Here is a 72,089-nt window from a genome sequence, read left to right as displayed (position 1 = left end):
ACAACAAGGAATGGTCTGTCAGTGTCAGTCCCTCCTGTCTGTCTTTGTTTGTCTGTCTCTCTGTCTCTCTCTATCTCTGACAGACTGGCGCAGAGGAATGGTGGTGTCAAACGTAATGATACATGTTGCTTGTCTTCGTCGGTACCCTGAATGAATTATATTGTACTCTAGTCCCCTGGATCAAATGGAATCAATGATTTATTACATATCATTCTGCATTGCAGGCTTCAATGCTGCTGGCAGCTGAAACAGGTCCTGCGTGGATATGTGCACATGGTAAAATAGGTAAGACAAACAGGGCAATCTACACTAACACTTTAACTCGAACCAATTGAGAGACCAAATTCTTTCAGATGAAGATGTTTTCACCAGTAGGTGGACTGGACTGTTTAGTAGTTAGTGGACTGTACATTGCTGTGTTTGACTTGCTTGTTTAAAAAAGTAGTTTCCACTGCTTAATTAACATTGCCTTAGAAATGTCCCTATTTGTTATGTGGTCTCCTCTTGGTTGTTGGGATTAGATTGATATTTCACCCTGGGCTGTAAAAGTTCATTATGTTCACAGGCTTTAAGCTATTATTAATTATTAAACCTAGTGACAGGCTCCATTAATCAAAACCTTGGCCTTGATTTAAACGGCTCCTTCAAGTTAGTTTGAAAGAAGACACTACCGTATCACTTAATTTTCTAGCTATTTAGGGATGTCTCTTTTCTCATTGTTTTTGTCTTTTCACAGAGATGACATCACTCGCCTGATCTAATCAACTTTGTTTCGGAGCTGAAGACTGTCCTGGTAAGAGCATCTGTTGTTGCCTCAGATTGATATTGACATATTCCTAAATGTCATAATAATACATACAGTGCTGAAATGCTGGTGATTGAATGTAAACAGGAAGTGTTTTATGTTCCTGTCACGGATTTCCTCCTCTTCTTCCGAAGAGGAGAGGCGAGAAGGATCAGAGGACCAATATGCGGCGTGGTATGTGTTCATAGTGAATTTTAATAAAGAGAACACTGAACACTATACAAAAGAGTAACAAAAAAACAATAAACCAAATACAACTGTGAAGCTACAAATGACACCTGTGCTGACACAAGCCACTAACATAGACAATCACCCACAAACAAACAGTGCAACCCAGGCTACCTAAGTATGATTCTCAATCAGAGACAACTAATGACACCTGCCTCTGATTGAGAACCATACTAGGCCGAAACATAGAAATCCCAAATCATAGAAAATCAAACATAGACTGCCCACCCAACTCACGCCCTGACCATACTAAATAAATACAAAACAAAAGAAATATAGGTCAGAACGTGACAGTTCCAGGAAGTGGCCCTGAAGAGCAGGCTGGAGTGTCGCTCCATACCCCCTCCACAGGACTACTCTCAGCTCATCACTGAGATGGAGGACCTAGGGTTGGGAAAGGTATGTACTGGAGCAAGTAGGACTAGGGACAGAAGTTTTTCTTTACTATGTGAAAAGGAACAACTCTGACCAGGAACAACTCTGGTCGCTAGTCACAGAGTCTACAACTATGACCTGAAGTATTTCCTAGTGAGGTCTATTAGACCAGCCAGTGACAAATTATTACCTTACAGCTAATCTACCATTAGAATAAAGAAAGGCTTTGGACAATATTGTACTGTATTAATAACTGACTCAGGGTTTGCATAAGGTGCTTGAGGTGTTTAAAGTACTTGAATTTGGCACTCTGAAATGTAAGTACTGGAATACCTTGAAAATCAGACATTTTCTCAAGTTGGTCCTTGAAAAGAGGAGAACAGAAAATGATTAAATATGTTAAAATGAAAAATGTATGTCTTACAAATTAATTTCCATACTTATCCCATTTCCCTGCAGACTACCGAGGTTTTATTTCCTCACGTGTTTTGTGCTCTGGTTGCCAGGTGAGCTCGCTCATTCCACCCACACTGCCACTCAGCCAGGCAGATACAGATACTGACTGATTAGGCGCCGCCAAACATCACATCGACAGCTAAAATACCAGGCAAACGTAGATTCAAACCTTGATGGTTATGAAGGGGATGTAGTGGAGGGTAAACACACTCAAATGCCATTTACGCAGCTTTTTATTTGTGAAATAGTATTTATTCACCTTTTTATTTTGATAATTATGATTTACCTATTTATTATTGCGTACCCAGTGTTGATCAAAGCTCAGTTCTTATTGTGCCTACCTCTGAACGAGTGGAATCATGAATGATTAATGTATAATCGTTATGTTCGCCTGCTCCCCCAGATTTGCCATGTTAGTCGCGCATTCATTCACCACTCTGCCCAACGGGAAACTCCGCCAACAAGCTCCCACCCTCATCAGACAGTGAGGCTGTCTGCGACTCCGTCCCATTCATCATCCACGGCCGGACATCCTCAGCCATTGCACCAGCTGCCATCATCTGCAGTTCTACTATAAGAAACATCTTGGGTTCCATGTTAAAAACCCTGTGCTATCCTGGAGCACGAGTACAAGACACTACAAGCCTGCTTCCAACCGTTCTATGTCAACTACTGGAAACTGACACTGGAAACTGATACAGCTACTGGAAACTGAGATCAAACAACATCAGGGGGGCTAGCTCGGGAACTTCTGAAAATGTATTTAAATAACTGATTCTAGCACTGAAAAATTCCAAAAATTGGCCAATTATTTAAGGTCCGGTACCATCATTGGGCTGAAGGTGTGGAGGGAACAGAAGGCCACTGGCATTACACACCTGGCTAAAATATTACTTTAGCTCTGTTGGAATCACTTGTATAGATAACTTGGACACCTTCTGGAAATCGAATATGCTCTGCAGGAATGACGGAGTCCATCCAAATCATCTTGGCTCCTGGACTCCTGTTCACGCATTTCAACGCTGCTTTGAGACATTGACTTATCAATGACCCAAGACCAGCTCAGTTAATCCCTACCATTTTGTCCCTGAGTTGTCATAATGCTGAGCAAATGTACATTATCCCAGGGACGTTGGCAGACACAATTTAAGTAACTTAATGTATGTCCCCCTAACTGCCCTGAATGCCTCTGTTGATCCTACAGCCATTGTATGCAGTAATTGTGTGCCTATGAACCAGAGTTATACTGTTAGCACTGAGGTGGTGTTCTCTGTGTGTAGCTCACCCTACGCTATCAGCTCAAATATAAATAACATGAGCATGTCTACTTCTAATAAGCTTCCCAGTAAAGTAATAAAAATAATCAAGCATCCCAGAAAAGTGATAGAAATAGCCCACATTAACATATGTAGCCTAAGAAATGACATTCATATTCTGACTATCTCTGAAACTCACTTAGATAATACAGTTGATGAAACAGTTGTAGCAATACATGGTTATAAGATCTATAGAAAATGTTGAAATGTCAATGGGGGAAATGTTGCAGTCTATATTCAGAACCACATTCCTGTAAAGCTTAAAGAGGATCTCATGTTAAATACTATTGAAGTAATATGGCTACAGGTTCCTCTGCCCCACCTAAAGCCCATTCTTTTGGGAAGCTGCTATAGACCACCAAGTGCTAACAGTCAGTATCTGGATAACATGTGTGAAATACTTGATAATGTATGTGATCTCCAGATACAGTGGGGAGAACAAGTATTTGATACACTGCCGATTTTGCAGATTTTCCTACTTACAAAGCATGTAGAGGTCTGTAATTTTTATCATCGGTACACTTCAACTGTGAGAGACGGAATCTAAAACAAATATCCAAAAAATCACATTGTATGATTTTTAAGTAATTCATTTGCATTTTATTGCATGACATAAGTATTTGATCACCTACCAACCAGTAAGAATTCCGGCTCTCACAGACCTGTTAGTTTTTGTTTATGAAGCCCTCCTGTTCTCCACTCATTACCTGTATTAACTGCACCTGTTTGAATTCGTTACTTGTATAAAAGACACCTGTCCACACACTCAATCAAACAGACTCCAACCTCTCCACAATGGCCAAGACCAGAGAGCTGTGTAAGGACATCAGGGATAAAATTGTAGACCTGCACCCGGCTGGGATGGGCTACAGGACAATAGGCAAGCAGCTTGGTGAGAAGGCAACAACTGTTGGCGCAATTATTCGAAAATGGAAGAAGTTCAAGATGACGGTCAATCACCCTCGGTCTGGGGCTCCATGCAAGATCTCACCTCTTGGGGCATCAATGATCATGAGGAAGGTGAGGGATCAGCCCAGAACTACACGGCAGGACCTGGTCAATGACCTGAAGAGAGCTGGGACCACAGTCTCAAAGAAAACCATTAGTAACACACTATGCCGTCATGGATTAAAATCCTGCAGCGCACGCAAGGTCCCCCTGCTCAAGCCAGTGCATGTCCATGCCCGTCTGAAGTTTGCCAATGACCATCTGGATGATCCAGAGGAGGAGTGGGAAAAGGTCATGGGGTCTGATGAGACACAAATAGAGCTTTTTGGTCTAAACTTCACTCGCTGTGTTTGGAGGAAGAAGAAGGATGAGTACAACCGCAAGAACACCATCCCAACCGTGAAGCATGGAGGTGGAAACATCATTCTTTGGGGATGACTGCACCGTATTGAGGGGAGGATGGATGGGGCCATGTATCACGAGATCTTGGCCAACAACCTCCTTCCCTCAGTAAGAGCATTGAAGATGGGTCGTGGCTGGGTCTTCCAGCATGACAACGACCCGAAACACACAGCCAGGGCAACTAAGGAGTGGCTCCGTAAGAAGCATCTCAAGGTCCTGGAGTCGCCTAGCCAGTCTCCAGACCTGAACCCAATAGAAAATCTTTGGAGGGAGCTGAAAGTCTGTATTGCCCAGCGACAGCCCCGAAACCTGAAGGATCTGGAGAAGGTCTGTATGGAGGAGTGGGTCAAAATCCCTGCTGCAGTGTGTTTAAACCTGGTCAAGAACTACAGGAAACGTATGATCTCTGTAATTGCAAACAAAGGTCTCTGTACCACATGTTCAGTTATGCTTTTCTGATGTATCAAATACTTATTTCATGCAATAAAATGCAAATTAATTACTTAAAAATCATACAATGTGATTTTCTGGACTTTTGTTTTAGATTCCGTCTCTCACAGTTGAAGTGTACCTATGATAAAAATTACAGACCTCTACGTGCTCTGTAAGTAGGAAAACCTGCATAATCGGCAGTGTATCAAATACTTGATCTCCCCACTGTATATATATTTTTTCGGTGACCTAAATATTGACGGGCTTTCATCAAGCTGACCACTCAAGAAAAAGCTTCAAACAGTAACCAGTGACTGCAACCTGGTTCAGGTTATCAGTCAACCTACCAGGGTAATTACAAACAGAATAGGTATTGATCACATCTTTACTAATGCTTCGGAATTTTGCTTTAATGAAGTATCCATATCCATTGGATGTGGGGATCACAATATAGTAGCAGCCATATCTAGGAAAACCAAAGTTCCAAAGGCTGGGCCTAATATAGTGTATAAGAGGTCATACAATATGTTTGTAGAGATCCTTATGTTTATGATTTATGAAATTGCTTATTCCAGCTACTAATAAGCATGCAGCCATTAAGAACATGACTGCAAATAAGGTTAAATCCCCTTGGATTGATGAGAAATTAAACAATTGTATGGTTGAGAGGGATGAGGCAAAAGGTATGGCAAATAATTCTGGCTGCACAATCGATTGGCAAACATACTGCAAATTGAGAAATCATGTGACTAAACTGAATAAAAAGAAGAAGAAACTATACTATGAAATAAAGATAAATTGTATAAAAAATGATGGTAAAAAGCATTGGAGCACCTTAAATGAGATTTTGGGAAAAAATAGCTATCTCAGCTCCATCATTCATTGATTCAGATGGCTCATTCATCTGAAAACCCACTGATATTATCAACTACTTTAATTATATTTTCATTGGCAAGATTATCAAACTTAGGCAAGACATGCCAACAGCAAACACAGACTCTACACATCCAAGTTTAACTGACAAAATTATGCAATTTTAAATTCCATAAAGTGAGTGTAGAAAAGGTGAAAAATTCTTGTTGTCTATCAACAATGACAAGCCACTGGGGTTTGACAACTTGGATGGAAAATTACTGAGGATAATAGCGGATGATATTGCCACTCTTATTTGCAATATCTTCAATCTAAGCCTACTAGAAGGTGTGTGCCTTCAGGTCTGGAGGAAAGCAAAAGTTGTTCCGCTACCGAAAAATAGTAAAGCACCATTTACTGGCTCAAACAGTCGACCAATCAACCTATTACCATCCCTTACTAAACGTTTGGAAAAACATTTTTTGACCAGATACAATACTATTTTACAGTAAACAAATTGACAACAGACTTTTCAGCACACTTATAGGGAATGACATTCAAAAAGCACAGTGCTTACACAAATTGATAAAAAAAGATTGTGGGGGCTGTTTCGTTAGACTTCAGAGGGGCTTTTGACATTATCGATCATAGTCTGCTGCTGGAAAAATGTATGTGTTCTGGCTTCACACCCCTGCTATATTGTGGATAAAGAGTTACGTGTCTAACAGAACACAGAGGTTGTTTTTTAATGGAATCCTCTCCAACATAATCCAGGTATAATCAGGAATTCCACAGGGCAGCTGTCTATGCCCCTTATGTTTTTCAATTTTTACTAACGACATGCCACTGGCTTTGAGTAAAGCTAATGTGTCAATGTATGCCGATGACTCAACACATGTCAGCTACTACATCGACTGAAATGACTGCAACACTTAACAAAGAGCTGCAGTTAGTTTCAGAATGAGTGGCAAGGAATAAGTTAGTCCTACATTTTTCAAAAACTAAAAGCATTGAATTTGGGACAAAATATTCACTAAACCTTAAACCTCAACTAAATATTGCAATAAATAATTTGGAAATTGAGCAAGTTGAGGTGACTAAACGGCTTGGAGTAACCCTGGTTTGTAAACTGTAATGGTCAAAACATATTGATACAACAGTAGCTTAGATAGGGAGAAGTCTGTCTATAATAAAGCGTTGCTCTGCCTTCTTAACAACACTAGCAATAAGGCAGGTCCTACAGGCCCTAGCTTTGTCACACCTGGACTATTGTTCAGTCGTGTGGTCAGATGCCGCAAAGAGGGACTTAGGATAATTATAATTGGTTCAGAACAGGGTAGCATGGCTGGACCTTAAATGTGCATGGAGAACTAACATTAATAATGCAATTAATAATGAATAATGCAATTAATAATGCAATATCAATGTCTTATGGTTCAAAGTGGAGGAGAGATTGACTTCAGCACTACTTGTTTTTATAAGAAAGACCTTTGTGGACCAACAATTTTGTGAAATACAGTATAAAGAAAATTTAAATATAAAAGCAATATAATATTATGTATAGTAAAGACAAAATATAAATGCAACATGCAACAATTTCAAAGATTTTACCTAGTTACAGTTCATATAAGGAAATCAGTCAACATCATCAGTCCTGACTTGCCACTTATGTATGTAGTAAATAAGTAGTGAAACACACATTATTGAGTAGAACTTTTAAGGTAGTGATGAATAGTACGTTTTTTTTATGAGGTTGTGGGGGTGTACTGCCATCTGTTGGTGACTAAAAACAATTGCATAATAGGAACTATTGCAAATTGGTTAGATTGAAGACCTTTCTCTTAGGGTTAATCGGGGGAAGGGAGGGGGTGAAGTTATGTGTAACGAGTAACGTAATGTCAATGTTGTATTACCGTTAGAAGCAGCAGACGTTAGAAGCAGCGGGCGTTAGAAGCAGCGGGCGTATCTCAAAGCACTCGAGATTTGTTTAGTGTCTTAATTGGCAGCAGCATTAATAGCACAGAGTTTTCACTAGCTATGTCCGCTGATTGGTGCAGGTAAGAGAGGCTTTCTATGTGCCTGGACATTTGAATGGGCTTGAGGTTTTTTTTGCCTTGAGAAGGTGCGTCATGAGTTAATGAATGGAAATATGGAGTCAACTATCTCTACTCTAGCCCCCTCTATGCCCTAAACCAGGGATATTCAAACTGGCAACCCAGGGATAATATATGGGCTCCTGAGTGGCACAGCAGTCTAAGGCAGTGCATCTCAGTGCAAGAGGCGTCACTGCAGTCTCTGGTTCGAATCCAGGCTGCATCACAATCAGCCGGGAGTCCCATAGGGTGGTGCGCTTCTTGCCCAGTGTCGTCTGGGATAGGTCTTCATTGTAAATAAGAATTTGTTCTTAACTGACTTGCTGAGTTAAATAAAAAAAATAGGTCCTCTTTTCTACCGTAGGTACAGTGCCTTCATAAAGTATTCATACCACTTGACTTGTGTTACAGCCTGAATTCAAAATGGATTTCAGCCATCTGTACACACTACCACATAATGACAAAGTGAAAACATGTTTTTAGAAGTGTTAGCAAATTTACTGAAAATGAAATACAGAAATATCTAATTTACATTCAGTAAGTATTCACACCCTTTTGCTATGACACTCCAAACTGAGCACAGGGACATTCCATTTCCGTTGATCATCCTTGAGATGTCACTACAACTTGATTGGAGTCCACCTGTGGCCAATTAAATTGTTTGGACATGATTTAGAAAGAAACACACCTGTCTATAAGGTCCCACAGTTGACATTGCATGTCAGAGCAGAAACTATACCAAGTCCAAGGAATTGTAGATCTCCAAAATTGTGATGAGGCATATATCTGGAAAATGGTATTAAACAATTTCTAGAGTGTTGAAAGTTTCCAAGAGCACAGTGGGAAATGGAAAAAAAAATATGGAATTACCCAGACTCTGACTAGACCTGGCTGTCCAACCAAAGTGAGCAACTGGGCAAGAAGGACCTTGGTCAAGGAGGTGACCACGAACCCAGTGACCATTCTGACAGAACTACAAAGTTCCTCGGCTGAGATGGGAGAATCTGCCAGAAGGACAACAGTCTCTACAGCGACTCACCAATCTGGTCTTGGTGAGACGAAAGCCACTCCTGAGAAAAGGTATATGACAGCATGCCTGGAGAAATAGATTTTGTGGTCTGATGAGACAAAAATGTAACTCTTTGGCCTGAATGCAAAGCACTATGTCTGAGAAAAATCAAGCACAGCTCATCACCTGTCTAACACCATCCCTACCTTAAAGCATGGTGGTGGAAGGATAATGCTATAAGGATGATTTTCAGCAGCAGGGACTGGGAGATGGTAAGGAGAGAGGGAGCCAAATACTGTCAAATCCTTGATGAGAACCTGCTTCAAAGTGCAAAAGACCATAGACTGGGGGCAAAGATTTACTCTCCAACACGACAATAACCCGAAGCATACAGCCGAAGCAACACTGGAATGATTTCAGAGCAGGAATATGAAAGTCCTTAAGAGGCCCAGCCAAAGCCCAGACTTGAATCCCATTGAAAATCTGTAGAAAAACTTGAAGTTTGATATTACCGCCACTCACCATCTAGTGCTTGAGAAAATCTGCAAGGAATACTGGGAGAAAATCCCCATATCCAGATGGTAAAAGCTGATACAGACAACTCAAAGCTGTAATTGCTGACAAAGATGCTTCTACAAAGTATTGAATCAGGGGTGTGAATACTTATGTAAATGAGATATTTCTGTATTTCATTTTCACCCCCAAAATCTAAATTTCTTTTTAACATGTTTTCACTTTGTCATTATGGGGTATTGTGTGTATATGGGTAAGAAAACAAATATATTGAATCCATTTTGAATTCAGGCTGTAACACAACAAAATGTGGAATAAGTCAAGGGGTATGAATACTGGATTGTGCAACATTTACCCATTATTCTTTTGAAAATTCTTCAAGCTCTGTGAAATTGGTTGCTGATCATTGCTAGACAACCATTTCTAGGTCTTGCCATATATTTTCCAATAAAACAACTGTAACTCGGCCCCCAGGAACATTCCCTGTCTTCTTGGTAAGCAATTCCAGTGTAGATTTGGCCTTGTGTTTTAGGTTATTGTCCTGCAGAAAGGTGAATTCATCTGCCAGTGTCTGGTGGAAAACAGACTGAACCAGGTTTTCCTCTAGGATTTTGCTGTGCTTAGCTCCATTCAGTTTCTTTTTTTTATCCTGAAAAAGTCCTCAGTCCTTAGCAAATACAAGCATACCCATAATATAATGCAGTTACCACTTTGCTTGCAAATATGGAGAGTTGTACTCAGTAATGTGTTTGGATTTGCCCCAAACATAGCACTTTGTTTTCAGGACAAAAGTGAATTGCTTTTCCACAATTGCAGTATTAGTTTGGTGCCTTGTTGCAAACAGGATGCATGTTTTGGAATATTCTGTATAGGCTTCCTTATTTTCACTCTGTCAATTTGGTTAGTATTGTGGAGTAACTATAATGTTGTTGATCCATCCTCAGTTTTCACCTATCACAGCCATTTAAATCTCTAACTGTTTTAAAGTCACCATTGGCCTCATGATAACATCTCTGAGTAGTTTACTTCCTCTCCAGCAACTGAGGTTAGGAAGGACACCTGTATCTTTGTAATGACAGGGTGTATTGATACACCATCCATAGTTGGTTGGATTGGATTCAGGTCTGGACTTTGACTTGGCCATTCTATCACCTGGATATGTTTATTTTTGAACCATTCCATTGTAGATTTTGCTTTATGTTTTGGATCATTGTCTTGTTGGAAGACAAATCTCCGTCCCAGTCTCAGGTCTTTTGCAGACTCCATCAGGTTTTCTTCCAGAATGGTCCTGTATTTGGCTCCATCCATCTTCCCGTCAATTTGAACCATCTTCCCTGTCCCTGCTGAAGAAAAGCAGGCCCAAACCATGATGCTGCCACCACCATGTTTGACAGTGGGGATGGTGTGTTCAGGGTGATGAGCTGTGTTGCTTTTACGCCAAATATAACGTTTTGCATTGTTGCCAAAAAGTTCAATTTTGTTTTCATCTGACCAGAGCACCTTCTTCCACATGTTTGGTGTGTCTCCCAGGTGGCTTGTGGCAAACTTTAAACAACACTTTTTATGGATATATTTAATAAATGGCTTTCTTCTTGCCACTCTTCCATAAAGGCCAGATTTGTGCAATATACGACTGATTGTTGTCCTATGGACAGAGTCTCCCACCTCAGCTGTAGATCACTGCAGTTCATCCAGAGTGATCATGGGCCTCTTGGCTGCATCTCTGATCAGTCCTCTCCTTGTATGAGCTGAAAGTTTAGAGGGACGGCCAGGTCTTGGTAGATTTGCAGTGGTCTGATACTCCTTCCATTTCAATATTATTGCTTGCACAGTGCTCCTTGGGATGTTAAAAGCTTGGGGAATCTTTTTGTATCCAAATCCGGCTTTAAACTTCTTCACAACAGTATCTCAGACCTGCCTGGTGTGTTCCTTGTTCTTCATGATGCTCTCTGCGCTTTTAACGGACCTCTGAGACTATCACAGTGCAGGTGCATTTATACGGAGACTTGATTACACACAGGTGGATTGTATTTATCATCATTAGTCATTTAGGTCAACATTTGATCATTCAGAGATCCTCACTGAACTTCTGGAGAGAGTTTGCTGCACTGAAAGTAAAGGGGCAGAATAATTTTGCACGCCCAATTTTTCAGTTTTTGATTTGTTAAAAAAGTTTGAAATATCCAATAAATGTCGTTCCACTTCATGATTGTGTCCCACTTGTTGTTGATTCTTCACAAAAAAATACAGTTTTATATCTTTATGTTTGAAGCCTGAAATGTGGCAAAAGGTCGCAAAGTTCAAGGGGGCCGAATACTTTCGCAAGGCACTGTATTATGTGACTCGTTAAGCATATTTTCACTCCTAAACTTATTTAGGCTTGTCATAACAAAGCGGTTGAATAAAATAAAATACTAAGACATTTCGGCTTTTCATTTTAAATATTTGTATTTATTTAAAGAATTTCGAAAAACATAATTCCTCTTTGACAATATTCGGTATCATGTGTAGGCCAGTGACAAAACATCTCAATTTACTCCATTTTAAATTCAGGCTGTAAACCAACAACATGTGGAGAAAGTCAAGGGGGCGTGATGAATACTTTCTGAATGCACTGTACCTCCCGGTTGAATACCCTAAACACAGCTTTTAAAGGGTTGGGCATCATTAAATACACATAACTTGATTCCATATTCACCAGTTCTCATGGCAAATGAATGTTTCTTGTGTGTGTCATTGTTGAAATAAGAGATGTATGTTTGTGTACACCTCTGTGCATTGTTCTTCGATCTGTCTTCAATCTGTCTTTATGTTTCCCTAAAACCGTACACATTGCCTTTACCCCAAATGGTCATACATCTATTTGGCTTTTATGGTAATCGGTATAGGTTGTCACACCTTCCTAAAGTATGAGGAGTTTTTTATGGCTTCACTTAATCTCAAGCCTCCCTCCAGGATAAGTACATCAGAGACATGTTCGATACATTTGATAGTTTATCCAAACATTAAGTACCTGCTGGTGAAATAGTATGTGAATGAACTCGCATGTGAGTAGAATTGACTGTCTACGGCTTGCTACATAGATGTCAAATACTTTGGAATTGCAGCTGGAGCACCTCAGTTCTCATCATTACTGTAACAAATGGCAATTTCACCACTGTTTAAAGCTAGCTCCATCCATATACTGCTCACTTAGACACACGTGTCATCTGTTCCTGCTTTTCGAAGCACCTCCGCTCCTGTTGTTACACTTAGATTTTTTGATTGATGTTATTTAAGTGTCATATTTTTCAAATGCTCGGCTCTCATCAGTCTTCACAGTGGGGCACGCAGTGTCCATCACGCCAATTGCCAGCCAGCCCCTGCTAATGTGGGGCGGGAGGCCCCATGTGAATGCAGAGTAGAGATGGGACTGTGACGCAACAATGGAGCTGTGATATTGATATGCAGATTTATTTTTATAGATTACCACTAATAAATAGAATGAGGGAAGCGGAGATGAATTGAGTGAGATGGACATGAAGAGTGAGTTAATAAATTATGTGCGTATTTTTCTAGGTTAAAGGAGAGCGAAGTGCTGTGTTGGATCGCGGTGTGTGTGTCTGTATGCTGCAATATTTAAGTTTAGTACGTGTCAGTGTACATGTCAGTTTTTCAAACATCATACTTATATCCGTCAGAAACAGTGCCATTACTGCACTGTAAATATAAGACAAAGTAGTCCACAGAGTCCAGACACTGGTCTAAGGTCAGTTTGACGTTACCAGCGCTAATGGTTAAGGTTAGAATTAGAGAAAGGTAAGCTGGTCCTAGATCTGTACCTACGGGGGATTTCTACATGGTGCACTGAGATCTGAGGCAGAACAGGGACAGCGCTAATGTAGATGTTCCACTCCCTCTCTCGGTGAGTGATTAATAGGCTATGACGGGAGCAACGTGCATTCCCTCTACTAAACTAAACCCCTCTGACTCGGACTGTGTGTGAGAATGCGTCACCTCTGTATGCAGTATGTGTCTGACCAACTGAGTGACGGATATCTGTGTGTTCCCACGCTGGTGTTCCATTGACACAGAGTTCTGCACACTGAGACATAGGGCTTAGAACTCCTCAAGACGCCAGCATGTCGTCACCGTCAAATTGAAGCCCAAGGTAAGAGAACACACGTACACTGTGTACAAAACTCTAGGAACACCTGCTCTTTCCATGGCATAGACTGACCAGGTGAATCCAGGTGAAAGCTATGATCCCTTATTGATGTCACCTGTTAAATCCACTTCAGTCAGTGTAGATAAAGGGGAGGAGACAGGTTAAAATATATATTTTTTAGCCTTGAGACAATTGAGGCATCATTGTGTCTTTGTGCCATTTAGAAGGTGAATGGACAAGACAAAATACACTGCTCAAAAAAAATAAAGGGAACACTTAAAGAACACAATGTAACTCCAAGTAAACACACTTCTGTGAAATCAAACTGTCCACTTAGGAAGCAACACTGATTGACAATACATTTCACATGCTGTTGTGCAAATGGAATAGACAACAGGTGGAAATTATAGGCAATTAGCAAGACACCCTCAAAAAAGGAGTGGTTCTGCAGGTGGTGACCACAGACCACTTCTCAGTTCCTATGCTTCCTGGCTGATGTTTTGGTCACTTTTGAATGCTGGCGGTGCTTTCACTCTGGTGTTAGCATGAGACGGAGTCTACAACCCACACAAGTGGCTCAGGTAGTGCAGCTCATCCAGGATGGCACATCAATGCGAGCTGTGGCAAGGTTTGCTGTGTCTGTCAGCGTAGTGTACAGAGCACGGAGGCGCTACCAGGAGACAGGCCAGTACATCAGGAGATGTGGAGGAGGAGGGCAACAACCCAGCAGCAGGACCGCTACCTCCGCCTTTGTGCAAGGAGGAGTAGGAGGAGCACTGCCAGAGCCCTGCAAAATGACCTCCAGCAGGCCACAAATGTGCATGTGTCTGCTCAAACGGTCAGAAACAGACTCCATGAGGGTGGTTTGAGGGCCCGACGTCCACAGGTGGGGGTTGTGCTTACAGCCCAACACCGTGCAGGATGTTTGGCATTTGCCAGAGAACACCAAGATTGGCAAATTCGCCACTGGCGCCCTGTGCTCTTCACAGATGAAAGCAGGTTCACACTGAGCACATGTGACAGACGTGACAGAGTCTGGAGACGCCCTGGAGAACATTCTGCTGCCTGCAACATCCTCCAGCATGACCGGTTTGGCGGTGGGGTCAGTCATGGTGTGGGGTGGCATTTCTTTGGGGGGCCGCACAGCCCTCCATGTGCTCGCCAGAGGTAGCCTGACTGCCATTAGGTACCGAGATGAGATCCTCAGACCCCTTGTGAGACCATATGCTGGTGCAGTTGGCCCTGGGTTCCCCCTAATGCAAGACAATGCTAGACCTCATGTGGCTGGAGTGTGTCAGCAGTTCCTGCAAGAGGAAGGCATTGATGCTATGGACTGGCCCGCCCGTTCCCCAGACCTGAATCCAATTGAGCACATCTGGGACATCATGTCTCGCTCCATCCACCAATGCCACGCTGCACCACAGACTGTCCAGGAGTTGGCGGATGCTTTAGTCCAGGTCTGGGAGGAGATCGCTCAGGAGACCATCCGCCACCTCATCAGGAGCATGCCCCGGCGTTGTAGGGAGGTCATACAGGCACGTGGAGGCCACACACACTACTGAGTCTCATTTTGACTTGTTTTAAGGACATTGCATCAAAGTTGGATCAGCCTGTAGTGTGGTTTTCCACTATAATTTCGAGTGTTACTCCAAATCCAGACCTCCATTGGTTGATAAATTTGATTTCCATTGATAATTTATGTGTGATTTCGTTGTCAGCACATTCAACTATGTAAAGAAAAAAGTATTTAATAAGAATATTTAATTCATTCAGATCTAGGATGTATTATTTTAGTTTTCCCTTTATTTTTTGGGGCAGTGTATTTAAATCAAATCAGATTATTATGGTCACACACACATACAGTATTTAGAAGATGTTATTAGTGGTGTAGAGAAATGCCTGTGTTCCAAGCTCCAACAGTTAAGTAGTATCTAACAAATTCACAAAAATGCAAACAAATGTAAAAGTTGCACCCCCTTTGAACGGGGCCTTTGAACGTGGTATGTTAGTAGCTGCAAGGCGCACAGGTGCCAGGCGCACCAACTTGAGTGTGTCAAGAAATGCAACGCTGCTAGGTTTTTCACGCTCACAAGTTTCCTGTGTGTATCAAGAGTTTTACACCCCCCCAAGGGCATCCAGCCAACTTGACACAACTGTGGGAAGCATTGGATACAACATGTGCCAGCATCCCTGTGTAACGCTTTCGACACCGTGAAGAGTCCATGCCCCAACAAATTGAGGCTGTTCTGAAGGGGGGGGGTGCAACTCTATATTAAGAAGTTGTTCCTATTGTTTTGTACACTCATTGTATGCTATGATAGTCTATTCTCACACACATGTACACTTACAGTTGAACTAACTAAAACCTGAATTGAGAAAACACACACATTGTAAGTTAACAGTCAATATAAAATACAAGACATACTCTTACACATTACAGTCAAATATCCATGTATTTAAATAAAGTACTTGTGTTAAAAGACATATGTAGGGCAAACATACTTTGGGGAAGTCTGTGTGAGAGGTGCCAACACGCTGTGAGATGGGAGTGTAGATATATCCACTTTAGACACAAACCAGAGGAGAGGAGTGAGATAAGACCATGTGGGCATATCTGGTAGAAATACATCTCTGTGGTCCTCTTAAAATGATTAAGAAGGGCATGGAGGAGGTACAACATCTAGATCACTTTGAGCACATCTTGGTTGGCGATAGCGGCCATATTCTGGGTATAGCAGGGTGGCAGTGCTGGGTTAGAGAGTGCTGAGACGGATGGCATCATCACAGCTTGGTGGTAGCTGGCCCTGATGATATCCAGAGGAGGTGGTTGGTTTCACCCTGTGCCCAAATGCCCGCGTGCCCACCAGCCAGCCCCCATCTCTGAGTAAAGATTCCCCCTGTGGCCCAGCCTCCTCGCCAGCCCCTCTCCACTAGCCAAGTCAGAGGATAGAAGGTAGGGGTTGGCATGCAGAGATGTGGGTGGGGTGGGGTGGGGTCTGGGGGTGGGGGGCAGGCAGGCTGGGAAAGGATGATATGGAGAGAAATGAAGAAAGAGATGTTAAGGACAGGGCGTGGTTTAACTTCTGAAAAATGGCCATGAGAAAGCAACAGGAAAAATAGCCCAAAAAAACTATGCCAGTTGGCTATATTTAGTGTGTACTGTACAGTATTGCTAACAGGTACCCAGGGAGGGGTGTTAAGGCATGTTCCCCTCCAATTCACAGCACTATGTAGAGGCCCCAGAGTGCTTCGCAGAGCTACCTGTTCCACCGGCAATGACCTGGACACCACAGGTACAGCACACACACACATTCTCAGTCAGACAGTAATATTGAGCCTTAGACACTGACAGCTGTTCTTGTTCTGTGTGCTGTATGTGAGCCTCGACATGTGTGTGTGGGTGTGTGTATTTTATTGATGTGTGTGTGATACATGGCAAGCCATACAGAGAAGACCAGCTCAGTACAGCTCTGCCGTATGGAGCCTGTCTGCCTGCTGGGCAGCTGATGGATCACTCCTGTGCTGCGAAAAGAGTATCTGGTGTGTGTGTGTGTTGTGGGGGAAGGGCTTGTCTTTCTGCTGTCCTGACATGTTCATTTAAATGAGTAATTATTGCCTGCTCTGTTGCAGGGCCAAGATGTGCCACACTGCGTGTTTGTGCGAAAGAATTGAGGGACAGAAAGACTCTGTAGTTTGTGTGCACATTAGAGAGAGAACAAGAGACAGACAATGCATGCGTATACGTACATACTACATACCTGTTTTGTGTCTTTTCAAAACAGTGTGTGGTGATTGTTGTCTGTATCAGACTGCAGGTGGGCAGGACCATTGGTGGGCACCAGACCCACCACCGCAGGTGTGGCACAGCATGAACAACCTCAGCCAGCAGTCTGTGTGTGTGAGTCCGTGCGTGTACACACGTACATGCCAGACCTACCAGTCATAAAAGATTAGAGTACAGGGTTAGAATCATACCTGTCGTCAGCCAGGAGAAGAAAACCCAGGCACATACGTCACTGTTCCCTCATTGGTCTACACAAGCCATCATTATAGGCTTTAGGTATCCATTCATACTGAATTACTCCATTTGAAACCTGCTAGATGATTGCTTTTATTAGCCGTGTTTTAATAGGTACAGTTATATACTCCCGTTTCCTCAGTAGTTTAGCATGTAGTGAGGATAGATCTGTCTTTACTCAGTGCTAGATGAAGAGGCTTAATTAAGGCACTCAAGGAGCACTGAGCGAATCTAAGCTTTCCACAGACACTCTTACATCCTGCCACTCAAATCCAGCAGGAATTCAGTTACCAAGCCCTCTTTTACTGGGTCCACTGTATTTCTATGGAGCCATAACCATAATCACGCCACTGGCATTAATTGGCCAGTAATTGTGGAGTCTCTGCACCTGTGCGATGCTAAATTGTGTGCACTGTGCTGGCACAATGACCCATAATTTTGGTTCATTTCTTTCTCTTTCTTTTTTCTCTCTCCTTCTCACTTCTGTCGGGTTTCCCTCTTTAGTGTGTCGTGGTGATGGGGGAGAGAGCTAGTCTAATCAAATAATTTGTTCAAGGGAATTAGATTTGTTGAGCCGCCTGCCTCTATTAAAAACTTAATAAAGAGTAGAATCAATTTGTAAATCATGTTAGTCTATGTGATACTATCTTCTTGGTAGTCTATAGTCTGATATGTCATCTTCACCTTACAAATTTAGGCAAAAAGATTTTCCCAACCGTTAGATACAACTTACTTGGTTGAGATAGATAGTTGTTTGAAGTTATAATTGTGGTAATTTTAATACAGAGAAAATGATTAGTCAACATGTACAGTAATTCTCTCCAAGACCAGACCTTTCTATAGATGCAAATCTTTCTGCAAATCATGACTATCTCATTTGTACGGGCATAATTATATTATATATATATTTTTTCTCAATTAGGCAAATTCATTTCTTTATTGAGAAGTATCCACGCCCACATTTGAAATCTGGTTTAGTTTGTCATAGCCATTGTGTTCTGTTCCTCACACAGAGTTCTCTGGGCAACGTTCACACTCAGTTCCTGCTGCTTCTAGAGTCTCTGGACGAGTTTTGGGAGGTTATAGATTTATGAAAATACCTGGGTTCTAGTGTAGGCTCGTCCAGCAACACAAGGAATGGACCATTCCCAATAACTAGTCAGCCCTTCCCCCTCTGAGGGGCCTAAATGTATCTCTCTGTTACAGTATTCAGAGGACTGACTATTGAATGAGTGACAGAATAATGATATAGTATCCATGTTTGGTATCTCTCTGAAATGTGTTCACATAGGACAAATCTGATGTTACCTACATAGATGTATTATCTCTGTGGTAACTTGTATCTGTACAGGGTGGATTCTGAATTACTCCATTATGCAAAGGATTGTTGTTGTCCTCTCAGGAATTCGATCACATTTACATTGGTCTCATCTCCCACACAAGCCTTTAAATGCTGTGACACCCTGTGGAGATTGGGCCTTAGTGGTCAGGTTACACTGTAAACTTGGTATCATTTGATTGGTCAAAGGTGGTTGGTTATATGGTTGAAAGGTTACACCTTCAGATGTTATAAATGGAATTAAATGCCTTTGTTTTCTCTCTTATCCCGTATCAGGTCCACGGAGGAAGGTTGTATGATCAATTCTAATTGCCTAGGCTTTTCGGCTTCTGGCCTAGTAAGCATCTCTTTGTCCATGCTTTCCCTTGTAAGTTAACCTCAGAATCTATATGACTAGAATAATGCTTTGTTAATGTCAGTATTGCCTTGTAATGGATGGATTAACAACATTGCATTCACTCCACATCACCAGCCAGTATAACAAAGTGAAAAGAAGGTAGCCTGATCTTTGTGGCCTAAATAAAAAATGTAATATGTAAGATTTTGGCAATATCATGTTCTGGGTGTGCTTGTCACCGGCAGGGACTGGAGAGTTTGTCAGGATCAAAACAAATATGAAAGGAGTCTTCTGAATACCTAACATTGGGATAGAGTTGTCTTTTTTACCGGGTCAAATACACACATTTTAAAGCCAAAGATAGACCAGAATGGCTTTTAAAGAGGTGTTGAGTGGCCCAGTCCCGACCTAAAACTGGCTGAAAATCAGAGACCAGGTTTACATATTTCTGTCCATCAATGATTGCCAACTAAATTTACTGAGCTTGAGCAATTTTGACAAAAACAATGAACACCTTTCGAATATTGAGTTGAACCCCCTTTTGCCCTCAACTCCTCGGGGCATGACCTCTACAAGATGTCAAAAGCGTTTCACAGGGATTCTGTCCCATGTTGACTCCAATGCTCCTCAGAGATATGTCAAATTGGCTGGTAGTGTATCTCTACTCCAAATAGCTCGTTCCATCTTATCCCACAGATGCTCAATTGGATTGAGATCTGGTCACTCGGCAGGCCACTGCAGTAAGCTGAATTCACTTTCATGTTCATGGAACCATTCTTGGGCAATCCAAGCCTTGTGGCATTATCCTGCTGAAAAACTAAATTCGCAGACGGAAACACTGCTGCCATGAAGGGATTCACATGATTGGCAATGATGTTCAGATCACAGGAGGCTGCTGAGGGGAGAACGGCTCATAATAATGGCCAGAACAGAGCACCTGGAAACCATGTGTTTGATGTATGTGTTACCATTCCAATAATTCTGCTCCAGTCATTACCACAAGCCCGTTCTCCCCAATTAAGGTGCCACAAACTCCTGTGGTTCAGATATACTGTGGCATTCAAACGCTGCTCCACTTTTATCAAGGGGCCCAATGTGTGCCATGAAAACACACCCCACACCATCACACAACAACCACCAGCCTGCAATGTTGACACGCGGCATGATGGATCCAAGTACTCATGTGTTTTTCTCCATACCCTAGTCCTCCCATCAGTCTGAAACAGCCATCAGACCAGGCAGTTTTTCCAGTTTCGTTCCTTAGCCCACTGCAACCAAAGTTTCTTGTTTTCTACTGAAAGAAGTGGAACTCTAAGGTCGTTGGCTGCCATACCCAGTTCGTGTTAAAGTATGACAAGTTGTGCATTCTTTTATTGGTCTTTGGGCACCAATGTTGTACTGGACTGTCAGTTGAATAACTGTAACCCGTATGTTGCTCTGAACAATGTGGAATGTGTACTCTGTATTGAATGACGGCACACTGTGCTTCAGTATTTTTTAACCGTTTCCTCCTACCCACATTTGGTCTATCAACTGATCTGACTCAATTTGATAAGCAAACACAGAGTATTGAGGAAACTTGGCTTCCACCTACCATATTCTGTTATGTCTGTGATCACAGACAAATGAAATATGTACAGTGCCTTCAGAAAGTCTTCACACCCCTTAACTGTTACAGCCTGGATTTAAAATGTATGAAATGTAGATGATTTTGGTACTGGCCTACACACAATACCCATTTAACGTCAGACTGGAATGATGTTTTTTTGAATATTTTACCAATTAATAAAAAATTAAAAGCTCAAATGTCTTGATTCAATTAGTATTCAACCCTTGTGGTACGGCAAGCCTAAACAAGTTCAGGAGTAGAAATGTGCTTAAAAAGTCTGATAATAAATTGCATGGGCTCAATAGTGTTTAACTTCTTGGTGACTGAGGGGCAGTATTGAGTAGCTTGGATGAATAAGGTGCCCAGAGTAAACTGCCTGCTACTCAGCCATAAAAGCTAGAATATGCATATAATAGTATAGTATATTAGTATATTTGGATAGAAAACACTCTGAAGTTTGTAAAACTGTTTGAATGATGTCTGTGAGTATAACAGAACTCATATGGCAGGCGGAAACCTGAGAAAAATCCAACCAGGAAGTGGGAAATCTCAGGTTTGTAGTTTTTCAACTCATTGCCATTCCAATATACAGTGTCTGTGGGGTCATTTTGCACTTCCTACGGCTTTCACTAGATGTCAACAGTATTTAGAACCTTGTTTGATGCTTCTACTGTGAAGGGAGGCCGAATGAGAGGGGATTGAGCCAGGTGTCTGGCAGATTGCCACGAGTTCGTGACGCGCGGTCATGTGAAAGTTAGCTTGCGTTCCATTGCTTTTCTACAGACAAAGTAATTCTCCGGTTGGAACATTATTGGAGATTTATGATAAAAACATCATAAAGATTGATTCTATAATTCGTTTGATATGTTTCTATGGCCTGTAATATAACTTTTTGGACTTTCCGTTCGACCTTTCGGCTGGACTTGCACGCGCGTTTGGATTTGTTTACCGAACACCCTAACAAAAGGAGGTATTTGGACATAAATTATGAACTATCGAACAAATCAAACATTTTTTGTGGAACTGGGATTCCTGGGAGTGCATTATGATGAAGATCATCAAAGGTAGGTGAATATTTATAATTCTATTTTTTGACTAATGTTGACTCCAATACATGACGGATATCTCTTTGGCTGTTTTGGTCTCTGAGCGCCATACTCAGATTATTGCATGGTATGCTTTTTCCGTAAAGCTTATTTGAAATCTGACACGACGGTTGCATTATGGAGAAGTTTATCTAAATTTCCATGTACAATAGTTGTATCTTTTATCAATGTTTATTATGAGCATTTCTGTAAATTGATGTGGCTCTCTGCAAAATCACTGCATGTTTTGGAACTACTGAAAGTAACACGGCAATGAAAAAGGAGATTTTATATATAAATATGCATTTTATCGAACAAAACACACATGTATTGTGTAACATGATGTCCTATGAGTGTCATCTGATGAAGATCATCAAAGGTTAGTGATTCATTTTATCTATATTTCTGCTTTTTGTGACTCCTCTCTTTGGCTGGAAAAATCATTGTGTTCTTCTGTGACTTGGTGGTGACCTAACATAATCGTTTGGTGTGCTTTCGCTGTAAAGCCTTTTTAAAATCAGACACTGTGGCTGGATGAACGAGAATTGTATCTTTAAAATGCTTGAGGAATTTGAATTATGAGATTTTTGTCGTTTTGAATTTGGCGCCTTGCCCTTTCACTGGCTGTTGGCGGGGTGGGACGATACCGTCCCGAATATCCCAGAGAGGTTTATGATTTTTATGATTTTTGAATGGCTACCTCTTCTCTGTACCCCACACATACACTTATCTGTAAGAAATTAATGCAGGGAAACTTAAATCAGTTCTACCAAATTTCTATCAACATGTTAAATGTGCAACCAGAGGGAAAATAATCGAGATCACATGTACTCCACACACAGAGACGCGTACAAAACTCTCCCTCACACTCCATTTGGTAAATACGACCACAACTCTATCCTCCTGATTCCTGCTTACAAGCAAAAATTAAAGCAGGAAGCACCAGTGACTCGGTCTATAAAAAAAGTGGTCAAATGAAGCAGATGCTAAACTACAAAACTGTTTTGCTATCACAGACTGGAATATGTTCCGGGATTCTTCCGATGGCATTGAGGAGTACACCACATCAGTCACTGGCTTTATCAATAAGTACATCGAGGACGTCGTCCCCACAGTGACTGTACGTACATACCCCAACCAGAAGCCATGGATTACAGGCAACATTCACACTGAGCTAAAGGGTAGAGCTGCTGCTTTCAAGGTGCGGGACTCTAACCCGGAAGCTTACAAGAAATCCTGCTATGCTCTGTGATGAACCATCAAACAGGCAAAGCGTCAGTACAGGGCTAAGATTGAATCATACTACACCGGCTCTGACGCTCATCTTATATGGCAGGGCTTGCAAATTATTACAGACTACAAAGGGAAGCACAGCTGTGAGCTGCCCAGTGACACAAGCCTACCAGATGAGCTAAATCACTTCTATGCTCGCTTCGAGGCAAGCAACAAAGAGGCATGCATTAGAGCATCAGCTGTTCCGGCCGACTATGTGATCACGCTCTCCGTAGCCAACATGAGTAAGACCGTTAAACAGGTCAACATACACAAGGCTGCAGGGCCAGACGGATTACCAGGAAGTGTGCTCCGAGCATGTGCTGATCAACTGGCAGGTGTCTTCACTGCCATTTTCAACATGTGCCTGATTGAGTCTGTAATAGCAACATTCTTCAAGCAGACCACCATAGTCCCTGTGCCCAAGAACAAAAAGGCAACCTGCCTAAATGACTACAGACCCATAGCACTCACGTCCATAGCCATGAAGGGCTTTGAAAGGTTGGTAATGGCTCACATCAACACCACTTTCCCAGAAAGCCTAGACCCACTCCAATTTGCATACCGCCCAAACAGATCCACAGATGATGCAATCTCTATTGCACTCCACACTGCCCTTTCACACCTGGACAAATGGAACACTTATGTGAGAATGCTATTCATTGACTACAGCTTAGTGTTCAACACCATAGTACCCTCGAAGCTCATCACTAAGCTTAGGATCCTGGGACTAAACACCTCCCTCTGCAACTGGATCCTGGACTTCCTGACGGGCCATCCCCAGGTGGTGAGGGTAGGTAGGAACACATTTGCCACGCTGACCCTCCACACTGGGGCCCCCCAGGAGTGCATGCTCAGTCCCCTCCTGGACTCCCTGTTCACCCACAACTGCATGGCCAGGCACGACTCCAACACCATCATTAAGTTTGCAGATGACAATGGTAGGCCTGATCACAGACAACGACGAGACAGCCGTTAGGGAGGAGGTCAGAGACCTGGCTGGGTGGTGCCAAAATAACAACCCATCCCTCAACGTAACCAAGACTAAGGAGATGATTGTGGACTACAGGAAAAGGAGGACTGAGCATCCCCCCATTCATTGTAGTCCTGGACTTGGAGCAGGTTGAGAGCTTCAAGTTCCTTGGTGTCCACATCACCAACAAACTAGAATGGTCCAAACATACCAAGACGGTCATGAAGAGGGCATGACAAAGCCTATTCCCCCTCAGGAAACTAAAAAGATTTGTCATGGGTCCTGAAATCATCTAAAGGTTCTACAGCTGCAACATCGAGAGCATCCTGACTGGTTGCATCGCTACCTGGTACTGCAATTCCTCGGCCTCCGACTGCAAGGCACTACAGAGGGTAGTGCGTACAGCCCAGTACATCACTGGGACAAAGCTGCCTGCCATCCAGGACCTCTACACCAGGGGGGGTCAGAGGAAGGCCCTAAAAATTGTCAAAGACCCCAGTCATAGACTGCAAGCGATACCGGAGTGCCAATCTAGGACAAAAAGTCTCGGCCAAACTGCCTTTTCAACAGTTTTTACCGGCCACCAGAGATTCTAGGTTCGAGCCCATCTCTGTCGCAGCCGGCCGCGACTGGGAGGCCCATGGGGCGACGCACAATTGGCCCAGCGTCGTCCGGGTTAGGGAGGGTTTGGCCGGCAGGGATATCCTTGTCTCATCGAGCACTAGCAACTCCTGTGCCGGGCCAGGCACAGTGCACGCTGTCCAGGTCGCCAGGTGTACAGTGTTTCCTCCGACACATTGGTGCGGCTGGCTTCCGGGTTGGATGTGCATTGTGTCAAGAAGCAGTGCAGCTTGGTTGGGTTTTGTTTCGGAGGACGCATGGCTCTCGACCTTCGCCTCTCCCAAGTCCGTACGGGAGTTGCAGCGATCAGAAAAGACTGTAACTACTACCAATTGGATACCACTAAATTGGGGAGAAAAAGGTAAATAAACGGAATAGAGCTAAGCACATGCAAAACCTGGTTGTCTGCTTTCCAACATACACTGAGAGACATTCACCTTTCAACATTACAATAACCTAAAACACAAGACCAAATATACACTGGAGTTGTTTACCAAGACGACATTGATGTTCTTGAGTGTCCTAGTTACAGATTTGACTTAAATTGGCTTGAAAATCTATGGCAAGACATGGAAGTGGGAGTCTAGCAATGATCAACAGCCAACTTGACCGAGCTTGAAGAATTTAAAAAATAATAATGTGCAAATATTGTACAATCTAGGTGTGCAACGCTCTTAGAGACTTACACAGAATATTAGTGTTTTATTTGTCCTTTTTCATCTGATTTTCTATGTTTGAAATTTTGTTCCTCTTTGTCATGAGTATTTTCTGTAGACTTGAAAATTAAAAAATTAAAAAATAATTTGGGGGAGACAAAAGGAAAGATGGATTATTTTGGGGGGCACATTATTTGTCCTGTTGAATGTAGACTACCCAAAGTAAACATTTTATAAAATAATGATTTGGTAAGAGTTTGCGAGGACCATACAAGGTCGAGTTTGTTTTATTCAAGTCCCAACAATTGTTTCCAATTGTTTCTTTAAATCCAAGGTCATACTTGGCCAAATGGTACCACACAGAACTCATTGTTGGTTGCCTAGCAATGCTACTAAAATATATTAAAAAACACACACTCCTGTCGCCAAGACTGAAGCAGGCAGCGACCCTCAAATTGAAGGGGTCACGCAGAAATATTGCTTTTTGCATTTAAGAATAACAAACAGAATGCAATGATTGCTGTACACAAAGACGAGGCTGATGGGTTGGAACAGACAAGAGCAGAGCGTTTGTCGAAGTTATTCGAATATTTCCTCTTTGCCTGACTCTCTGTTGTCAAATATGAATAGCTGTTTGTAAGAGCCTATGTGCTGCATCCAGGAAAACCCTTGACAGCACTAGAAACAAATCATATTTAGGGCACAAAATAATGACTGTATTACATAACACTAGCAGGGGGATTTATCTCTAAATCTGTATTTTTACAATGTCCATTTGTAATTCACCAATTCATTGTGTGAATTAGTTTCCCTTGCAGTGGTAACACCTTTGAGGAACAAGCTCAATGCCAACATGCATTTATGGTAAGTTAGGTAATCAAACATTTATTTATTGGTATTTTCTTATGTTATATGTCCCATACCATGGTATTTCCTGATTTATAGTGTTGGAAACATTCCACATGAACGTTGTACCCTATTCCATATAATGGCCTTGATCTTCAACATTCAACAATTGCAAACTCCTCTTCCCCCTGTCTCTCCCTCATTTGCATGGCTGTAATTAGTGTGTGAAGGAGCCGTTTCTCGTGTGTTTCAGGAGCCCGGACTGCAGCGGCTTGCAGAACCTCAGTGATGTTTTGGAGATAGAATTCTTGTCACCTGCCACCCACGAAAAATCTGCACGTTGTGTTTCCCTGTTTCAAACACCTAGCCCTCACAATTACCTCTACCGAGCAATCGTGTGTGTGGTGGACAGATATATATTTTTCTGTCTGTTATTCTTTTTTATGTTTGCTGGAGGTGGGTGTGCATCCCCTTTAATTGGGTTGTTTGCAGAAAAAAAACATTTGAATAACAAAGATGGCAGAATCCTTGCCACTATCAAGATTGCTTTAATCACACATTTATCCATTTATCTTTTTCTTTTTTTACTTGCCGGCGGATGGGTTGAAAGGGCGCCGTGTTTATCCGCTGTCGCCGCGGTGATTAATGCCTCAGCATCATTAACATTCGGAAGAGTGAAAAGTTTACTTGACCAGATGTTGACATTTTACCTGCCATCCTCTTTTTAATGGATCGCTTGGAGTCAAAAAAGGGGTTTCTCATTACACGAAAAGCAATATGCAAAAAGAGAGCGGGTGTAGGGGAGGTGGATAGACTGGTAGAAAAGAGAAAGTGTTGTGTAGTGGGATAGAGGAAGTGAAGAGGGGTGATCGAGAGAGAAAAGGAGAGACAGGAGGAGAGATTTCCGTAAATTCTGTGTCTTGATCAGTGACTCTGTGGTGTGTCTTGTAGAGTTTCAGTGTGGAGTGTGGGATCTGTTATCTGATCCTACATTCTGGAGTCGGCCATTCCTGATCAGGTGTGTGCAATGACCATCACTGCAGCCAATCGTTCCACCAGACGTCTGTACGAGGTGAGGGACACACGCCCACGACTATCCAACCTGATCAGTAGGCCTGTCTATATTATTTAAAAAAAGATCACAACACACACAATATCCAAAATGAGACCTGCTACTTTTTAAATAAATTCATACAAAAGTCAAAGGATGCAAAAGTCATTTCAGGTGTTTGCTTCTTTGCATTGCTCAAATCATGCCACTACAGGCACAAGGTAAATGGGTAACATCAGTTTCAAACCAGTGTTAAGTTTGACTAGTTCTTGTTCGGTCTCCCTAAATATTTGCCAATAACAATATAGTCCATGTTAAAAAATGTTTGTTTTTTTGTTGTTGTTGTTTGCAGCCCATCACAGTGAAAATGTCCACCCATAAACACTGAGAGTTGATTGGAGCCAGGCCCTGGACATAGAGCTCATGCTTTCACATGAGCCTCAGCAAATCGACTCACTCCAGCTAATGTATTGTCTCACACCAGTCATGACACACAAAAAAAACACAAAAAAGTATATATATACAGTAGTGAAGTCGGAGGTTTACAAACACTTAGGTTGGAGTCATTAAAATTTGTTTTTCAACAACTCCACAAATTTCTTGTTAACAAACTATAGTTTTGGCAAGTCGGTTAGGACATCTACTTTGTGCATGACACAAGTAATGTTTCCAACAATTGTATACAGACAGATTATTTAATTTATAATTCACTGTATCACAGTTTCAGTGGGTCAGAAGTTTACAAACACTAAGTCGACTGTGCCTTTAAACAGCTTGGAAAATTCCAGAAAATTATGTCATGGCTTTAGAAGCATCTGATAGGCTAATTGACATCATTTGAGTCAATTGGAGGTGTACCTGTGGATGTATTTCAGAAAGGGTCAAGTCATGACACTGGCCCAACGCTCTAACCACTAGGCTACCTGCCGTGGTCTTCCTAATGGTCATTATGTGTTTGACCCAGTTTGCTTTTTGTAGGGGTTCTACTTTCTCTCGGGCAGGACGGACTATGGTTGATTTGTGGTCTTGTTGAGGTCACAGCTACGCCATTGTCAACAACCATTTTCCTCACGCACTGTTTGGTTTGTGTTGATGTTTTCTGTTTGGGGATAATTCAAACATTTGCTCCAGTTTCTGCCATTGACCTGAACTCTTGTAGCAGCGATTGAATATTGTGATTATTATACTTTTTTTTATATGGCAATAAAAATATATTCTTGTGATTTCTCTTTGGAGTTTGACTTTTCTTTGAACTTAAACTTTCTTTGATACAACTCCAATATTCATTACCACTTGGGAGTCACAGTAGATTTTCTGGTTATTTTGTCCATTGTTGTAAAACCAGTTTGTAACAACATTATAGTCAAATGTAGTGAATCCTGTCAATATTACAATACAAGCAGCCTTGGCCTCATCACCTGTCCTGGCTGGGGCTTGGATATGGGTGGATCTCTGAGGTATTGAGACAGCACAGGTCTGGGTCTCTCCTCCTCATCCTCCACATATACAGGCTTTGGTTTGGACAAGCCTTTAGCTCGACACACTTTCTTTGGGAAAAAGTAAGAGAGAGTGAGGGACTATTTCTATTTCTGTGCATACTTGCTACACTGAAACTTGCTCTTATACTCCATTAAACATGCTTTTAGTCCAGGAGTAGGCTGAATCTGAATTGGAGAAAGCCACCTACTGTGTTAAAGACGAGCAATCTTCACTGAATTACTCATTTCAGTCTTTGAATGATGAAGAGAAATTATGATACCGAGGAGTAGGATACACTGAAGGCAGCCTTTCCATGAACACTATTACTTCGACTGACATTTACGCTCTCTTTTTCCAAGCCTCCAGAAATGTACACTTCTGTTTGACTACAGATCAAACTGCCCAGCAGTTCAGTATGGAGAGAAGAGGGACAGAGAGAGGGGGAAAAGGAGTATAATTGTGGCTGCTGATCCTCTGCCCCTGTGAAGTGTGTGTCATCAATCGCCTCAAATTGGGCGTCTGTGGGTCAAGTTAGCCGCCATTGTGATTCCTCTCTACACCGCTATGCAAAGAGCTAGAGCAAGAGAGATTTGACAGATTTGGTATAGTTAGATGTCCGATTGAAATGCACCTATTTCATTTGAAATACTTTCTGCAGTGTGTGTACGTGTGTATGCGTGCATGTTGTAAATATAGATCTGTAATTGGATGGGGTCTGAGGCTGAGGCTGTCATCAGTGTGTAAATCTCCCACACTGCACTGGGGCTCATGACAGACTCACACACAGACACCTCACTCCTCTCCCAGACAGATATAAATCACTGTATACACAATGAACACATCCCAGGAAGTTAGTCAGGCCATCTGGACTCCATTACACTCTCCTGTCCTACCCTCTCCAGATATATTAGATACACGTAATCAGATATACATTATACAGTGTATATATATATACATATATATATATATACATACACCTTAGCCAAATACATTCAGTTTTTCACAATTCCTGACAATTAATCGAGGTAAAAAGTCCCTGTTTTAAGTGGATCACCACTCTCTTTTAAGAATGTGTTATGTCAGAATAATAGTAGAGAGAATTATTTCTTTCAGCTTTTATTTCTTTCATCACATTCCCAGGGGATCAGAAGTTTACATGCACTCAATTAGTATTTGGTAGCATTGCCTTTAAATTGTTTAACTTGGGTCAAATGTTTCAGGTAGCCTTCCACAAGCTTCCCACAATAAGTTGGGTGAATTTTGGCCCATTCCTCGTGGCAGAGCTGTTGTAACTGAGTCAGGTTTGTAGGCCTACTTGCTCGCACACGCTTTTTCAGTTTCACACACAAATGTTCTATGGGATTGAGGTCAGGGCGTTGTGATGACCACTCCAATACCTGGACTTTGTTGTCCTTAAGCCATTTTGCCACAACTTTGGAAGAATTCTTGGGGTCATTTTCCATTTGGTAGACCCATTTGTGACCAAGCTTTAACTTCCTGACTGATGTCTTGAGATGTTGCTTCAATATATCCACATAATTTTCCTACCTCATGATGCCATCTATTTTGTGAAGTGCACCAGTCCCTCCTGCAGCAAAACACCCCCACAACATGATGCTTCCACCCCTGCGCTTCACGGATGTGATGGTGTTCTTTGGCTTGCAAGCCTTCCCCTTTTTCCTCCAAACATAACAATGGTCATTATGGCCAAACAGTTCTATTTTTGTTTCATCAGACCAGAGGACATTTCTCCAAAAAGTATGATCTTTGTCCCCATGTGCTGTTGCAAACCGTAGTCTGGCTATTTTAATGGCGGTTTTGGAGCAGTGGCTTCTTCCTTGCTGAGCGGCCTTTCAGGTGATGTCAATATAGGACAAATTTTACTGTGGATATAGGAACTTTTGTACCTGTTTCCTCCAGCATCTTCACAAGGTCCTTTGCTGATGTTCTGGGATTGATTTGCACTTTTTGCACCAAAGTACGTTCATCTCTATGAGACAGAACACGTCTCCTTCCTGAGCCATATGACGGCTGTGTGGTCCCATAGTGTTTATATTTGCGTACTGTTGTTTGTACAGATGGACGTGGTACCTTCAGGCATTTGGAAATTGCTCTGAAGGATGAACCAGACTTGTGGAGGTCTACAATTTTTATTCTGAGGTCTTGGCTGATGTCTTTTGATTTTCCCATGATGTCAAGCAAAGAGGCACTGAGTTTGAAGGTAGGGCTTGAAATACATCCACAGGTACACCTCCAACTGACTCAAATTATATCAATTAGCCTTTCAGAATCTTCTAACGCCATGATATCATTTTCTGGAATGTTCCAAGCTGTTTAAAGGCACAGTCATCTTAGCATATGTAAACTTCTGACCCACTGGAATTGTAATAAATTGAATTATAAGTGAAATAATCTGTCTGTAAACAATTGTTGCTTGTGTCATACACAAAGTAGATGTCCTAACCGACTTGCCAAAACTATAGTTTGTTAACAAGAAATTTGTGGAGTGGTTGAAAAACAAGTTTTAATGACTCCAACCTCAGTGTATGCAAACTTCCGACTTCAACTGTATATATATAGTCCAGTCTGAGTACTGGACTCTGGACACATACTGACTGACTGGTACGTACGTACGTACGTACCAGTCAGTCAGTATGTGTCCAGAGTCAGAGTCCAGTAGTCAGTACGTACGTACGTACAGTGGGGCAAAAAAAGTATTTAGTCAGCCACCAATTGTGCAAGTTCTCCCACTTAAAAAGATGAGAGAGGCCAGACAAAATAAGAAGAAAAAAAATCCAGAAAATCACATTGTAGGATTTTTAATTAATTTATTTGCAAATTATGGTGGAAAATAAGTATTTGGTCACCTACAAACAAGCAAGACTTCTGGCTCTCACAGACCTGTAACTTCTGTAAGAGGCTCCTCTATATCCTCCACTCGTTACCTATATTAATGGCACCTTTTTGAACTTGTTATCAGTATTAAAGACACCTGTTCACAACCTCAAACAGTCACACTCCAAACTCCACTATGGCCAAGACCAAAGAGCTGTCAAAGGACACCAGAAACAAAATTGTAGACCTGCACCAGGCTGGGAAGACTGAATCTGCAAAAGGTAAGCAGCTTGGTTTGAAGAAATCAACTTTGGGAGCAATTATTAGGAAATGGAAGACATACAAGACCACTGATAATCTCTCTTGATCTGGGGCTCCACGCAAGATCTCACCCCGTGGGGTCAAAATGATCACAAGAACGGTGAGCAAAAATCACAGAACCACACGGGGGGGACCTAGTGAATGACCTGCAGAGAGCTGGGACCAAAGTAACAAAGCCTACCATCAGTGACACACTACGCCGCCAGGGACTCAAATCCTGCAGTGCCAGACGTGTTCCCTTGTTTAAGCCAGCACATGTCCAGGCCCGTCTGAAGTTTGCTAGAGAGCATTTGGATGATCCAGAAGAAGATTAGGAGAATATCATATGGTCAGATGAAACCAAAATATAACTTTTTGGTAAAAACTCAACTCGTCGTGTTTGGAGGACAAAGAATGTTGAGTTGCATCCAAAGAACACCATACCTACTGTGAAGCATGGGGGTGGAAACATCATGCTTTGGGGCTGTTTTTCTGCAAAGGGACCAGGACGACTGATCCATGTAAAGGAAAGAATGAATGGGGCCATGTATCGTGAGATTTTGAGTGAAAACCTCCTTCCATCAGCAAGGGCATTGAAGATGAAACGTGCCTGGGTCTTTCAGCATGACAATGATCCCAAACACTCCGACCGGGCAACGAAGGAGTGGCTTCGTAAGAAGCATTTCAAGGTCCTGGAGTGGCCTAGCCAGTCTCCAGATCTCAACCCCATAGAAAATCTTTGGAGGGAGAATACCAAAAGTATTGAGATAAACTTTTGTCATTGACCAAATACTTATTTTCCACCATAATTTGCAAATAAATTCATTAAAAATCCTACAATGTGATTTCTGGATTTTTTTTCTCATTTTGTCTGTCATAGCTGAAGTGTACCTATGATGAAAAGTACAGGCCTCTCATCTTTTTAAGAGGGCGAACTTGCACAATTGGTGGCTGACTAAATATTTTTTTGCCCCACTGTACGTACCAGTCAGTGAGTATGTGTCCAGAGTCAGAGTCCAGTAGTCAGACTGGACTATATACAGTATATACAGTTGAAGTCGGAAGTTTACATACACTGAGATTGGAGTCATTAAAACTTGTTTTTCAACCACTCCACAAATTTCTTGTTTAACAAAATATAGTTTTGGCAAATCTACTTTGTGCATGACACAAGCAATTTTCCCAACAAATGTTTACAGACAGATTATTTCACTTATAATTCAATGTATTACAATTCCAGTGGGTCAGACGTTTACATATACTAAGATGACTGTGCCTTGAAGGTAGGGCTTGAAATACATCCACACACACACACACATACATACATACATACATACATACATACATACATACATACATACATACATACATACATACATACATACATACATACATACATACATACATACATACATACATACATACATACATACGTATACATGTACGTATATATGTTAGGTCCTGATACTTTACTTCATGTGGGTATGTTTGCGACCGGATTTTCTAACTTTTAGTAAGCCATAGACCACTTACATTTGGGGGTAGATCTGGATATGCATGTGAATGATTGATACATGAACAACTTCAATGCAAGTGTTTAGGTAATCTCTCAGATTCTCTCACCTTGCCCGTGGCTGGGCCATCAGACCCTCTGGTGGAGAAACTCTGTGACACCTATCCTCGTAGCCCAGACCGGTCCAGCCTTCTCTGGCCTCTGCTCGCTCTCTGTCCCCCCTCGGACAGCAACTTTCTCAGCTTCTGGTAATCCGGACGTTGCTTATACCCCATAACTTTGACATGGAGCATGAACCTGGTCAACTCATCTGAGAGGGAGCGGGGAAGAGGAGAGAGAAAGAGAAAAATTAACAATATGCTTCACAGTCCCACTCAGTGTCTCTTATCATAGAGTTTTGATAAACAAGGGCTATAACTACCAATTACACAGACACACCCCTAGTGATGTGTGTTTCAGTACACAGAAACAATCTGATGACTTTCACCTCTTACTGTAACACGTCCCGCTACCTAGAGTGTACACACAAGGTGGTGAGTGTGTATCACACTATATAATAGGGTTGATGCATGTCCTGAGCCTTATCTGTGGCGGCCAGCCGGGCCCTGCCTCTGGAGAAGTTGCAGAGAATCAGCTCAGTCAGACAGTTACCACCATATCACATCACACAGAGACGTCACCTCATTGAGACGTGACCTCTCTCTACAGGCCCAGAGATAACAGACAACAGAACACCCGAGTCTCTCTGGGATGGATCCTGGAGTTGTAGGATTGGATTCATAGGATGGGGTTTTGAAAGATTGATCAAGTGTTTCACCGACACCTGGGAAACTGGGGGGGGGGGTGCGGGGGGGACCACTGAAAGTGGTGCGTGCATATGTATTCACCCCTTTGCTTTGAAGCCCTCAAATAAGATCTGATGCAACCAATTACCTTCAGGAGTCACATAATTAGTTAACTAAAGTCTACCTGTGTGCAATCTAAGTGTCACATGATCTGTCACATGATCTCAGTATATTTACGCCTGTTCTGAAAGGCCCCAGAGCCTGCAGCACCACTAAGCAAGGCGCACCACCAAGCAAGCGGCACCATGAAGACCAAGGAGCTCTCCAAACAGGTCCGAGACTAAGTTGTGGAGAAGTACCGATCAGGGTTGGGTTGTCCATCAAGGATAATGCTATGTCTGGCGCAAAACCAACACCTCTCATCACCCCGAGAAGACCATCCCCAGTGAAGCATGGTGGTGGCAGCATCAAGCTGTGGGGATGTTTTCCAACGGCAGGGACTGGGAAACTGGACAGAATTGATAGAATGATGGATGGCGCTAAATACAGGGAAATTGTTGAGGTAAGCTGTTTCAGTCTTCCAGAGATTTGAGACTGGGACGGAGGTTCACCTTCCAGCAGGATACTGACCCTAAGCATACTGCTAAAGTAACACTCAAGTGGTTTATGCAGAAATATTTAAATGTCTTGGAATGGCCCAGACCTCAATCCAATTGAGATTCTGTGGTATGACTTAAAGATTGCTGTACACCAGCGGAACCCATCCAACATGAAGGAGCTAGAGCAGTTTTGCCTTCAAGAACGGGCAGAAATCCCAGTGGCTAGAAGTGCCAAGCTTATAGAGACATGCCCCAAGAGACTTGCAGCTGTAATTGCTGGAAAAAGTGTCTCTACAAAGTTTAGACCATGAGGGGGTTGAATAGTTATGCATGCTCAAGTTTTCTGTTTTTTTGTCTTATTTCTTGTTTGTTTCACAATACAAAATATTTTGCATATTCAAAGTGGTAGGCATGTTGTGTAAATCAAATGGTACAGACCCACAAAAAAATGTATATTTTATTCCAGGTTGTAAGGCAACAAAGTAGGAAAAATGCCAAGGTGGGTGAATAGTTTTGCAAGCCACTGTAGGCCTTCTCACTCACATGTGGAAGCTCCACCCACAGACAGCTGCTGCACCGAGTCAGGTAGATTACACATGAGTCTAGAAAGAGAGAGAAAAACAGGCATGAAATACAGAGGGAAACAATGGTTTAATAGGGAGATGGAGGAGAAGGAACCAGAGAGAGGAGAGAGTGTTTGCTTAGTACCTGGTCTTGGCCTCCCAGGGCAGCGCCCAACACAGCCAGTGGAGCAAACAGAAGCCCAACACCTCCAGGTTCCCACGTCCCACGTCTAGAGCTTCTGAGAGGGGGAGAGAGAGAGCCAAAAAGAGAGGGGCGAGAGGTAGTAGAAGATTAGAACCTGGTCTAGGAGGATAAAAACAGCTTTAATTGACAGGATGTGTTCAGAGGAAAAAACACAATATGAAAAAGAGAGGGTATGACGATGACAGGCGTATTTTGTTTTCGCAGCTGGTGTTAGTCTTTACATTTTCTTTGATCTATGTCCTACTCAGGAGACATAGGAAGAGAAATTTGTGTGCTCAGCTCAAATGTTTGTAGCAACAAAAAGTATTTGGGTGCGGGGTACAAAACCCATATACTTAAAGAACGACAAAATCTGCACTCACTAGAATATTCTTTACATTTTAATGTATTTTCTTAGATGCAGAGGTCAGAACATACGGACACGTTTCGGCGGAAGCCTTCGGCAACATGCTCCGCAGACAAACAGGGCTTTCTGAGGGGAGGGCTGACTTGTTTGGTCAGATTACTTCCGTTCTGGCCCGTTCCAGGAAACTGGATCCTTGTGGCCTCTGACATGATCCAGATGCCCGCTGCATTACCTAAAAATACACTCACACACTCGATCCCTCTCTCAGGCAGTAAAACACACACACACACAGATGTCTGAGCCAAAATCATTACCGCATGTTACAGAAGTCGACTGGGTGCTGTGCACTGGGGAGTCATCTAAATACTGATGGCTAGGCATTAATCTCTGGACGTCATTGTAAACAAAGCCTTCCATCTAGTTTGAATGAAGAAGTGGACAAACCCTGCACTGAGCCAGTGTCTTTATGAAAAACTGTGTTGAGTTCATCAATATGTCTGAAATGAGTCCATGTGAGGGGTCGAGCCCGGGGAGTTTTAGCAACTCAATACTGTAACGGCCTCACATCTCTGGAGAAATTACCTATCGACTGGCTTCATCAGAGGAAGACATCTTGAGCCAGATCCATGGATAGCATTGATCCTAGCCAGTGTTACAAGAGTGTCCTCCAGGCAGCAGCACCCAGCAGGCCAGCACTACTGGCTAGCATTGAGACGGACATTGCAGGTGTTGGTTGTTAGTTGGTTGGTGTTGTTGGTTGTAGTCAGATGTTGGTTGGTTGTTGCCACTGCTGCCGCCTCTGTTGCCTTCATTTCTGTGATTAAACCGATTGTTTAAATAATTTATTGGATGCATTATCTTAAGAGTGCAAGATGTAAAAGTACTTAAGTGCATAGGTCAGCTTTCGAGTATATTAGTTGCTGCCACATCTAATCAAGCCATTGTTGTAAACAATTACATAAAGCCTCATTGATACTGAGAGCCAGTGACACCAGCACTCAAACTGCTCCAACTCCAAAAGCCACATAGTAGATTAACAATTATAAATATGTTAAGCCTGCCTGTGTGAGTTCTTTGGACATATTGTCCCTGTTCACAATGGCATTCACTTTGCTGTTTGGTAGTGTATTTATGCATCCTTCCCTAACGAGGGGGGGGGGGCAGGATACACACAGCTCTCTCACGCACACACACACACACAATAGATGCACAGACCATGGTTTTTCAGTTAGGAAAATGTGACGCCCGGACAATGTGGCCAGGAAGATGTTCAATTACCAGCCATTTCAGAAATGTACCGGACAAATATGCATTGGGTGCTTAAGAGTCCACCCACCGTGCTCAGAATGACAGAAATCACATTAAGATTATGGTAATGCATTTAAACAGAACACGCAACTCATGTAACGAAGCAGCCAATAAAACATAATTTTCAAACATTTGCCAAAATGCAATTTGCAAGAAAACACTATTCTAAACACTACACATGGGAAAACGCCATTCTAAACACTACACATGGGAAAACGCCATTCTAAACAATACACATGGGAAAACGCCATTCTAAACACTACACATGGGAAAAAGCCATTCTAAACACTACACATGGGAAAACGCCATTCTAAACACTACACATGGGAAAACGCCATTCTAAACAATACACATGGGAAAACGCCATTCTAAACACTACACATGGGAAAACGCCATTCTAAACACTACACATGGGAAAACGCCATTCTAAACACTACACATGGGAAAACGCCATTCTAAACACTACACATGGGAAAAAGCCATTCTAAACACTACACATGGGAAAACGCCATTCTAAACACTACACATGGGAAAAAGCCATTCTAAACACTACACATGGGAAAACGCCATTCTAAACACTACACATGGGAAAAAGCCATTCTAAACACTACACATGGGAAAAAGCCATTCTAAACACTACACATGGGAAAAAGCCATTCTAAACACTACACATGGGAAAACGCCATTCTAAACACTACACATGGGAAAAAGCCATTCTAAACACTACACATGGGAAAACGCCATTCTAAACACTACACATGGGAAAAAGCCATTCTAAACACTACACATGGGAAAACGCCATTCTAAACACTACACATGGGAAAATTCTAAACACTACACATGCCATTCTAAACACTACACATGGGAAAAAGCCATTCTAAACACTACACATGGGAAAACGCCATTCTAAACACTACACATGGGAAAACACTAAACATTCTAAACACTACAAATGGGAAAACGCCATTCTAAACACTACACATGGGAAAACACCATTCTAAACACTACAAATGGGAAAACGCCATTCTAAACACTACACATGGGAAAACGCCATTCTAAACACTACACATGGGAATACGCCATTCTAAACACTACACATGGGAAAAAGCCATTCTAAACACTACACATGGCAAAACGCCATTCTAAACACTACACATGGCAAAACGCCATTCTAAACACTACACATGGGAAAACACCATTCTAAACACTACAAATGGGAAAACGCCATTCTAAACACTACACATGGGAATACACCATTCTAAACACTACACATGGGAAAACACCATTCTAAACACTACAAATGGGAAAACGCCATTCTAAACACTACACATGGGAAAACGCCATTCTAAACACTACACATGGGAATACGCCATTCTAAACACTACACATGGGAAAACACCATTCTAAACACTACACATGGGAATACGCCATTCTAAACACTACACATGGGAAAACACCATTCTAAACACTACAAATGGGAAAACGCCATTCTAAACACTACACATGGGAATACACCATTCTAAACACTACACATGGGAAAACACCATTCTAAACACTACAAATGGGAAAACGCCATTCTAAACACTACACATGGGAATACGCCATTCTAAACACTACACATGGGAAAACGCCATTCTAAACACTACACATGGGAATAAGCCATTCTAAACACTACACATGGCAAAACGCCATTCTAAACACTACACATGGCAAAACGCCATTCTAAACACTACACATGGGAAAACACCATTCTAAACACTACAAATGGGAAAACGCCATTCTAAACACTACACATGGGAAAAAGCCATTCTAAACACTACACATGGGAAAACGCCATTCTAAACACTACACATGGGAAAACACCATTCTAAACACTACACATGGCAAAACGCCATTCTAAACACTACACATGGCAAAACGCCATTCTAAACACTACACATGGGAAAACACCATTCTAAACACTACAAATGGGAAAACACCATTCTAAACACTACAAATGGGAAAACGCCATTCTAAACACTACAAATGGGAAAACGCCATTCTAAACACTACACATGGGAAAACGCCATTCTAAACACTACACATGGGAAAACGCCATTCTAAACACTACACATGGGAAAAAGCCATTCTAAACTGCGCACCTGTTAGCGGTTCCTTATGTGACAGACATGAAAATCTCTGTCAGAAATTTAGAAAGAGGGGGAATCTAAAGACGCAACACTTAGGATGGGCTGCTAATATGACTAGGATTGTGCCTTTGGCTTCTGGACAACAAAATAAAGTTGATATGAAAACTAACAGAACAGGGGAGAAATAGCTTAGCAGTGGGTCAAATAGGGAAGTAAATTAAAATCGCCCCTACCTGGTCTCGAACCAGGGACCCTCTGCACACATTGACAACAGCCACCCTCGAAGCATCGTTACCCATCGCTCCACAAAAGCCACAGCCCTTGCAGAGCAAGGGGAACAACTTCTTCAAGGTCTCAGAGCGAGTGACGTCACCAATTAAAACACTATTAGCACGCACCCCTCTAACTAGCTAGCCATTTCACATCGGTAACATGGCAATAGACCTAGTTGATTATTGAGTTGCGGCTGTCGGTGAAAAGCATCTAAAATGTGTGTGAAGATAATGTGTCTTGAGTATAATTTAAAATGTTGAGACAAGAAGGGGAGAAGTGTGGCGAAGATATAGGCAAGTCTCTCCAGAATGGCTCAGCTCTTTCCTGCCAATTCTTGCACATTTAATTGTGTGAATTGTTTGCCCTTTGATTATTATTTTTATGATTCCCCATTACATACTTCACCAGAGTAAATATACCGTTAAATGAATGTAACCAAATGACAGGGATTATGTAAAACATGTATTAATTAGTCATTTTCTCATTATCGGAGTGGAAACTTTGTTTGCAAACTCCACAATCTGCTACACTTGTGAGAAACAAGTTGTGGTTTATTTCATAACCATCATTTACGATATCCTCAATGTTTTCATTGTTTTTTGTTTGGAGTGCTCCAAATGAGCAATGAGCATGTGTCTGGTTTCTCTGTCCTGATAATGTCGAGGGAGCATTTGAAAAATCTTTCCAACAGTCTCCCCCTCAATAATCACAAATCCTCAGTGTGAAAGAGCAATGGAAGTTTTAGGCCTACTGCTGCATTGGCCTTTAGGCTATGAGTTCCTTTCATTAGCCGCCCATGTATTACGGTGTATCAATGTGTCCATATGGCAGAGGCTGGTGATCTTGCATTCGTTGACTTTTAACATTTAGATTGTTATCATTTTAATTCAATTTTTTATGATTAACCACATGTCAATGATTTTGAGTAATGAAAACATTATTATTGAGATTAAGCTGTTCAGTGAACGGTAGAAATGGTAGGATCGGTAGAAATGGTAGGATAAATGATCAATTGTAAACTTCCTCAAACTTGAAACTCAAGTGCCACCTATGAAGTCTTTATAAGAAAATTGCCTCCACGTTTCCATGGTCGGATTTTGCCAATAGTCTACTTTGAAGCAAGGTAAGACACGTCTCCTAATATGAAATAAAACATTCAGGTTTCAAACAAGTAAGTTTTCAAAATGTATACTGCCTTCAGCTCTGATTATAAAGTGATGGGTGACGAGATGATAGCCTATTGCCTGCACTTGGATGGTGGCAGGGTAGCCTAGTGGTTAGAGTGTTGGACTAGTAACCAAAATGGTTGCAAGTTCAAATCCCCGACCTGACAAGGTACAAATCTGTTGTTCTGCCCCTGAACAGGCAGTTAACCCACTGTTCCTAGGCCGTCATTGAAAATAAGAATTATTTCTTAAATGACTTGCATAGTACAATAAAGTTAAAATTAAATGGGAGCCTCGCTTCAATTATCAGTTGAGAAATACAAATAGTAGGTATTTTTAATCGTGCACCAAAACTGTTGTTAACATGTGATGGCATTTAGAAGTCTTGCAACAAATGGGCTTATAAAAGCATGTTACATTCTAGCAGCAACCAGCTGAGGAGCTGCAGGAGAAATCCTGCAAAAAAGGCTCTGCATGTGATAGTTGTGTTGGATAAATAAGATACATGGTGACTAATGAAAATACACACAGGCCAATTTAATTCCACTAAATTATGAAAATCGACCGATAAGCATGACAGTCAAATGTATTTACGTCAACTGGTATTTCCATCAATGAATAAAAGGCATGATCTCGCAATGGATATTTTTTTCTCCCGGTCATTTTGGTTGGCAAGTTTGATTTAATCGGCTTTTAATACATTTTTGGGGGCCAAAGGCCGGCAAGAGCCTGCTAACGGAAACCCTGGCACAGACACAATAAATGCGCGCATGCATGCAAACGAGCAGACACACAGTTTAGAAGGTGAACCTTAGAGCCCTACACACTCCAGGCTTGTCATAGAGGAGTTAGGTGACAATGTAGTGGGTTGTCATCTCTTACAGTTATTCGGGTTTCCTAAAGCATGGTGTCACACTCTCAGTTGGAATTTCTGTGTTCCGAAGCATCCTGCTCCAATAGGTGATAATTAGCTCAGAGTTCAGTGGTACATCATTCTGTGTTCCACCCTCGTCATGGCAACCTATCAACATCTACCCGGTGAGGTTGATGAGAGGTGAGACGGGAGGACAGGGTCTTGAGCAAAAAGTAGTCTTGCTCCTCGTCAAAATCTGCATGCATTTCAATTGCCATTTGACCCAAAGAAACTCAGAAACTGCCTTACAACATAGAGGTCAAGTACAAGCAGCTATCATATACAATTTATCTGCCTGGAATAAAAAAATGTGGTTCGTTTATCAACTGTAGTTAAAAATGGGAAACTTTACCAAATTGCCTCTTGATTGACCAATTCCAATAGTTCTGTACTGTAGACCCAATGACAGAGTTAGATATATAAAAGGTCTTATGAATGTCAATAGTGGTTAGAAGAAGATCACTGCATAAGCACATATTTTCATCTTATACTCTCTACCTACTTTGGTTTGTAGAAGATTCATGACCCCTGGGCCATAGAAGCAAAGGAATAATTCACCTGTACAACAGCTTCTACTGTTTAGGCTAGACCGAAGGGTTGGAATGAGGACCATATGCAACTGCTTGTATGTGACACGAGAACAAATTGTCCTTAGGTGTGAGTGAGTGTACTTCAATATAAAAGAACAGACCTGTGTTTGAACCAGTCCTGTGATTTAAGCGTCATTCCTATCTAAACTCTTATTACATCAAATACACAATGAGAACAGCCATAGACGAACAACTGAGAACATGTTGAAGTAAGTTCTGACAGTAATATATGGGCTTGTATGGAACTGTGAAGTTCAGTCACTGTTTTTCAGCAGCGGTGGCGGTGGCCATGGTTTTAGAGAGACAAAATGTTGCCACATTAAAAGTCATTTCCTGCAATTCTACACATTTTGCCATGGGGCCAAGAAAACATTTCCAGTTTAAAAGCTAATTTCCTTAAATTATGCACATTTTGTCATGGCTTATGCCATGTTCTTATGCTATCCAGTATATATTCTACATAATTTATACAGTATATGGTTTAAGCCATTTAAGTTTACACTGAAAATGTTTTACCATCCCCAAAATGTTTTCTTCCAAAAAAACAGAGAAATACATTCAAAAATATATATATAATTTCTGAGTATTATTTTATTTTGTGGCTGTGTGCCTGTGTTGAATGTATATAGGCAAAACAATGATTACAATACATGGGCTCAACATCCACCTTTTCATTCAGAGAACATCCAACAGAAAAACACAAGTTCAGCATACCCCCCACCAACCTCTCTCTCTCTCTCTCTCTCTCTCTAAAGTATATTAAAAAGGACATATTTGCCTTCATCAATATCGCTGCATGAACATCTTGTCTGTTTTGGTCCATATCGACAACATCGATAGAAACAGTGGCACGGCGATTAGGGAGTCCTTCCACACTCGTTCAGTGTATCGAACCTTAACGCCTTCCTCTGCTCTGAGCAAGCCGAGAGGTTATCAGTGGCCAGTCCCTCTCGAACCAAACATCAAAGCCTTAATTAATGGGGGATGAATACACAATGCAGGTTATGACTTTAGCTAATTAGGGAATTGTTAAATGGAGTCCGTGTCGGGGGAATGTGGGCCAGGGAGAATCAATGTCCAATAAAAAGGACCATGTATGCAATTTTCCAGCTAATGTGTTTCCGATAACTACTGAGGGAGATTTTAAAGCAAGGGACGAAGGGGGCTTCACTTTACATTATGCATTGATAAACACGTACTCCGCCAACTGAAAGATACAGTAATGCAGTTAGTACACAGCAAGATACATCCATGCAAGATCATTGGCCATACAGTCAATACAAGAGAACTCTACTGTCCACAAATCCATGTATGTTTACCCAGAAACCTTTCACAACACAATAGCTTTTTTTTTGGCACCTGAAACTATGAATGTTCATAACAATGAAATTACACTTTACCGACTCCATTTTGAGCATCAATGTTGGTGTACTCTACGGTTCCTTTGTGTCCCTTCTTTGGGTTTCCCTTGTTCTCCTTGTGCACTCCATCTGGGCTGTACCTGTAAGATAGGCCATTGTCAGCCAGGTACACATGTACAACAGATAATAAGCAGACAGTATGTGTAGATAACTTACAAGTGGAAGCCTAACACAATGCTCAATATTAAGATAACTTGAAACGGTTGTCTGTGTATGTTTTGTACACAGTACAATGCCTTCAATACACATGCCTACTGTACTTAGACAGCGCTAGTGCTAACCTTGTTTGGGTCTGTGTGACCAAGCATTAGGTTGGCATTCTTTACATCTGCATGGACCTACTCGTTGTCATGGATATACTCAAGGACATCCAGCTGTAGGAGGACAAGCAGTAGGTGAAATCCTTGTGATATGCAGCAATGGATGATGGAGAGCTGTGTGTAGCACTGTGTGTTTCTTTAGCTTGTCATCATTTCTCTCACATACTTTCTGAAGGTCACTGACCAGTCGGTCCATCGCCATGAACCTGTACCTGAACAGGGCAAAGGTCAAAGAGAAGGGGTAAAATAATCTCGAACACACTTCCCAACCCCAATGTGAGGGATTATTAACCAAGTACCATCATCATCATCATCATCTGGACCATAGTCAGTAGTACCTGGTTATGTTGTGTTCTGCTAGTCCCTAGTTTGCAGGGATCCCCAGGAAGTCCAGCTTCTTGCTCCCCTTCAACCTCAGCACTGAAACAACAGCAGGAAAGAATTACGAGGGACAAAAATCAAACATGTATTGGGTCTTACATATACATTAAATATTTACAACATATTTAATAGTGGACACAAAAAAAGAACACTGTACATATTTGCTCTTTGCCTTATTGTTTTATTCACTACTTGTTGCATTCATTTACCTTAGTTATTTTATTTTATGATGCTAGTGCTGAGCAGATATGGCCAAGTGCCAAAAATACAATCCTAGGGGGACTGAGCCTTCGGTCTTAAAAGTTATACAACAAATTGGGAAGTGATGTGAATTGAATTCCTGTGGATTCAGGTTGACTCTGTCCGAACTGTTCGCAAAACACCTATGACCAGACAGAGGAAATATGGAAAGGTATGTCTAAGCCAGACACACAAGCATGCACTTCTAATCATAGCCAAAAAAAACACACTGACAGACAGAGCGAAAACAGACAGACAGGCATACAGGCAGGCACACACACAGTGAACATGAGGCCTGTCTTGGAGTGGTGGCAGGCCTGACTGGCTCTCCACCAGACTGGCAGGTGGTCAGGGGCCCAGTGGAGGAGCAGGCATCATTATGTGTGATTGGGTCCCTCTCTATGAATTAGAACTCAAACAAGCAGGGACGGGGCTAACTGCCACTGAGGTGCATGTTTGCTTTGGCTTATTAATTACACCAGGCAGCAGTCTTCATGTCTATGGCCTCTTCATCAGCCAAGTACACTCTTGCTGCACTGGGCCTGGCTGCTCATATAAGAGGTAGCCTAAAACAGGTTTTGTTGTAATCAAACAGTGTGTAGTCTATGTGGGATAAAGGCTATGAATTCTTGACCATATGTCTGCTGCATCATTACGTTGAATGATTGAAGTTGTCGATACTCACTCAGGTTTAGTTTACATCAAATGGAACTTGAGCTTAGAAAACAGAGACCTATCCACATGGTAATCCTGCAGACACAATGAAATAAGAGGGTCAAATAAGAGGAGATATGGCAATAAACCTAGGCAGTCAATATTAAAAAAAGACATGCTGAAAGCTGTTGCATGTGCTCCCTAAAACGTATAGGCTGTTTTATAAGCATATACAGCCAGCAGTTGTCACTTTCCATATCCAACAAAACCCAGCGAGGAGAGCAAGCAAGAGCGAAATACAAAGTGAGAGAGCAACAGAGCCTAACATTAAATGATTGTGGTTAAGTCAAACTGTCATCATCTCTCAAGTATCTCTGACCAAATGACAATGCCTACACATAGGTGTTAATGCCCTGACTCACACAACACCATCAGCCATTCCTGTATTCACCACTTTAATCAGAAAATTAGAGTCCTCCCCAACAGGTGTGTCCACTTCCTGCGAAGCTGAAGGGAGAGAGGGAAGAAAGGAGAGAGAGAAAATGTAAGAGATGGAGAAAAGGAGGGAGAGAGATAGGGTGTAATAGAAAAAGGGGAGAGCAAAAGAGAGAGGGGAGAGAGAGACGAAGAAAAACAGGTAAACACAGAGATAAATAAAACGCGATAAACATGACAGTAATTTCGAAGCAATCAGATGTACCCCAATTTTTGTGGTCTGTTGGTGATGTGTTTACACCCAAAACACAAATCTGTGATTGCTGGTCATGCGTTTTGCTCCATAAATTGGGGTCACCACTCTTGTCACTCAAAGAGGGGTGTGTGTGTGTGTGTATGTGTGTGTGTGTGTGTGTGTGTGTGTGTGTGTGTGTGTGTGTGTGTGTGTGTGTGTGTGTGTGTGTGTGTGTGTGTGTGTGTGTGTGTGTCTGTGTGTCTGTGTGTCTGTGTTGGGGAGGGAGGGAGGGGGGTTTGAGAATCAGTGATAACTTGATGGATTGACATACTAGTCTGGTTACCTACCTAGGTAGATCAATCCAAAGCCTCCTTGACCAATTATTCTGCCCAGTCTCCATCGCTTCTTCTCTGTGTAAAACTGTCTGGTAGGGGTGCAGGCAATACTCACTTCCTGGGAGGGTCCATGGAGATAGCTAGCAAAAGCAACCTATTTTGCAGTTAACATTACAGAGAGTCAAGTAAATTGGCCACTAATAGTGGCAATAGTATAGATACAGAGTATTGACATGTGGTCAACAGATGCAGCTATAGCTACCTAACTAGCCTGCAAAATATGAGCTGAGAAGAGAGGCCATAGACCTGAAACAAAACTGGAAGTCAGTAAAATATGGAAATTTGCCAGCAGATTTGCCTAGCTACTACAAGCTAACAGACCATCTCGACCAGTTGAGGCAGAAAGCAAGCATTTATTCTCGACCATATATTTAGCTAGGTTTAGAGCTACTGGTACTAGATATGATCAATAAACGCATGTTGTGTCCAAAGTTAGAAAGCTAGCTAGGTTGCTCTCCCCCAAGAAAAATCTACTCCATCTGGTTCTTCGACAGCTGCTGTCAAAACTGTTCGATATCCTTAAACTTTGTCCCTCCCGCTGTGTGATAGGCAAAAATAAACCAATGAAACCTAGGAAGCAATGGCTCTGGATATTCACCCACCAATGACTGCAACAGCAAGTTCCATATGACAGGTTTATATTACTTTCAGTCATCCTCAAACATCTGGCCCAGGGTGCTTTCAGTGGGTGCAACCATATGGGTGCAACATTATAGAACGTTCTGGCAAAACTGTGTAGAACAGAAACACTCTGTCATTTAGATTAGGCCAGGGAATTGTATCAATTTGAGTGATTTGTAAGAAAGAGAGCTCCCAGTCAACACGGTGGGTTCGGCCTATTACGTTTGATACTTAGGGTACTAGGCATTGACTTGGACTCGGGGGGACTTCATGAGGGCCGAGCTCTTCCCAAGTCCGGAGAATCATATTACTTTGGGTTCCAGCTAATGGTACTTGGGCCCAGTCCACTTCAGCATATCTGGCCTGAAACCTTTTTCAGAAGTTGGGTTATATGAGGTTTTTATTCGGCATATGTATTGTATTTCATAAAAACAAAATAGTGAAACATTTATAATTTGGCACATCTATATGTTATAATATTTAGATAACTAACCGAAATACATTAAAATAATTTATTAAAATAGAATGTTTTGCAATGAAGGTCTACAGTAGTGTCACGCCCTTACCTTAGAGAGCCTTCTTATGTCTCTATTTGTTTGGTCAGGGTGTGATTTGGGTGGGCTTTCTATGTTCTTTATTTCTTTGTTTCTGGCCGAGTGTGGTTCCCAATCAGAGGCAGCTGTCTATCGTTGTCTCTGATTGGGGAACATACTTAGGCAGGCCTTTTTCCCACCTGTGATTGTGGGTAGTTGTCTATGTGTAGTGGCCTGCGAGCACTACGTAGCTTCACGTTTGTTTGTTATTTCTTGTTTTGTTGGCGACATTCTAAATAAAAGTATAATGTATGCTCACCACGCTGCGCTTTGGTCCACCTCTTCCGACGGACGTGACAGAACTACCCACCACAAAAGGACCAAGCAGCATGGAGAAAGGGACTCATGGACATGGGAGGAAATCCTGGACAATAAAAGACCCCGGAGGCAGGCTGGGGAATACCACCGTCTAAAGGAGGAATTAAAGGCAGCGAAGGAGGAGCGGCGACAGTATGAGGAGGCAAGTCATCGAAGCGGGCACGAGAGGCAGCCCCAAAAAGCTTTTGGGGGGGCACACGGGGAGATTGGCAGAGTCAGGTTATAGACCTGAGCCAACTCCCCATGCTTACCGTGTGGAGCGAGTGACCGGGCAGTCACAGTGTTATGCGGTAAAGCGCACTGTGTCTCCTGTGTGCATGTACAGCCCGGTGCGCTCGGAGCCAGCTCTCCGCAAGAGCCACGCTAGAGTGGGCATCCAGCCAGGGCGGATTGTGCCAGCTCAGTGCTCTTGGTCTCCGGTGCGCTGTTTCGGCCCAGGGTATCCTGCGCTGGCTCAGCGCACTGTGTCTCCTGTGCGCTGTGACTGCTCAGTGCGTCCTATGCCTGCGCTCCGCCCGTGCCGGGCTAAAATGGCATTCAGCCAATAGGAGGGGTGCAAGGTCTGAGCACCAGATCTCCAGTGCTCCCCCACAGCCCAGTTCATCCTGTGCCTGCTCCCAGAACCAGGCCTCCTGTTTATCTCCCCAGCCTGGTGGGCCCTGTGGCAGCCCCATGCACCAGGCTGCCTATACGTCTCCCCCCATCAGTGATGATCCATGGCATGAAGCCTCCAACGAGGGTCCCCAGTCCGGGGCCCGCAACGAGGATCCCCAGTCTGAGGCCCGCAGCGAGGGTCCCCAGTCTGGGACCGGCAGCGAGGTTCCCCAGTCTGGGGCTGGCAGCGAGGGTCCCCAGTCCAGGGCCCGCAGCGAGCCTGTTTTAGAGAAAGTATCAGTCCGCGGCCCGCAGAGAGCCTGTTTTAGAGAAGCATCATGCTGTGGGGATGTTCTTCAGCAGCAGGGACTGGGAGACTAGTCAGGCTTGAGGGAAAGATGAACAGAGCAAAATGCAGAAAGATCCTTGATGGAAACCTGCTTTTGAGTGCTCAGGACCTCAGACCGGGGCGGAGATTCACCTTCTAACAAGACAACAACCCTAAGCACACAGCCAAGAAAACGCAGGAGTTGCTTCGAGACAAGTCTCTGAATGTCCTTGAGTGGCCCAGCCAGAGCTCGGACTTGAACCTGATCGAACATCTCTGGAGAGACCTGAAAATAGCTGTATAGCAACACTCCCCATCCAACCTGACAGAACTTGAGAGGATGCGAAGAGAGGAATGGGAGAAACTTCCCAAATACAGGTGTGCCAAGCATGTAGCGTCATACCTAAGAAGACTTGAGGCTGTTATCGCTGCCAAAGGTGCTTCAACAAAGTACTGAGTAAAGGGTCTGAATAGTTATGTAAATGTGATTTCATTATTTATTTGTGTTATATATATATATATACATACATACAGTGGGGCAAAAAAGTACTTAGTCAGACACTCATTTTGTCTGTCATAGTTGAAGTGTACCTTTTTAAGTGGGAGAACTTGCACAATTGGTGGCTGACTAAATACTTTTTTTTGCCCCACTGTAGATGATAATACACATGGAATTATAGATATACCTCTCCTTAATGCAACCGCTGTGTCAGATTTCAAAAGAAATTTACGGAAAAAGCAAACCATCAAATTATCTGAGACAGCGCTCAGAAAAATAATCAAATTAGCCGCCATGTTGGAATCAACAGAAACCAGAAATTACATGATAAATATTCCCTTACCTTTGATGATCTTCATCAGAATGCACTCCCAGGAATCCCAGTTCCACAATGAGTGCTTGATTTGTTCGATAATGTCCGTTATTTATGTCCAAGTAGCTACTTTTGTTAGCGTTAGGTACACATATCCAAACGCTAGTGCATTACTTCGGACAAAAACTTAAAAAGGTTATTTGGGAACATTTCAACCTAAGTATAGAATCAATCATTAGGATGTTTTTATCATAAATCTTCAATAAAGTTCCAACCGTAGAATTCCTTTGTTTCTAGAGGAGCAACAGAACGCAAGTCGATATCATGTGGAATGCGCATGACCAGGAAATGGCTCTCTGCCAGTAACCTGACTCATTCAGCTCTTGTTCAGTCTTACAACACAGTGGAAGCCTCATTCAAGTTTCTAAAGACAGTTGACATCTAGTGGAATCCCTAGGAATTGCAACTTCATTCATATCCCACTGTGAATTCAATAGGGCCTGAGTTGAAAATCGACCAACCTCAGATTTCTCACTTCCTGTTTGGATTTCTTCTCAGGTTTTTGCCTGCCACATGAGTTCTGTTATACTCACAGACATCATTCAAACAGTTTTAGAAACTTCAGAGTGTTTTCTATCCAATACTAATAATAATATGCATATATTAGCAACTGAGACTGAGGAACAGGCCGTTTACTCTGGGCACCTCTGGGCACCTTTCATCCAAGCTATCCAATACTGCCCCTGCAGCCATAAAATGTTTTAACACTGTCTCCTACTTCCACCATCATGCACCAAATGCTCAACCTGATCCAGAGATGGTGTGGGTGGACAATAAATGAGTCAATCTCAAATATTTTAACTGTTGAATGTGTGTAGACTTTCACTAGACACTGTAAACCCATTGATTCTTGAAGATAATAAGATATACATGTTTGTTGAGCTTAGTTGAACTGTTCTTCCCCATCATAACCTAACATAGGCCTGTTTAACTGAAAACAAACATTTTATAGCCTCAACACATGATTAAAACTGTAATTGTTATATAATGGATGGCCAGTCCTTGCGTCCATCCTCCTACATGTGTATGGTCAGTGCTATCTGGATTCATTGCTACTTCCTACCCTAAACCATAACCTTACACATATCCAAATCCCTTACCTAACCTTAACCATTTTAAATGTCAACTTCAATGGAGTAGGGACATCCAAAGGATTCTGAATAGCACAGATCATATGTTTATCATCTGAGAGCTGTATCCATGAATACTGGGCAGGGTACACAAGATAAGAGAGACTGGTGTGAGAGACAGGGAGTGGCCTGGCCATAGAATTAGGAATTACAAAACTATCATGACATAGCATGACAATAAATCAAAGACAATTGATATTTTCAGAGGGACATTGATCCGAGGCCTTTGCAGCCCGCGGGTTGCCAGTTGCCCATCCCTGACCTAGAGTCCTGATATTCTTTGCGTAGGCCCCTCTTCTCACAAAGAACAAATTTGCCTCAAGGACCCACAAGGTCTGCCATGATGGATTTTCTGCCGATCTGGATGAGACTTGAAATGGCATCCATTTTTTATTGAACCTTTATTTAACCAGGCAAGTCATTTAAGAACAAATTCTTATTTACAATGACGGCCTACCGGGGAACAGTGCCTTGTTAACTGCCTTGTTCAGGGGCTGAATGACAGATTTTTACCTTGTCAGTGTTACGGTTTTCTTCCGTCGAAAGAGAGTCGGACCAAAATGCAGCGTGGTAAGTTAGATACATGTTTAATAGCGAAGACAAAACTAACAAAACAAAAACAACAAACGTAAAAACCTAAACAGTCTATCTTGAATCACCTGCCTCTGATTGAGAACGCCTCAGGCAACCATAGACTTTGCTAGAACACCCCACTAAGCCACAATCCCAAAACCTACGAAAAAACACACAAACACACCACAAAATAAACCCATGTCACACCCTGGCCTGACCAAATAAATAAAGAAAACACAAAATACTAAGACCAGGGCGTGACAGTCAGCTCAGGGATTTGATACAACAACAAATGGATTTCAACGCAATTTTTTCACCAGTCTAGTATGTCAAGAACTGACCAATAAACATGAATGTGGGCTTGATCTGGCACATAAATGCATATAAATCAGACATGGATATTTGTATTGTAACCAAACTTGGTGCACATGTTCCAAACCCAGTCAAGATTCAACATATGCCAGCACATTCAGATTGACCACACGGTGGAGCTACAAAAGGGATATATTTCAGACACACCAAGACAGTCGTGAAGAGGGCACGACAACACCTTTTACCCCTCAGGAGAATGAAAAAAGATTTGTCATGGGGCCCCAGATCCTCAAAAAGTTATACAGCTGTCCCATCGAGAGCATTACTTTGTTACATTCATGTGCAATACTTTAATAGCAATTTTTTTAATGTTAAATGTCTTTTATAACAGATATTAAAATAATTATGGTTCAGTGATCAATAATGATCTGAAGTGATGTATATTGTATACTGGTTGCATCACCGCCTGGTATTGTAACTGCTCGGCATCTGACCGCAAGGTGCTACAGGGTGTAAAATTGTCAAGACTCCAGTCACCCAACCAAGCAATGAGGAATTGGCCCAGAAGCGGCCCTCTTCCGGGGGGGGTGGAACTGATTGAATCGGAAATGAAAATGAATGACTGCCGTTTCCATCTAGTGAAATTCAGCCGGCATCTTACCAGAATCCCCTTAGAAGCGTCCCGATGCAATTTTAAATAAATGTATATAAAATTACCTAATTTGGTCATTTTAAATATTACTATTATACATTTATACCCATCCACAATTGACTTAACTAATTGTATTTTGCTATTTTTTACCCTATTTTAGTCATATCCAATTGTCTTGTCCCATCACTGTAACTCCCATACGGCCTCGGGAGAGGTGAAGGTTGAGATTAGCAACGTGTCAGAGGAAACATCGTACACCTGGTGATCATGTCAGTGAGCATGCGCCTGGCCCACCACAGGCTACAGCGCGATGGGACAAGGACATCCTGGCCAGCCATACCCTCCCCTAACCTGGACAGCGTTGGGCCAATTGTTCAACGACTCAATTGTTCAACGTCTCCTTATCGCGGCCAGCACAGGTATTGAACCAGCATCTGTAGCAAGGCAGTTTGCACTGCAATGTCTTAGACCCCTGCGCCACTCAGGTGGCCCTATCCACAAAGTTTTTATCAATTGCCTTACACAAAGTATCAAAATACTAAAATATTACTTAAACAGGACTCTTAAAGAATTTAATTTAAATTCTAGTGACATTTTTTGATCACAGAAACATTGAGAAAATATGGAAAAATGTATGAATAATGAAATGTTAATTATATAAAGCCGCCCGTGTAATCATCTGCCAGGTAGTAGCCACAATCGGTCCGAGCCACAAGTAATACATTTGGGTCATTTAACTCACACCAGAATTGTAGCCGTGTGCACTTGATCGATGTCTACTATAGTGGCCACTATAATAGAGCAAAAATAGAATACCTGTTTGTTTCATTCTATTTCTACTCTAAGATGATTTTCCCCAAATGCAATATTTAGATGTGTGTGTGGTCACAAGCACTCTATTATAAAGGCTGTCATGGCTAACTGCAATATTAGTGTATTGTTTTTTCTGAAGACTTGAGTGTCATTTGCAGTGAAGTCTAGGCAACAAATAACATTGGATTGCTTTCTTTACATTTTTTAGCTATGAGTTGGGTTCACATGAACCACTTTTTTTATTTTACACACAGAGACTGATCATGTAGATCATATTAGTTGCTGTTTAATTAGTTAAAACCTGCATTTCCCCCTAGAGGGCATTTTTTGTATATTTCAGTGCAAAAAAAGTGTAACCTTTTGGGACCCTGAACAGTTTGCATCCCTGAGGCTACATCAAGTAGGCCTAACCACAAACTCTTCCTGAATTTTGGGTGAGTACAACATAGTGACACATCTGGTGGCACAGACTGAGCAGGAGCAATAAGAATATAACAATATCTCACTGTAATCTCAAGTTTTAGAAGTAGGCCTTTAGAATTAGATTTAAAAGTACAGTGTGACTAAAACTATTGCCAAGACCTTTTCGACTCATGGGACTCATGTAGGACTACAGGCAGAGACTGTGAATACAAGCTAAACTTTTGGCACTGAATAGATGCACAAAGATGTGTAAAACGTAGTGCCGCCAGGTGTCTCTGGCCTAATCAAAATGACCCAATGGAAGAACAATAAGCTCAATCCGTTTTTGTCAGCTACAACCTTGGAGCAAGGCTCTAACCTTGCTCCAAACCTGTCGGCTCCCATAATGCCCCAGGCTTTATCTTAGAGACCCTGATGTTGTTCCAGCATGGTTTGTATAACAGCCAGTAATCAATAATCATTATAGTACGGCTTTATTCAGTAAATATTTGCTTTCAATCTATTTATAAAGAAATTGAAGAAACCCACAGTTTCGTTTAGTTTACACACAGATCAATAGGCAGTTGTTTTTTGGACTGCAGTCTGGCGGTCTCTGAGATGTAGCACAGCTTGAACACAGTTTTGCTTTACAACATGTCTTGGTCAATATTATGCTTCCATAATGTACTAGGAGTGGTTTAACGTGCAGAGCACTTGACGGCGAAGACGTCTCCAGCACTTTCCGCTCTCAGCCTGGGTTGTTTTATTTAGAGCAGAGCAAAACTGCAGTTTCTTCCCATTGGCACGCACCTGCAGCGAGGCTATCGATCGGTGGGCACCCGTAGGGCCTAATTTAAGACTCAAGGACTCTGCTAAAGAACATCAAGGGCTGAGCACTGAGAGGGCGGGAGGAAAAAGGAAGAAAAATATACTTTAGAGGAAAATGGGAACACTAGCCAATGCATTTGCTGCTGCATATGGAAGATCAATGGATAAAAGTGTTTGTATCCAACTAGAATTCAGACTATTTGCTTGAGTGTAGGCCTACTGTATATTAATGACCATCTAATGATTAGGTTCTATATAATTGGCAGATAGCCCTTGGTGTTGCATAATCTGTCGGGTTCTCTGTTGTTCTATTGCAAAGCAAGTTTAGTTTTTACTACAATCTCTACAGAAAACATCAACAGCCTACTCATCTGCACTCTCATCTCTGATGGCCTGCTGTTTCTCTGAAGTTAGTCTATCTAGGTCGCCTTACTCATGCAGACCAGTGCGGTTCACAGCAACATCACTTTAGTTCTGACTTTCTAGAGGAGGACAAGGGGATTAATCTCTAAAAGTCACGGACATTAACGCAGAGATCCCCTAATCTCTGGCTAGCCTGGTTTAGCTGTCTCCCTCCTCTGCCCTCGGCTCTGTTTCCTCTCCCCTCACCCAGGGTAATTGCTCTGTGAGCTCCGAGGGGCCAACCAAGTGCCACCGGGCACCTCTCCCCAGCTCTCATAGTGTGGGCACGGTGACACCAATCTCCGGAAGGCCGTGACACCATTTTGTGCAACTGGCCCTAGTGATGGAAATGGCATAGTTGTTATAATTAGGCAGAGCAGACTCTGGGTATTGCAGTGGTGATCCACCCCAGCCCAAGTCCATATGGTGGGAAATAGATAATGAGGTAGTTAATGTGCTGTGTCCATCAGGAAGAAACATTCAATATGGACGGCCGGCCATCAGGCTGGCTAGAGAGTTTTCTGTTCCTTTTCTCTGTCCATCGTGATATGAGTTTGTGCTGTAGAGTGAGCATCACCTCCGTCATGTGACAGGGGAGGTTCTAGTCATCTAGCTATAACTCTCTAACTCTATGTTCATCTCACTATTTTTATTCAACATTCATGTGTGTGTGTGAGTGTGAGACTGTGTCTGTGTGTGTGCAATTGTCTTTTTCCTTTTAATTCCATCATGCGTCAGCTTTCCCTTCTACGCTTTCAGTGCTTTGTGGTTCTCTCTATTTTAGAAATACAAGATGCATAGTAGAATAGTGAAAATGCACTTTGTCTGTGGAATACAGAGAATTAGTGGAGGGTCTATGACACAAAATATGATGTACTATCTGACTCCCTTATTAGATGGTCTAAGATGAGGCCGTACTGGATGGCCGCCGTTTTGCAATCTCCGGCCCAACTTTGCTATTTTGTCATTATTTTTTTGTTTATTGTTGTCTATTTTCACGTAATGTATCTGCTATTATGTCTTACAACTGACAAGAACTCTTGAACATCAGATTCCGGCTTCTACTTCGACTCATCTGCCCTGGGCCCTCTCTGTAATTCCAACCCAATCTTCGTGCTACCCAAGAGGAAACGGTGGCATTACAGAGGCAAAAGAGGGGGGATCCTGGTGAGATTAAGGCGAAGGGAAAACCGTCCAGCACTTCCCTCCATTCTACTGCCGAATGTACAAACAGGAAACCCTACACCCAGAGTCTGCCTTTCTGATTGCTGGCTATTTTAATTTGCCGTCACTAAGATACGTGATGCCCAAATTCAATCAACACTTCACTAACTCCACTAGGGGCGATAAAGACCACTGCTATTCTACCCACAGGCAAGCATACAAGGCCCTCCCTCATCCACCATTCAAGTCAGATCATGACTCTGTACTCTTGCTTCCTGTTTACAAGCAGAAGCTGAAACAGGAAGTAACCACAATTCGCTCCATTGAGAAATGGTCACCAGAATCAGAGGGTATGCTTCAGAACTGCTTTGCTAGCGCTGAGTGGAATATGTTTTGAGACTCTGCCAATAACATCGACGAGCTTACCACCTCCGTCACTGGCTTCATTAGAAAATGCATTGGCGACGTTGTACCCATGGTGAAGGTTCCCTAGACCCACTCCAATTTGCATACCACCCGAACAGATCCATAGATGGGCGCAATCTCAATTGCTCTCCACACTGACCTCACCCACCTAGATAATAAGAATACCTATGTGAGAATGCTGTTCATTGACTACAGCTCAGCTCCCCTATACTTTTAACACAGGGGCCCAACAGGGGTGTGTGCTTAGTTCTTTCCTGTACTCCCTGTTCACCCATGACTTTGTGGCCACGCACGTCTCCTGCACCATTATCAAGCTCCCTGATAACATGACGGTGGTAGTCTTGAACACCGGCGACGATGACTCAGCCTACAGGGAGGAGGTCAGTGAGATGGCAGTGTGGTGCCGGAGCAACAACCTCTCCCTCAACATCCGCAAGACCAAGGAGCTGATCGTGGACTACAGGAAATAGGGGGTGCGTGCACACCTCCATCCACATCGACGGTGCGGCAGTGGAGCAGGTAGACAGCTTCAAGTTCCTCGGTGTCCAAATCACTAAAGGCTTCAAATGGTCCAAACACACATGCACAGTCGTGAATGCACAGTCGTGAATGCACAGTCGTGAGTGCACAGTCGTGAATGCACAGTCGTGAGTGCACAGTCGTGAGTGCACAGTCGTGAATGCACAGTCGTGAATGCACAGTCGTGAGTGCACAGTCGTGAGTGCACAGTCGTGAATGCACAGTCGTGAGTGCACAGTCGTGAGTGCACAGTCGTGAATGCACAGTCGTGAATGCACAGTCGTGAGTGCACAGTCGTGAGTGCACAGTCGTGAATGCACAGTCGTGAATGCACAGTCGTGAATGCACAGTCGTGAGTGCACAGTCGTGAGTGCACAGTCGTGAGTGCACAGTCGTGAATGCACAGTCGTGAATGCACATTCGTGAGTGCACAGTCGTGAATGCACAGTCGTGAATGCACAGTCGTGAATGCACAGTCGTGAGTGCACAGTCGTGAGTGCTACTACCCTCTCAGGAGGTTGGAAAGGTTTGGCATGGGCGCTGAATTCCTGTAAAGGTTATGCAGCTGTTCCACTGACAGCGTATTGACTGGCTGCATCACTGCTTGGTATTGCAATAGCACCGCCCTCGATTTCATGGCACAACAGGGGGTTGTGCGGACAGCCCACTGGGCCCGAGCTTCCTGCCATCCAGGACCTCTATATCAGGCGGTGTGAAAAGAATGTCCGGAAACAACAACCCAAGCCGTAGACTATTTTTTATGCTGCCACGCGGCAAGAGGTACCGGTGCATCAAGTCTGACACCAACAGGCTCTTGAACAGCTTCTATCCCTAAGCAATACGACTGAGAAATGAGCTAACAAAATAGCTACATGGATCGAGTTTACCTTGTATCTTTATTGACCTTTTATTTCAGTATGCACACTCACTACACACTCACATACACTGTCACTTCAACACACAAACAAACCCTCCCTCCATTTGCTCATTCATTCACTCACTCACTCACTCACTCACTCACTCACTCACTCACTCACTCACTCACTCACTCACTCACTCACTCACTCACTCACACATAACATGCACATACCTGTACGTTTATACTGACTCTACACACCCACACACCCACTCACATGTAAGCTGCTGCTACTCTGTTTATCTTATATCCTGTTGCCTAAATCAAATCAAATCAAATCAAATCAAATTTTATTTGTCGCATACACATGGTTAGCAGATGTTAATGCGAGTGTAGCGAAATGCTTGTGCTTCTAGTTCCGACAATGCAGTAATAACGAGCAAGTAATCTAACAATTCCAAAAAAACTACTGTCTTATACACAGTGTAAGGGGATAAAGAATATGTACATAAGGATATATGAATGAGTGATGGTACAGAGCAGCATAGGCAAGATACAGTAGATGATATCGAGTACAGTATATACATATGAGATAAGTATGTAAACCAAGTGGCATAGTTAAAGTGGCTAGTGATACATGTATTACATAAGGATGCAGTCGATGATATAGAGTACAGTATCAACGTATGCATATGAGATGAACAATGTAGGGTAAGTAACATTATATAAGGTAGCATTGTTTAAAGTGGCTAGTGATATATTTACATCATTTCCCATCAATTCCCTTGATTAAAGTGGCTGGAGTAGAGTCAGTGTCATTGACAGTGTGTTGGCAGTAGCCACTCAATGTTAGTGGTGGCTGTTTAACAGTCTGATGGCCTTGAGATAGAAGCTGTTTTTCAGTCTCTCGGTCCCAGCTTTGATGCACCTGTACTGACCTCGCCTTCTGGATGACAGCGGGGTGAACAGGCAGTGGCTCGGGTGGTTGGTGTCCTTGATGATCTTTATGGCCTTCCTGTAGCATCGGGTGGTGTAGGTGTCCTGGAGGGCAGGTAGTTTGCCCCCGGTGATGCGTTGTGCAGACCTCACTACCCTCTGGAGAGCCTTACGGTTGAGGGCGGTGCAGTTGCCATACCAGGCGGTGATACAGCCCGCCAGGATGCTCTCGATTGTGCATCTGTAGAAGTTTGTGAGTGATTTTGGTGACAAGCCGAATTTCTTCAGCCTCCTGAGGTTGAAGAGGCGCTGCTGCGCCTTCCTCACGATGCTGTCTGTGTGAGTGGACCAATTCAGTTTGTCTGTGATGTGCATGCCGAGGAACTTAAAACTTGCTACCCTCTCCACTACTGTTCCATCGATGTGGATGGGGGGTGTTCCCTCTGCTGTTTCCTGAAGTCCACAATCATCTCCTTAGTTTTGTTGACGTTGAGTGTGAGGTTATTTTCCTGACACCACTCCGAGGGCCCTCACCTCCTCCCTGTAGGCCGTCTCGTCGTTGTTGGTAATCAAGCCTACCACTGTTGTGTCATTGATGATTGAGTTGGAGGCGTGCGTGGCCACGCAGTCGTGGGTGAACAGGGAGTACAGGAGAGGGCTCAGAACGCACCCTTGTGGGGCCCCAGTGTTGAGGATCAGCGGGGAGGAGATGTTGTTGCCTACCCTCACCACCTGGGGGCGGCCCGTCAGGAAGTCCAGTACCCAGTTGCACAGGGCGGGGTCGAGACCCAGGGTCTCGAGCTTGATGAGGGTACTATGGTGTTGAATGCCGAGCTGTAGTCGATGAACAGCATTCTCACATAGGTATTCCTCTTGTCCAGATGGGTTAGGGCAGTGTGCAGTGTGGTTGAGATTGCATCGTCTGTGGACCTATTTGGGCGGTAAGCAAATTGGAGTGGGTCAAGGGTGTCAGGTAGGGTGGAGGTGATATGGTCCTTGACTAGTCTCTCAAAGCACTTCATGATGACGGATGTGAGTGCTACGGGCGGTAGTCGTTTAGCTCAGTTACCTTAGCTTTCTTGGGAACAGGAACAATGGTGGCCCTCTTGAAGCATGTGGGAACAGCAGACTGGTATAGGGATTGATTGAATATGTCCGTAAACACACCGGCCAGCTGGTCTGCGCATGCTCTGAGGGCGCGGCTGGGGATGCCGTCTGGGCCTGCAGCCTTGCGAGGGTTAACACGTTTAAATGTCTTACTCACTTCGGCTGCAGTGAAGGAGAGACCGCATGTTTCCGTTGCAGGCCGTGTCAGTGGCACTGTATTGTCCTCAAAGCGGGCAAAAAGTTATTTAGTCTGCCTGGGAGCAAGACATCCTGGTCCGTGACTGGGCTGGGTTTCTTCCTGTAGTCCGTGATTGACTGTAGACCCTGCCACATGCCTCTTGTGTCTGAGCCGTTGAATTGAGATTCTACTTTGTCTCTGTACTGGCGCTTAGCTTGTTTGATAGCCTTGCGGAGGGAATAGCTGCACTGTTTGTATTCAGTCATGTTACCAGACACCTTGCCCTGATTAAAAGCAGTGGTTCGTGCCTTCAGTTTCACACGAATGCTGCCATCAATCCACGGTTTCTGGTTAGGGAATGTTTTAATCGTTGCTATGGGAACGACATCTTCAACGCACGTTCTAATGAACTCGCACACCGTATCAGCGTATTCGTCAATGTTGTTGTCTGACGCAATACGAAACATCTCCCAGTCCACGTGATGGAAGCAGTCTTGGAGTGTGGAGTCAGCTTGGTCAGACCAGCGTTGGACAGACCTCAGCGTGGGAGCTTCTTGTTTTAGTTTCTGTCTGTAGGCAGGGATCAACAAAATGGAGTCGTGGTCAGCTTTTCCGAAAGGGGGGCGGGGCAGGGCCTTATATGCGTCGCGGAAGTTAGAGTAACAATGATCCAGGGTCTTTCCACCCCTGGTTGCGCAATCGATATGCTGATATGCCTAGTCATCTTACCCCTATACATATCTACCTCCATTACTCCAGTATGCCTGCACAAACTTTTTTTAAATATTTCCTGTGAATAGTATGCTTAGTTACTTACTTTATTGTGTATTTCATACTTCTTATTCTTATTTCTCATGTGTTTTTTTCTAGTAATACATTATTATTGATTATTGCATTGTTGGGTTTTGAGTTTGCAAGAACAGATCATATTGTCCTAGCTTTAAATTATTGAGTTAACCTTAGCTCAGAGATGCACAGTTAGAGAACGAACAAACTCTATTTGCTATGTAGAGTGCATTTGGAAATTATTCAAACCCCTTGACTTTTTCCACATTTTGTTATGTTACAGGCGTATTTTAAAAATGATTAAATCTTTTTTCCCTCATCAATTTACACCAAATTGCCCAATAATGACAAAGCAAAATCAGGTTTTTAGATTTTCTTTCAAATGTATTAAAAATAAAGAACTTAAATATCACATTTACATAAGTATTCAGACCCTTTACTCAGTACTTTGTTGAAGCGCCTTTGGCAGTGATTACAGCCTCGAGCCTTCTTGGGTATGATGCTACAAGCTTGGCACACCCGTATTTGGGGAGTTCTTCCCATTATTTTCTGCAGATCCTCTCAAGCTATGGCAGCTTTGATGGGGAGCGTCATTGCACAGCTATTTTCAGGTCTCTACAGAGATGTTCGATCAGGTTCAAGGCTGGGCTATGGCTGGGCCACTCAAGGACATTCAGAGACTAGTCCCGAAGCCACTCCTGCATTGTTTTGGCTATGTCCTGTTGGAAAATGAACCTCCACCCCAGTCTGAAGTCCTGACCACTCTGGAGCAGGTTTTCATCAAGGATCTCTCTGTACATTGCGCCGTTCATCTTTCCATCAATCGTGACTAGTCTCTCAGTCCATTCCTCTGAAAAACATCCCCACATCATGATGCTGCCACCAACATGCTTCACCGTAGGGATGGTGCCAGGTTTCTTCCAGGCGTGAAGCTTGGCATTCAAGCCAAAGTGTTCAATCTCTGTTTAATTAGACCAGAGAATCTAATGTTTCATGGTCTGAGTCCTTTAGGTGACTTTTGGCAAACTCCAAACAGAGTGACATATGCCTTTTACTGAGGAGTGGCTTCAGTCTGGCCACTCTAACATACTGTAAAGGCCTGATTTGTGGAGTGCTGCAGAGATGGTTGTCCTTCTGAAAGGTTCTCCTATCTTCACAGGGGAACTCTGGAGCTCTGTCAGAGTGACCATCAGGTTCTTGGTCATGTCCCTGACCAAGCTTGGCCAGGTGGCCAGCTCTAGGAAGAGTCTTGGTGGTTCCAAACTTTTTCCATTTAAGAATGATGGAAGCCACTTTGTTCTTGCTGACCTTCAATGCTGCAGAAATGTTTTTGTACTCTTCCCCTGATCTGTGAATCTACACAATCCTGTCTTGTCACCTCTATGGACAATTCCTTCGACCTCATGGCTTGGCTTTTGCTCTGACATGCACTGTCAACTGTGGGACTTCATGTAGCCTGGTGTGTGCCTTTCCAGATCATGTCCAATCAAATTCACCACAGGTGGACTCCAATCAAGTTGTAGAAACATCTCCTGGATGATCAATGGAAACAGGATGCACCTGAGCTCAATTTTGAGTCTCACAGCAAAATGTTTGAATACGAAAGTTTTTTCATTTTGAATACATTTGCAAAAATGTTTAAAAAAACATTTTTGCTTTGTCATTACGGTGTATTGTGTGTAGATTGATGAGAGAAAAAAAAAACATTCAATACATTTTAGAGTCAGTCAGTAAGGTAACAAAATATGGAAAAAGTCAAAGGGTCTGAATACTTCCCGACTGCTCTGTATATTGTGAATAACATTTACCATTAGACATTTCACCAAATAATAATTCAAGGAATATTACTCAGAAATGTGAGGGCTACGGTTCGTTTCCATTTAAAAGTAATCAGATTCATTACAGGTACGCAATAAGAAGACAATTCACAAATGGTGCATACCAGAAATCTTCACCATAAAAATAACACAAAATATCCTAAGTCTTAACAGCATAGCAAACTCACCACTATAACATACTAATGTACATCAGGAGATCCCAGTATCTCCCATAATCTATTTAAAACACATTTGCATGGCGTAAAACATTAAAACAAAAAGCATAAAACTTAATTTTGTAATCTAATACCCACACCTCAACACTGTATGATAAGAGCACACCCCTGTGTCGCTCCTCTTTGAACTATTTGCCGTCCTATGAACAGAATAACACAGTTTCTCTGTGACAATAAACCCATGGCACTTACAGTACAATGAAACATAAAAATTCACAGCTCTTCATAAACCCTTGAAACAATCCAAACATGACAATTGAATGCACACAGTAACATTCATTGTGTCAATTCAAGTTTCATCAGTCGTCACACCTCTCCTGGCGTCATTGACCCCAGGACTTCCGTTCACTCTTTCTATTCTTCCACTACAGTATTGCCATGCATTGGTTGCAACACACTTTCACAGATTATCATGAAATAGAATTCCAATTTGTTGTGGCTAAAGTTAGCTAGGTTAGCTAGGTGGTTAACTTTAGCTAAGGGTTAAGGTTAGGGTTAAAGGTTAAGGTTTGGGTTAGGGGTTCAGGTTAGGGGTAGAGGTTAAGGTAACGTTCAAAGTAGTTAAAAAGTAGTAGTTGCAAAGTTGCTAATTATGTAAAGTTATCCATCGTGTGATTCGAACTTGCAACGTTTGGGTTGTTAGACCTTTGCGTCATCTACCTCGTATTGTTTCTGTCTTAGTAACCTACTGCCTTTATCTGTGATTGAAATGCACGGTATACAAAATTGTGTGGTGGACATAAAAATGATTTGTGATAGTGGGTTGTGTCATTTCAAATTAACATAATACAAATCTAATGGCCAGTAATGAGAAGCAGTTTCTCCATTATGGAGAGTGGCCCTGTGTGCGTGCGGTTGTATGTGTGTGATGTGATGCTAATAAAGCCTGCTTTCTGCTCCAGGGAGCAAGCACTGACCAGGATTCAGATTAGGCCTTAATGGCTCTTAGGCCTAGAGCCAAATTGAAACGTAAAACCCCAACCCAAACATAATTTAGCCCTATACGTCTGCCCTCTTGATGTGGCCCTGAATGTGGATATTGGAGATGTTAAATTGTTGTAGCTTTTTCAAAAATAAATTTGCATCCTGCAGCACTAATTCCAAAAACTTTTAGGACACTGCAAAGTCCATGGAGAAAAAAAGTACCTTGTCCCAGCTGCCCACTGCACTGAGACTAGGAAACACTGTCACCACTGATAAATCCACAATAATTGAGAATTTCAATAAGCACCTCTCTACGGCTGGCCATGCTTTCCACCTGGCTACCCCAACCCCGGTCAACAGCTCTGCACCCCCCGCAGCCTTGGTTTCTCTAATGACTGCCTCGCCTGCTTCACTAACTACTTTTCAGATAGAGTTCAGTGTGTCAAATCGGAGGGCCTGCTGTCCGGACCTCTGGCAGTTTCTTAGGGGGTGCCAAAGGGTTCAATTCTTAGGCCGACTCTGTAAACTCTCCTTCCAGACTGACATTAATTAAGCATCTCCAATCCAAAGTTAAATCTAGAATTAGCTTCCTATTACGCAACAAATCCTCCTTCACACATGCTGCCAAACTTACCCTCGTAAAACTGACTATCCTACCGATCCTTGACTTCAGCGATGTCATTTACAAAATAGCCTCCAACACTCTACTTAGTAAATTGGATGCAGTCTATCACAGTGCCATCCGTTTTGTCACCAAAGCCCCATATACTACCCAGCACTGCGACCTGTATGCTCTCGTTGGCTGGTCCTCACTACATATTCGTCGCCAAACCCACTGGCTCCAGGTCATCTATAAGTCTTTGCTAGGTAAAGCTCTGCCTTATCCCAACTCACTGGTCACCATAGCAACACCCACACATAGCAAGTGCTCCAGCAGGTATATTTCACTGGTCATCCCCAAAGCCAACACCCCCTTTGGCAGCCTTTCCTTTCAGTTCTCTGCTGCCAATGACTGGAACAAATTGCGAAATTCACTGAAGTTGTCAGAGCAATTTACTCACTAACTTTAAGCATCAGCTGTCAGAGCAGCTTACTGATCGCTGCAGCTGTACACAGCCCATCTGTAAATAGCCCATCCAACAAACTACCTACCTCATCCCATATTTGTTTTTGTTTTTGTTTGTCACGCCCTGGTCTAAGTATTTTGTGTTTTTCTTCATGTATTGGGTCAGGCCAGGGTGTGGCATGGGGTTTTGTATTGTGGTGTGTTTTGTCTTGGGGTTCTGGTGTGTTTGTATTGGGATTGTAGCTAGTGGGGTTATCTAGCAAGGTCTATGGCTGTCTGGAGTGGTTCTCAATCAGAGGCAGGTGTTTATCGTTGTCTCTGATTGGGAACCATATTTAGGCAGCCATATTCTTTGAGTTTGTCGTGGGTGATTGTCCTTAGTGTATTTGGTCCTGTCTCTGTGTTAGTTTACGCAAGTATAGGCTGTTTCGGTTTTCATTACTTTATTTGTTTTATAGTGTTTGTATTTAGATTCGTGTTACGTTTGTTGAATAAACATGGATCGCAATCTACACGCTGCATTTTGGTCCGATTCTCCTTCACCACAAGAGAACCGTTACATTGTTTTTCTGTTCTTTTGCACACCAGTATTTCTACCTGCACATCTCCATCTGCACATATATCAGTCCAGTGTAAATTGCTAAATTGTAATTACTTCACCACTATTGGCCGATTTGTTGCATTACCTCCTTACTTCATTTGCACACACTGTATACAGATTTTTCTATTGTGTTATTGACTGTATGTTTGTTTACTCCATGTGTAACTCTGTGTTGTTTTTGTCGCACTGCTTTGCTTTCTCTTGGCCAGGTCGCAGTTGTAAATGAGAACTTGTTCTCAATTGGCCTACCTGGTTAAATAAAGGTGAAATAAAATGTTTTACATTTTTTTTTATCTCCAGGATAACAATGAGACTGAAGTTAGCTAGCTAGGTCTATATGGGAAAGTATGTTCAGGTGATGCCATATCATTTGATAGGCATGATTGTGCAACTTTTCTTAACATTGTTAATGATTGAAAGAGAGGACAAAAGGAGTGCTGCTAACTGTCAGACCGTGGTGTATAAAATCAAATAAAGTACTTATGTGTTTTGTAATTATCATTAAATGTCAGTTTCCTTTGTCAAACACTGATCAATATAATAACATTGAAATATTTTCAATTAAACAGCCCGAGCAAGTAAGAAATTCATGATTGAGAAGTTGCGCGGAGAATAAGAAATGCATGTCTTTGAGAAGTTTGACAAAGGGAAAATCAACTGTCTAGTCGGCGATGCAGAGAAGGTCATGGGTTAGCATTGGTTTGTCTCTTTCCTTGAGTATTTCTGACTCTCCATCCATCCACACACACACACACACACACAGAGACACAGACCTTGGCCAATTCAGGCTCTGGCCCTGCGGAAGACAAGAGGAACAGAAGAGAGGAAGAGAACTTAAATGAAGTCCTAAAAGACCAAATGTCCTTGGTAGTTTGCAGTGGTCAGCCTCCTATCGATTTTCCCACTCTATTTTGTTTTTTCAATTCAATCCTCTTGCTGTTCACCATTGCATATTATATATGTTCATGTCTGTGGTTTGATATGTTTATGTCTGTCTTGATGTTGACATTGTTGATTCCTGGGTCAGAGCAGCTGGGGGGTGGGGGGCACTTGAACAGACCCATGCACTGAGGAGTCTGTGGAGATGTGCTCTATATCCTGACAAGCACAGACACAGCCACACAGCCTCAGTGTGATTGGTTCACTCTCCACACACACAAACATGCACACACTCACACATGCACACACACACACACCACAGACAGGGACACACACACCATGGCACTTTACCTGATCCCATAAGACAAACAGTTAGAGACCAGCACAGCATGGGAGATGAGATCCACCAGGACAAGTATTCCCAGTACTCCCAGTACTCCAAGTGCCATCCAGTAGTCTCATAAAGACATACCTGAACAGCCTGATCTGAGAACACTACACACAGACAAGCCAGGCCAACCTCGGAGGTCTGACCCTGACTTTGACCTTTTTATTTGTATATTTGACCTTTATTTAACCAGGGAGGCCAGTTGAGAACAAGTTCTCATTTACCACTGCGACCTGCCCAAGATAAAGCAAAGCAGTGCAACACAAACAACAACACAGAGTTACACATGGAATAAACAAATGTACAGTCAATAATATGTTGTAGCATAACATGAGGAAAGTGAGTGATCTGCCCCATAACTGTGGAGGAGGGACTGCTTTCCCTATGATCTGCAAGGTGTTCATGCGATACTTTGGGATTTTGGCAATGAAGCCCTTTATAGACATCCCCAGAGTCAGATGAACTCATGGATACCATGTGTATGTCTCTGCATCCAGTATGAAGAACGATAGAGGTAGTTTTTGCGAACCAATGCTAACAAGTGTTAGTGCAATGATTGGAAGTTCGGTCAGTGTGCTAATGCTATTTAGCAAGTGCGCTAACACTAGTTAGCAACTCACTTCAAACTGGACACAGAGACATAAAAATGGTATCCAAGAGTTCATCTGACTTTGGGGAAGTAGATAAAGGGCTTCATTGCCAAAATCCTGAAGTATCCCTTTAAGGGCTACAATGGCTGTGGGATGTACTTTTTGAAGGCATTCTGACAACTATGGAACTTGTAGTCTAACCTTGCAGAGGTCATGTACAGACTAGAACAGAGGAGAGACGGGAGAGAGGAGAGAAATGGAGACAGAGAGAGGAGGAAGAGAGTGAAAGGCATAGAATAATTTATGGTCTGGCTGTCAGATTTGAGCAATGAAACAGTCCTAACACCTGGTGGATCTCACCGCTCTGCATGAGGCTCTGTTTGTTCCAACAGGCCACTACCTGAAGGGAGAGGACAGGAGAGAGGGCGGAGAGGGCCAAGAAATACGATAGGTAGTGTCAGTAATTATGAAATCAATGGAGGAAGAGTGCTCAGAGGATGAGAGTTAATTAAAGTTAAAACGAGAGAGGTAGAGGACATAAGGGGAGAGAGAGAGTGGAGACATTAGATTCAACAGAGAAGAGGAGGAGGAGAGGAGGATGCTACTGCTGATGATGAAGAGTAGTAGTTTATTGGGTTAAAGTTGATTGACAAGTCTGTGTAAGTTACCAGTTGTGTTTGAAGTCTAACAGAAACAAGCTGCAAACACAACTAAGCGCGATGCTTTTCGTTTCATCCCATATCCTTTCCCAAATCACTCTGACCTTCGATAAACAATGGAGACTTTTGAAATACAAAAGCAATTCAGATGTTGATTTTGGAAGTTTCAGTCTAATTTGTGTGTTTGCCTGTACTTGTGCTTGTTTAAAATGTGGCGTGAGGGGAGACTGGGGGGATAGAGGGGATCCAACCCCACTGTTCTCTTCTCTGGTCTCACCTGGGGCTTCTAACTAGCTCAGAGAATGTCTCCATAATACTCCCAGGTATGGCAATTACAGGCCTATCATTTGCTCAACATTTCATTTTCCTTTCATGTTGTTCCTAAACAACAATAGATTCATATTCTTGTCCCCGAGGTGCCCACTCTGGTATTGTTCATTACAGAGGGTATTATCATCTTCACCAACTGTAAATAATAACACACATGGACATACAGGCACAGAGACCAGAGCACACACGCACAAATCAAAACGTCTAACACATCAGGGTGATCTCTACAGCGCTGTTGGCTGGTCGTCATTGACCTTGCGTAGGCAAAGACATTGGTATACACTGATTTATAAGGCCATACTGGGTAAAGTGCAATTTTTATCTCTGTTCTTTTTTAGTCAGGTCGGTAAATAAATATCAATTATGGCCCCATTCTCATTTGCTTCTAACAGTACCAAAAATTAGAACAGGTCAAGGTAGAAATAGTTTTAGTTAGTTAGCGCCGTGGTCCTGGAATTCTCTCCTGAACACAAAAAAATGTGATGATCTAGTTTCATTGGTGGAGCTTAAACACTTGAACGATGTATATATCATAGAAGACTGTAATTGTTTTTAGGCCAGCTGTTTTTAGTCAAGACTTTCGTGTTTTTAACGTAAAATGTTTTTGTTGTACTGTATGTGTGTTTATAGTTTTGTTTAATGTTGTGTTAATGTATCTAAGTTGTTTTGTTTGAAGTGTTGTTCCCCCTGCTGCTATTGGACCAGGTCTCTCTTGGAAAAGAGATGTTATCTCAATGAGAAAAACCTGTATAAATAAAGGTCAAATTAAAAATGTTTAAATAATAATGTCAGTACTTGACGTAGTACTATCTCTGCCAATATGCTTTCTTTGGCCAGCACATGCAAACATTAAAGTGTGCAGACAGTGTGCAAATGTATATGCACAAGTTGAAGTGCATTGCACACTGTAATCGAGAACTCTTTCACATGCTTTTGCCTAGGAAATATAAATTGTGAGTTAACAGCAGTTGGGTGATGTTATGTTTTGAGATCTCTTCCTTATAGTAAAGGTTCCTTTTACTGTTTGTACATCAGCATGCTATAGTGCAAGTTAACATGTGTGCCTGTTTCCACAGATACTAGATGAAAAGCCTTTCGGCTAGAAAAGCACACTCTCTTTCAGATGAGAATACAGTGCCTTGCAAAAGTATTCATCCCCCTTGGCGTTTTTCCTATTTTGTTGCAATTCAACTTGTAATTTAAATAGATTTTATATGGACTTCTTGTATTGGACATGCACAAAATAGTCAAAATTGGTGAAGTGAAATGAAAAACAAGTATTTGAAAATAAAAAAAGTAAAAGTGGTACGTGCATATGTATTCACCCCCTTTTCTATGAACCCCTTAACTAAGATCTGGTGCAACCAATTACCTTCAGAAGTCACATAATTAGTCAAATAAAGTCCACCTGTGTGCAATCTAAGTGTCACATGATCTTTCACATGATCTCAGTATATATACACCTGTTCTGAAAGGCCCCAGAGTCTGCAACACCACTAAGCAAGGGGCACCACCAAGCAAGTGGCATCATGAAGACCAAGGAGCTCTCCAAACAGGTCAGGGACAAAGTTGTGAAGAAGTACAGATCAGGGTTGGGTTATAAAAAAAGATTATGGAACTGCAACAAACCTGCCAAGAGAGGGCCACCCACCAAAACTCACGGACCAGGCAAGGGAGGCATTAATCAGAGAGGCAACAAAGAGACCAAAGATAACCCTGAAGGAGCTGCAAAGCTCCACAGTGGAGATTGGAGTATCTGTCCATGGGACCACTTCAAGCCGTACACTCCACCGAGCTGGGCTGTATGGAAGAGTGGCCAGAAAGAAAATAAGAGACTCCCCAAACAAATGGAAGAAGGTACTCTGGGCAACTAAAATGTAACTTTTAGGCCATCAAGGCTATGTCTGGCGCAAACTCAACACCTCTCATCACCCGGAGAACACCACCCCCACGGTGAAGCATAGTGGTGGCAGCATCATGCTGTTGTGAAGTTTTTCATCGCAGGGACTGGGAAACTGGTCATAATTGAAGGAATGATGGATAGCACTAAATACAGGGAGATTCTTGATTGGTGAATAGCTTTGTACCCTCAAGTTTTCATTTCTTTTGGTCTTTTTTCTTGTTTGTTTCACAATAGAAAATATTTTGCATCTTCAAAATGGTAGGCATGTTGTGTAAATCAAATGGTAAACCCCCCCCCCCAAAAAAAATCTAATTTATTCCAGGTTGTAAGGCAACAAAATAGGAAAAATGCCAAGGGGGGTGAATACTTCACAAGCCACTGTGTATTATGCATAACAATCTACACTATTGTATTAGTGTATTATTCTTCTCAGATGATTGTGGCACAATCATCCATGAAATAAGTTAGATGTTAAAAATGTTTTATTTCTTCCAGGTCTTTCAGGTGCATCTTTGTATTCATGACGGTTTCCCTGCACCACAAATCAATCTCAATCAAAGGTGCTGTGAGTTTATCATAAATTATCATGAAAAGGGTTCCCACTCAGTAGATGCTTAATTACAATCTCATTTAAATAAGTTTGCATATTAATGAGTTTGGAATGAAAATGGTTTGTGCAGATTCTGATGGGGGACGGGGTAACCAACAGCGATAATGGCAGCTCTTTAAAATGTATGTGATCTTACTACCCATCACACACACACACACACACACACACAGGGGTGTTATAACGTGATTAATCGCAGCGTGTCTCTGACATTAATAAACTATAACCAAATTAAAGACTTCATTAGTTTCAACTTGGCGGCATGTTTGGTCAAATTGTGATTCAGCGCTGTGTGATATTAGCCTCGTGATATTTTTTTGTTTTTCATTGCGATGAAAGTTTGCTTCAAAGTTTCACTTGAAGAATCCGGAACGAGTAGTTTCTTGTACTAGGGTGTGACTTTAATACATATCTCTGAATAAAGAGAAAGGTATAACGCAAAGGAAATACACATTGTTTTCCCAAGTAGGTCTAAGTTTGAGTTCATTGACCATGAGACCTAGTAACCTAGTAGGAGTCTCACACCTAAAGGCTAGAAATGCTGCTTGTGACATGTTGTGCCTTAGAACATCGTTGATGAGCAAAGCCTTCTAATACAGCAAAGCTAGAGTGACTGTAGTCGCATTTCAGTGACTACACAGAAGGGGAGACTAAAGTGATGCGACAGCAGAGACTTGTGGTCAGTGGGAGATGTGCGATGAACTTTGTGTTTACCTCTCTCTCTTTTCCTCTCTGTCTCTCTATATCTGTCTTACCTCCCTCCATCTTTCCCCCAAAGCCCTGACCTTTTTCTCTGTTTGCAGGATTATTACGGCTACAATTATCACAGATTACACTGAGGAGGAGCGTCTCAGCATTGAGGAACCTCTTTATTAAAGCGTTCTAATAGATCTTATGGACTTGATATCATATAAAGGGCAATCACACACACTGTAATAAAGGGCCATTAAATATCACCGTTATTTTGTTCATGGATATGTAGTTGCATATTTCTATTTTATACTCATATCTATATTATATATGTGCATGGGGTAATACTGTAAGTTTAAGTGGGTTAACTCCTCCCAGAGGTTTGTGGGGGTGTTAAAAGTATCTCATAGCTACTTCTCCTTCCTGGCTTTCTTGTGTTTCCTAGACCTATAGTTGTACTGGTTTTCCTGGTTGTGTTGTTGTTCCTGATGACTAGGCTGGGAAGGCCTGGAGAAGACTGG

At 42.5% G+C, this 72,089-nt stretch overlaps 1 protein-coding gene across 1 annotated transcript; it reads right to left on the bottom strand.

The window, feature by feature from the left end:
* Positions 1 to 33,671: 33,671 nt before the first annotated feature.
* Positions 33,672 to 46,540, bottom strand: LOC112260807 (serine/threonine-protein kinase VRK2-like). The gene is given in 7 exon segments (XM_024436167.2): positions 33,672 to 33,820; positions 35,438 to 35,496; positions 35,603 to 35,693; positions 43,788 to 43,920; positions 44,090 to 44,198; positions 44,248 to 44,340; positions 46,524 to 46,540. Coding segments are annotated over 7 exon segments (651 nt in total).
* Between the last annotated feature and the right edge of the window lie 25,549 nt (positions 46,541 to 72,089).

The sequence above is a fragment of the Oncorhynchus tshawytscha genome, linkage group LG01 (assembly GCF_018296145.1).
Source record: "Oncorhynchus tshawytscha isolate Ot180627B linkage group LG01, Otsh_v2.0, whole genome shotgun sequence".
Classification (NCBI taxonomy): domain Eukaryota; kingdom Metazoa; phylum Chordata; class Actinopteri; order Salmoniformes; family Salmonidae; genus Oncorhynchus; species Oncorhynchus tshawytscha.
Note: the sequence above shows the minus strand (reverse complement) of the source record. Positions and strands in the feature narration are given on the sequence as shown.